The 72,089-nt window shown below is 45.3% G+C and overlaps 1 protein-coding gene across 1 annotated transcript; it reads left to right on the forward strand.

The window, feature by feature from the left end:
* The first annotated feature begins 35,367 nt into the window (after positions 1–35,367).
* On the forward strand, positions 35,368–56,128 carry LOC310796554 (BMP/retinoic acid-inducible neural-specific protein 3-like). The gene is made up of 8 exons (XM_083658759.1): positions 35,368–35,463; positions 35,697–35,970; positions 40,961–41,166; positions 46,063–46,277; positions 48,444–48,549; positions 49,076–49,312; positions 53,384–53,606; positions 54,942–56,128. The coding sequence occupies exons 2-8, from the start codon at positions 35,729–35,731 to the stop codon at positions 56,077–56,079; spliced, it is 2,367 nt and encodes a 788-aa protein (XP_083514885.1). The 5' UTR covers positions 35,368–35,463; positions 35,697–35,728; the 3' UTR covers positions 56,080–56,128.
* The last annotated feature ends 15,961 nt before the right edge of the window (positions 56,129–72,089 follow it).

The raw sequence follows: 72,089 nt of genomic DNA on the forward strand, positions 1-72,089 counted from the left end.
TTTGCTATTTTTATATACGTTCAGATGAAAGAGAGTTTTGATAAGATGCAAAATTGACGTTTTCTCCGCAAAGCACAAAGGCTTATCGTGTTCAAAGTTTCCTGTTGTCAGAAATGTTCTGATACGAGTCTCAGATGTGCAGACAGCTGTGGGGTGTGTGTGTGTGTGGGGGGGGGGGGTTGTGATCATACAGTACGATTGTGCCAACTCTGTTTGTGTAGCAGGTGGACCTTGTGCAAACAATAAAACCAGGCCCAATGCAATTTGCTGTTTTGCTGTGTGGTGCAGCCAGGATACGGGGCTGTAATCAAATGGAACAGCGCAGTGCCGGAACCTGGGAAATCTTTCCTTGGGAAATCATGAACAATCGGCTTATCTAGATAGATGTCATTCTTAACAAGGTTTTCCTCTGGAAGTTAAACAGTGAATGACATGTTCCAGCTCACTAGCGCAAGAAGACACAAAGAATTATTTTGACCCGAAGACGACTCAATTTTGGTGTCTCTCCTAAACAAGATAATGAAGGGAAGCTCTTGGACTAATTAGCACTGTGCACATGACCGTCTGAAATTAACTGCTGCCAGATAATCAAAATGAACAGCTATTGAGAGGCATTCAAATCCCCCTATCTCTACAATTTGTCTCATTCCATAAAAATCACGATAAAAAAGCCCAGTAAAACAGCAAAATCTGGATGTACAAAATTAGCCACGGGCTTATCACAATAATTGCCTGGATGAAGACTCAAAACGTTTCAGCCTCAGGGTCGAACATAATGCAGGCTCAGAGAGAGAACTAGCAGCCTGACAGCCTTATAACCCTTTGTTCTGTCAGTAGCTTGTCAGAAATCAGTGCTAGAATCAAGTCCGCTTTTTGACTTGGCGTTCATTTCCACAATGTTGCTTCCTGGAAGGGCTTATGAAACCTATTTGTTGGTTTCGGCTCAGTTACGCCCCCTCTAGACAAGACCTATACCCTCATTATCTCTAATGCGTAATTTATACTGGAAGGTGAAAGTTCTCGCCGTGGGTAGCGAGCGCCGACACCCACCAGCCTGGCGCTGAGGCTTTCGTGCAGCTCTCCCAAAATGTGACGGAGCGTCGGGTCGACGCGGCTGACGTGAACAGATTGGCCTTTGCCTTGGGCCGCTGGCTGGCCCGGTCAGAGCTGTTCCCAGCTGGGAAGCTTGGATGCCCATAACTGTTAATTATCTTTGCAAATAAGCATGCACAAATTATCCCCAAACGTTTTAATATCTTTGTAGATGCAAAGAACTGTGTAATGGGCTTGTTACAGCATTTCAAGGGGGGGGGGGGGGTTAGTTATTTGCACCGGGGGCAGCCAGGGACTCTCCACTCTCCCCTGCTCCTGGCCGCTCCCCTTAGCTGAGGTGAAGTTCAAGTATAGCTGTCTACTGTAGCTGCCGTGGACAAGGTCCCAACTCGAGGCTCACATTGAGGTATAGCCTACTGTCTGTATATCAAGCTGAAGCGTGCTCTCAGGACGACTCCCCTCCCTGTCAACTGCTGCAGTCCGGAGTCTTGTCCATGTTTACTCCAGCTGCATGTTTACTTTTGAAATGATACCAGGATTGATGGGCTGATATTTGGCAGACAGACCACACACACACACACACACACACACACACACACACACACACACACACACACACACACACACACACACACACACACACACACACACACACACCATAATACACCATAATGGTCTCTTTGTCTTTAAAATTGAATGATGTCATTCAATCTATCGGCACTCCACATGTAGTGACCCACTATATAGTCCAGGCAGATAGGCAGGGAGACAGACAGGCAGGGGGAGACAGTGTTGGAACAAACGTTCCTATCTCAAAAACTATACATCGCATCGCTTATATATTGACATTGTGAGTGAGAGCAGAAGTAGCTGAAGGTTCATATATAATACATGTGTGTAGTGTTCAAAAGTTGTGCGAACTGTCACAGTTTTAAAATGTGTGAATTTAGTCAAAAAAGTACAGCCTGTGCAGGCTGCTAGAGTGAGTTTGGACATCACTCACTCTGTAGGTTGACTCCATATAGGATCCCATTATAAAGGTTGAAAAAAGCATAAATCTTAAACTGCGATTTCTCAAAAAGTACAAAAGGTGTCAAAAAGGTGAATAAGAGTAATGAAGTACTAAAAGTGTGGTGACCTTATGAATGGTTTGAACAGTCCTCCCAAAGACTTACATTGTAAAATGGGGGGGGGGGGGGGGGGGCAGCGACATGGAGAGGGTCGAATTGTGCCTTTATATTTTGGTGAAGTCCCATATCTACATTACTTAGTAAGTCGTGGCCACGCATTAGTAACTCGTGGCCACGACTTAATTATCTCGTTCCCAGTCAGACATTAGTATCTCGTGGCCATGAATACAAATATCTTGATGTCACCAGGCAGCCACTGTACTGTACATATCAAACAACAGAAATTCATTATAATTGGCCTGTCGTTTTTATAACCAGGGAATGTCTTGTCTGAGCACAGATGCTGTTTTTTCAGCAAAACCTTGTTTTCATTAGTTACACGTACACACACGCGCGCACACACACACACACACACACACGCACGCACGCACACACACACGCACACACGCACACACACACACACACCTGAGAGACAGACGGTGTACCTCCTGTTGGCCACTGAGCAAACACACAAAGGTGCAGCACTTTACTACATTTTGCTCTCTCCCGATCAAACTGGTTTTTCTGCGACATTTTTTTGATACGCCGATCGATAATGAGTTGTGCCTCATGTCAGTGTGCCCTCGGTGTTAAGGTCAAAAAGCGCAACAGCGACAAAACAAAGCAATTCAGAAAAACAGGAGGCCACCTGGAATGGATCACCCACTCTCCGCTTGTATTCTTCACCCCGAGCAGACAGCGTGGCAGGAAAGGTGAAAGTGTGGGCGCGCGGGGACCGCAGCGCCGGCAGCTTGGGTTGGGGCTGCTCGTCTACATGAACTCTTAACAGCCGGTCTACCATCACGTCCCCCCTCCCCCTACAGTACAATAGAATAGGCTAAGATCTAACTCTCATCTCTGCATTCGGTCTGTGTTTGACAGTGTCTCCAGATGGCAGAAGAAGACAAGGAGGACGTGACCATATGACCACATCTTCCTCCCCTGGCACTCCGCTTCCTGTCAGCAGTCAGTGACAGATTGCCAGGGAACAAGCCTGTCAATATGAAAGTTAAATTTTTCTGCAATGAACCTGATCCCGTCTCAGGAATAAGGAACACCCTACTACTGTTTCTGCATGTCAAATGAAGCATTCGAGAAGTCTGATGACGATTCTCGCCTACGATGCTGCTTAATGCAGGTGCAGCAGGTCAAGCCGAGCGGAATGCTTCGGAGACTTTTGACTCACGATGATGGCATATGAATGAGGCGTGGACCACCCCTGTTCACTCTGGAGATGCGTCATTTCAGGAACGAGAGAAACAGATTTCAGGCATTTCAAGGAACTAAAATGTTACGATGCTTGCAGGGGGGTCTGAGAGGAAAAGTGTTCTTTTGCCACTCCCGGTCTATAATTTGCACATGCTCCTGAACTGATGAATTTCAAACTCGTGTTGTTTCCTGCTGAGTCTCTCTCCACTGTTCTTCTCAGGCTCTCTCTCTCAGGCACTGTCATCATTATTAAAGTGAACTCAGCCCAGCAGCCGCATGTGAGCCGCCGCATGTGAGACGGGAAAAGCATTGTGGAGAGATGACAGGCTAAAAGCTTGCCTGGAGGCACAGTAACCACTCTGCCAGGGAAGTGTTTCAGAAAAGGACAGTCTCTACCTTCGCAATCATAATGCTTCCAGGAACTATGCACCAAGTCCGGAAAGACTTCAAATGCTAAATATATACTCGAGAATGTTGTTAATTTCTTAAGATGGGTTAGTGAATAGGGCACTCGGTGTGGGCCTTTTTGTCTTCTTTGTCTCTTCGATAGCCACCTGGACAGTTAGTAGGCAATCCACAAGCCACAAAATTCTCTAATGGGAAATAACAGCTCTCAAGGGTAATAGCTTTACTGCAGCGGGTCACAACCTTGAAAATCTCAAAAGATTTTCCCGGTCCACATCTGACCGTAAACAGCACAGAAGCCAAATCATTCTCAGAGCACTTTTTATTGTAACGATAAAAGGAGCTGTCCATCAGCACCACACAGACACCAGAAACTAAAAGTGCAGGGCTGTCTGTAATAGGCTAATTAACAAATAACGTGTTACAAATTAATAGCTGTATCATTCAACAATGGAGAAATGGATTATCATACATAATTAAAATGTTCTCCACAAAGTTGTAATGTAATGTTTTGCAAATGACGGTGAGCCACTTGCAATACCTTCACGGCCCACCAGTTGGGAATGGCTGGCTTACTATACAAAAGCACAATTATCAGGTAGACTACTTGGCTCACACCCAGTTTAATTCGTACTTCTCTCTATCCAATCACAGTTATCCATGCTGCCCTACGCTATCAATAGCCAATAGCAAGCCATCTCCTTCCCTTCCATCTCAGTTGCTGTCATTCCCGTGTACCAGTTGTTTCGGGGATTTGCAGAGGGATTCCCAGTGGGGGGGATTTCTATTCTATGCATTCCTGATGCCCTCCTGCAGCATCGCAGGAGAGGCAGGAGGGTCATCATCGTGGAGCCATACTCCAAACTATAATCTTGTTTGTTGTCTCAATAAATGCTATTTTGAACCTTAAAGGCTGTTACACACCAACAGCGATGCGAATATACAGCACGAAATTGCGATGCAAATTTTGACCCACCTGTCAATCACAGCAACAGATGTGTACACCTCCAAAGCGAATTTCTGAAAAATCGACCTTGGTCCGAAAAAATTAACACCGCAATAACGCTCAGCGAAACTTCGCCATTGGTATGCACGGTTGCATCGAAAAATATTATTGACGTGCCAATTAATCGCACGGAAAAAAAACGCCCCCGGTGTGCAAGGACCTTTACTCTAGTCACTCCTGGTTGAAATAGTGTTTCATTTTAAAAAAGAGACTTGAATGGCAGAATATGAAAGGGTTGTGTGCAACATAAATGCTAATTGCAACTAATCTTTGTTATCCTAATAGACAGAAAAGGGCCTGGCACAGTGATGAGAAGGCTGCTGTGGTAGTGCAGAGGGAGCCAACTGGTACAGCATGATCTGGGAAGAGGGGGGCCAATCGAGACCTTGTTCTCAGCTGCTTTATGGACAGCCAGTCCCCCCCCAGCGGAGCAATCCACCAGACTCAAGGTGAGCGTTACACTGTTGAGTGACAAGTCGGAATGAGCAGTCAGATACCATGAGAAAACACAGACAGACAGACAGACAGACAGACAGACAGACACACACACACACACACACACACACACACACACGCACACACACACACACACACACACACACACACACACACACACGCACACACACACACACAGCAGGAGAAGATAGATTGTGTCTCCTCAGCTTTCATCAGAGTTTGGCAGCATAGAACATGTGTCAGTGTTTTGTCACAGCTCTCAAGGATTTATTTGTAAATGTCACACTTGTCAAATTGTGAGCAGCTGTGTCTCCAGTGGTGCCACAGTGTTCCTACAACAGACACAACTATGTTAATCGCTAAATCACCTGCTGGTATTTATTTTGAACGATCTGTACGGTCATCTACAGTCAAAGTCCATATGATGTGGAGCTTACCTCTCTCTCTCCCTCTCTGTCTCTCTCTCATACAGATGTTTTCCGTACTAGAACCTATGCAACCACATACCGGGAGAAACAGTTTTCAATCGTTTCTCAACAGCGTTTTTTCTCTCATTAAAAAAGTTTGCCTGGATGACGCTGTTCTGTCTCTGACCAACCGCGAACAAAATCAGCTGTCTAAGAATGTGTGAAGGATCTGCGACCGTGTGTGTGTGTGTGTGTGTGTGTGTGTGTGTGTGTGTGTGTGTGTGTGTGTGTGTGTGTGAGTGCGTGTGTGTGAGGGGGGGATTCAGCCGCCCTCCCTGCTTTGACCAATGACAGGCTGTTAGCAGGCCCATAAGTCCTCTGCACTGGCACCAGAGCAGCAGTACCGCAACTTTAAATCAAACAGTTCATTGTGGCTAAGGACATAACTGTTTTTAACAAGGATGACTCAGAGAGAGAGAGAGAGAGAGAGAGAGAGAGAGAGAGAGAGAGAGAGAGAGAAAGAGATAAAGAGAGGGAGGGAGGGAGGGAGGGAGAGAGAGAGAAATACAGATGCAGAGGCAAAAAAGGGCATTTTTTACGACTGCCATTATAACTGGGTTTAAGATTTTATAATGTTCGTGTAATTGCTTGAATACACAGAACTCAGCGATTGTACTGTAAATCACCTGTTTTGTAAATCCCACAGTTACAGAACCTACTGGTGGATCCTTTTATAAATTTACAAGTTATAATTATGAATTTAATAAACAAAGGCGGACAAAGACAGATTCATAGAAATGTATCAAAACAGATCAATAGAGACAAGAGACGCCTTGTCTCGGATCTTTGTCATCTGTCCATCATGCAGCACACATATCGAATAAATGATGGAGATGCACTGTGTTCTGGCATTTTAAAAACTACAATTAAGGGGGGGGGTATTTAGACAACGATGGGAAACGGTGAATCACACATCTACACTGTAGCATTCTCCAAATCACACTTATTGGTTATAACTACAGGTCAAAACAAGGTGATGTATTTGCTAATACGATTGCCCCAGAGGGGAGAACAACATGTTCGCTGTTGCCTTTTTACCTTGTTTTACTGGTAACACCTTAGAATAAGGCTAGATTAATTATGGGTTTGTTAATGTTTAATAAGCAAGCATCAACTAGCTCTTAATTAACAATTAACTAATGTGTCTAATAATTTACTAATTATAGTTCATGTTAACTAAGTATTTATTTATACATGTTTTAATAGTTTAGGTTAGGGTTAGTTAATAGTTAACTAACCCTTCATGCTTATTAACTAACCCTTATTTAAGTGGTTCCCAAATAGTGTAGGCGCCTACATATAGGCACACTGGTGTACCTATAGCAGGGGTGCCCAATACGTCGATCGCGATCGACCGGTCGATCGCGAAGGTCGTGTGGTAGATCGCATGGGATTGAGGGGGGGGGGATTTTTTTTTTTTTTTTTTACATAGTGCCGTAGTGAGGATGGATGATAGGCTAATAGGCCCATTTGCCACTTGATTGACGTACAGGTAGCCAGTCAGATCTCATCTATACTGCGCATGCAAAAGTTAGCAGCCTATCATCCATCCTCACTATGGCATTTGCCACTTGATTGACGTACAGGTGCGCCAGTCAGATCTCGCTGTGGCAGCCAAGTTTGTATATATATATAAATAAATATGTTTGGTAGATCACTTTGACTTGGTCATTTTAAAAGTAGCTCCCAAGCTGAAAAAGTGTGGGCACCCCTGACCTATAGGCACACTGGTGTACCTAGGGCTAGGCACACTGGTGTACCTAGGGCTAGGCACACTGGTGTGCCTTGAGGCAAGTCTAGGTGCGCCTTGAGACGACATTATTGCAAATATGGCCAACTATACAAAAGGTGGGTGTGTTGCTGCTTTGATGTAATCATTTTACAAAGTTTCACAGGTGTTATTGCTCGATTTGCAGGTTTTTATGTGCGCGTGCCAGATGCTTCACAAAAACCAGTCTAGATGCAGCTATTTGTGGGTGAAAAACAAAAAACAAAAGAGAATCCTAATTGCCACATAAAAGTCCCACATATTAATGCAAAGTGGTCTCTAACCTGCAGCATGCTTTTTAATTATTTTGCTCATAAATATTTCACGAGTAATATAGTTGTTTGTCCAATTTTATTTGGCATTAGTAAATACAAAACTTTTAGAGTGATAAGAGTGATAACACGTTATAGAGGCTATTTTGCATGCGGATATATAGGTGTGCCTTGAGATTTCGTCTTGCCTTGTTCATGCTTATTACCTAGTCATTAAGCATGAATTAAGGGTTAGTTACCCTTATGTACCCTTATTGTAACGTATTAGCGTTTTATGTGAAGCTGATTACTATATGACATCATAATCCAACCAAACAATCCAAACTCCACGTGGAACTGATGGATATCAGTGTCACATCATAACATTAACGTAATGGGTTATGACAGTTTTGCCCTTCGACTTCACCGCGTCATTCGTCTTCCATGGCTTTATCTGCTGCCACGTCAACACGGCTACATGGTGTAACGCTCTGGCATGTCATTGAGAATATGAGACCTCCTTCTTCCTCCACATCCATCCATCTTTGATCCTTCAGCATCAATCACATCAGCAAAGCACCTTGTAGGAGAAACAGCTTGCAGAGAGTGAATGACCTTCACCTCGCTTAAACCTGACCAGCAACAACAACAACAACAACTGCTTAGTGATGTTGTCGAGACTCAAAGACAAATCAAAACAGTGATTCCCCCACCCCACCATATCCCATGTCCGTATGTCAGTTGGATTCCAATCTCTGCTCGCCATCAAATGGAAACAGGAGGCAACTGATGAATGAAGGGCTTACGTGGCCAATGGCCTACTTGAATGTTAGTGTGTGACTGATGGCGGCATCCATCACTTCAATGTCGTTATTCAAAAGACATCAAGCAACTATTGGGGAAAGTGGGGCAAAAGGAGGAAGGAGAAGTTTGTGAGTGGACAGATTTGACGTATGGGCTCGTTGCATCACAGCATTTGAAGTTTTTCTCTCCACCCTGTGACAAATCTCATGCCCGGGCAGCAACTAAATGAGCATTAGATGGGCGAAGCCACGAGCAGAGACTGCAGAGGCAGGCTTCACCTCAGGGTCTGGAAAGTTCCCCCCATCGCAGAGGAATAACTGATGAGCGCATGTTTATATGCATGAGGGTTGCAGGCACCTTTTTATATCCCCATGAAATGCTGTCGCAGATGGTAATAAAATTCACACGCCCACACCTACATCGTAATCTCTCATACATGGACGTGAATGTGTGCATTCATTCATACTGTATGTGCACATGTGTGTGTGTGTGTGTGTGTGTGTCCATGCATGTGTGAGATAACCCAACATGGTTAAGTGTAAGACAATGGTGACCGCCCTGTCCAGTCATGCTACTCTCCCTGTCTCTTGGGGTGACGTAATCCAAAACAGTGATAATGTCAAAATGCCATTATACTTTTTATCATCACAGTTATTGGCAAATTTGCAAAGAAAGGAAGAAAAAGGAAAGAAAAATAACTGACATTCAACGATCACATCGTGATGCGTTCAATTGCGCCTCGGAAATTTGGCCATTATGGCGATGTCATGGTGTTGAATGTACCATTCAGGCTAGGGAATTCCTGTGTTTGGCGCAGAGCTATCTACAGCATTGCTAATCGAAGAAAAAAGAAAAGAAAAAAGAAACAAACAAACAAAAGAATATCACAATGCCAAATTATTTAACCTTTCTGACGCCATCACATGGTTAAATCAGTGAATTTAAGTGTGTGTGTGTGTGTGTGTGTGTGTGTGTGTGTGTGTGGGTGGGGGGGGGGGATAGTTGTATGAAGCAGTAGTGGCCCATTTCCACCGCAGGTAGTAGCACGGTCCCGCTCCGCTCGACTCGATAAATGGTCTCATTCCACCGGTAAAAACTGTCCCAGCCCGGGTTGTATTGGGGTAGAGTCGTGCTACTTTTCGTACCTGCCTCGTCGGGGTTCTAGGGCTGCGAACCCGGTACCATATGGTGACGTGAAAACATTGTTGACGACTGATTGGTCAGGCAGAATCGTGTTTACTCGGTCTATCTACTGACTGTCAATGCAATGCTGCCTACCAGTTTAGTGGGCTTACCTTCTCTTCTGTTATGTATATTTCCATCAGTCTTTTGTGTTGCTGCCTTCGCCTCTGGTGAAATAAAATTGTGGCGGTGGTTTCAATTGTCTGAGAGATAAAAAAAGTCAGCTGCTCAGGAAGCTCCTGTAGAGTGCAGCGCTCCGCTAGGCCGGAGGCGGGTCTTTGGTGAAGCCGCGGTCTTGCCTGGTGAGAGGCCGCCGGGGTACAGGCTTCAGTCTGTTGCGCCTCTCCCGTCCGTGCGCAGCGCATGCCTGTGAGTTTGACTAACTACAAAGTGATATCCATTCTCCTGGCCGATTGTCACATTTGCCCATGTACACTGTAGGTCATTTAGAGGCACCAGTATTTCATAAACAGTTTAAAAGTTCTGTGGATGGATTTAATTGTAACGTTATGTTATAGCCTACTTCGGCTATTAGGCGGAGGACAGATATGTGGTCGCTATGACGACCAGCTGTGGGCGGGGGCAGATGATCGGCGGTCGAAGCAGAACATCCATCGGGCCGAAACGAGTAGAGCCGACTGGTGACGAGCTGTGCAGGGCAGTAAAATGTGGTGGAAATGAGCCATAGGTGGTAGGCTAGTTTATTAGCCGGCCCATCTCTATGATGTCTTTGTGTAACAGGAAACAGCTGATGAAATGTGGCCTTGTCCTTGCTGATAAATCCAGGAAATGTCTCCAAAATTGAGCCAAATTATTACTTGAGAGCATCAGGCTTATTCAACATCGGGCCACAACAAACCCCTTCAAAAGCACCTTGAGCCTCCATGAAGGACACTCTGGGCTTAAAAAGGCCTGAAACACAGACGGTAAAAGAGATGTACTGTTGAGTCATTTCATTACCAAATCTTTCCACGATAAGAAGAAAGTGGGTTTGTGGAAATCTCAGACCTGAGCATCTGAGTGATGAGCTGGAGGTGAATGGGGTGGAGGGGGGTCGCGAAATCACTCTGAAATGACAGCAGAGCCCAATGAGGGAGGAGAACCATCTCTAAGACAGCTGAAGCGTGATTGGCTGAAAAGGAAGATGTGGCTGGCTCTGATTGGATTAGCAACCAGTGTTACGCCCCTAATCGGCTGGTACTAATGAGCTGATACTAAACAGCTGATATGAACAGAGGGAGCGAGCGAGAGGGAGAGGAGTGATGAATGATTGAACTTGCACATAAGCTTCCTTTCAATGAAGAGGTCAGACAGTTTGTGCCAAAATGGTCTCCAGTCTTCACAGTCAGAGAAGTTTGAAATAACAGGACTGGTTTTCCTTGCTTCAGAAGAATCATTTTGCTGCCATTTATTCTTGTACAGTACAGAAAACAACTTCCACAGATTTAAAAATGGCCAAATCAACATACCGTAGTCCACAGAAAACAGGAAGCCTTAATTTGTTTTCGTCCGAGTTTCTGTTTTATTGTTATTCCATTGTGCCCAAGTTGAGTGTTTTCATATCAGAGTTATTACTGTCAATCACCTGAGACACACAAAAAGAAATGGAAGTCTCCTCCAGGTATTATTATTGTTGTTTTTGTATTATTGTATGCTTATTGTCACATCCATCACGTCTAATTATTTAGGGTGTCTTCGTTTGTCATGGGACAGCAGTCGATTCCAAGCTAGTTTTGAAAACCATTAAATTTGTATTTTGAAAAACTATTCAAGACAAGTTAATATTTAAAAATCGGATTACATACGGCAGGCATTGCAAGATGATAATGGGAATTGGGAAATGTTAACTCGACATAGATGGCAGTTAATGGGCTAGAACTCTAAATGACACTGGTATATTCCTTTAAATTCATTAATCTGGTAGAAAGTCTTTACTTCACCCAAATCAGGAGTCTGTTCAAACAGCTTTCTATCATGCTGGCAACAACAGATTTCACAGCCTCAAACTGGGAGCGTTCGCTTTAGAAAATGGAAGCTACTGTATGCCAACCTGGCAGTGCAACAAGCTACCAACATGGTCCTCAGAGTAACACTCGAAACTTCACTGTTCACTGGCACCAGTAGTATTGGTTTGCTATTTGCATTAGACCCACTAGTCTCTTGTTTTTACCAACCATGACAGTGTGTGGCTGGTGTTGTTTTCACCTTGTGAGGATGGGTGATATTAACCAAAAATCATATATCTGTATTTTTAGGCTGAACGGTGATATATCTCTGTATTTTCTACCAAGTGGACTAAATGCTCAATTGTAAAAATCAAATATCACAATATTTTGGACCAAATACCTCTATATTGATATTCCGATGACAACAGTCATCGGCCTCATCCGAGACGGCGATGAGTCTGCCTACAGACAGGAGGTTGAACGCCTGGCCCTCTGGTGTGGTCAAAACAACCTTGAACTGAACCAGCTCAAAACTGTAAAGATGATTGTAGTAGACTTCAGGAAAAGCCCCCCTGCACTGCCCCCCCTCACCATTTCAAACAGCACAGTGTCTACGGTGGACTCCTACAAGTTCCTGGGATCCATTATCTCCAAGGACCTAAAGTGGGAGGCCAACATTGGCTCCATCATCACAAAGACACAACAGAGGCTGTACTTCCTACGCCAGCTCAGGAAGTACAAACTGCCCCAGGAGCTGCTGCTACAGTTCTATACACCTTATGTTCAGACCTTACAGTGGGCCAAATTCTTCCGGGTCCTGTTAACACTTCCGGCGGTCACGGCGCAAAATAAGAGAGTTGTTTTTGTGGCGGACAGTGCATGGGGTAAAACAAAGAACGTTGCCTACTACTTTGGTACACAGCAAGCAAGCGAGTATCCACTGTTAGCCAGGTCAGATAACGAGCACTTTCTTGTAAAACATACCTGGACTCCAACAAAGAAAGCTTCAGATAGTTTTCTCTCCTCCGAGCGCTCGCGCCATTTACGTCTTATAAGACCCGCAGACTTAACGAGCCAGTTACATGGTTTTGCATTCTTAGACATTGCCGTTTGCTTTTATTTGGTATGTTACATACAATTGGCCAAATTATTAGTTAATTCAGAGTTAGATGATATTGGAGCAGCCAGCAATTTTATTTAATTTTATTTTTAGCCGGAAGTCGTGACACGACCACACAACCGGGTCAAATGGGCGTGGCTACATGAGGTGAATACTGCCATCATCCAGTCTGTCCTCTGCAACTCCATCTCTGTCTGGTTTGGCTCTGCCACCAAACAGGACAAGCACAGACTTCAACGGACAGTCAGGACCGCAGAGAAGATCATCGGTGCCAACCTGCCCTCCATCCAAGACTTGTACTCCTCCAGAGTCAAAAAAAGGGCAGAAAAGACCATCACAGACCCATCTCACCCTGGCCACGACCTGTTTGAACTCCTCCCCTCGGGCAGACGCTTCAGAGCTCTGCACGCCAAAACCAATAGACGCAAAAACAGTTTGTACCCACAGGCCATTACTCTGTTGAACACCTTAAAACCACTTAAAACCACTTAAACCAGCCACTCACTTAATTTATGTTCACTGTGTTCACTGTCAACTCAAGCCTCGTTCACATTGAACGGCATACAACTGTACCGTGTACCGTGTTTCTGTTTACTAAACTATGTGGCGTTGTTGCACATTTTACTGTACACATTTATTGTACATTCCCTTATATATTCATATTTAAAATGCAATCCCTGTATAAGCCTGGTTTACAAACCTATGTAGCGTTGTTGCACACTTACCGTACACTTTGACTGTACACTCCCTAGTATATTCATATTTAAAAATAGCCACTTTACTATATTGTATATAGCACAGTCACCACATTGTATATAGCAGTCACTGTAATTTTTTTTTCTTATGTCCAACAAAGTATTCTTGCCTTGATCGCCTTGACTATGTGTAACCTCCTTTCTCCTGTACATGTGTGTACTTGTGTACTCTGTGTGTACTTGAGAGCAAAGCTAACCGGAGCCCAATTCCTTGTATGTGTTTGCATACTTGGCCAATAAAGCTGATTCTGATTCTGCGAAAATAAGGATGCCTGTTGGTGCTTTCACCAAATATTGACATGATATTTTTGATTAAAGTGGATATAGTAACTACAGATAAATAACGGAATAGCTAGGACAGTCTGGAGTTCAGAAAATGACGTAACTTTACTGTAATGCAGCTTTTGAAACCAGCAAATTACAACACTTATGCCACATCACAATATTACGATATCCAAGATATCCTAGCCCTACTTGTGAGTCTCTGTGTGTGTCGTTTATACTGTCCATCTGTAGATAGATATTGTCAACGCGATGGCATCCCAACTGTGGCAGATGCAGTCACGATACTTTACAGGTGTGTATTTCAGATCACAAATACAATGAAGGCCGGGTTCGAATGGGTGTGGTCCGAGCAAGGGGGCCGGAAGTAGGTGGGCAGGAGGCAGGGAAGGGTCGCGGCTGCTGTGATCCCATCGCCGAATGCTCTCCACTTTATTTATTGTCAACGCTAAAAGAAACCCTGCATCCTGTCACCTTTGAACGGATGGTCGTCGAACAAAGTTTTTCAATTTTAGTCGAGATGACTTTGCGACCTCTCAGTGATCACTCATAGATTGGCACATCGTTCTGTCGGTCAGGAAAAAGCACAAGGCGTTTGGATGTGCTGCTGCTATACCACAAACCCCAACCTAGTACTGCACGTGAAGACAGAACATCATAACATGGAGGCAGCACATCCAAGGTACTCCCACCAATAACTACATAACGAGTCGGCGTTCCAGGTTATTGCACACGCAGAGCTATAAAGTAATCATGAGACCTCAGTGCTGAACATATGGTGTAATGAACCATTGTGTTGCCAAGGCACCGAAGCTATAAAACCGCAACACATTAATGGCCAAACTTTGACATCAATCACATTGAATGCGCGCGTTTTCCCTCCCAATATAATACTAGTGTCATGGGAGCTGACTTCTGGAGTCATTATAATTGTACGGTAGCTGCTTTTTATGGTTTTTTATGGTTTTTATGGTTTCCGCACAACATATGCAAATGGCCAGACTGAAACGTGATTGTACGCTCAGTCGTTCTTTCTTCTAACAAACGCTGTTTAACGAAAATGCACACCTGATGACACTGCAAAGTGCATGATCATCAAACTGACACGGTAAATGTCACGGTAATCCTTTTGAGTTGTGCAAATGCCACAGAGTACTGTGTGACATTGATGGAGAGAGGGAGTATTGTGTGTACCTGCAATGATTTTTTTGGTCTCGTTATGGCTGAGTTCTTTCTGCTCCTCTTTCACTGCACGCCATCGCGCCTGTCAGTGAGGGGTTATCTCTAGCTTGGTAGCTGGCAGTGAGCCAGAACAGAGACGGCATTGTCTTTTAGTCTTTTATGTCTTTTAGTGATACTCTGGCCTTTGATTTTTCGAGTATAGTTTCATAATGAATTGCAAAGGACACTCTAGGTGTCTATCTGCTTGCTAAATAAACATTTGTAAAATACATATACATACATAAAAAAAAAAAAAAAAAATATATATATATATACCGGTATATATATATATATATATATATAGGAAACCACATGCTTTTTTGTTTGTTTTTTAAGTGGAAAACAGCTATCCTGGGTAAACCCAGCCTCCACGTGACCTGCTCTCAGACCTGCTCTCAGTCACTAGAGCAGGTCTGAGAGCAGGTCACGTGGAGGCTGGGTTTACCCAGGCTAGAAAACAGCTACTCAGGCAGCCGTGCGACAAAACATTAGTACTATATATTTATCACTCATGCCACTTTACTCTGCTTCACAAACATGGGTGACATTTATTCATGTGTAAACGGTCAAAACGTCTACTGTATGATCAAGGCCATATATTTGTTTGAAAGGGAATAAGAGGTATTTTTTCTTTTCTTTTAAATGAACAGTACTTTTCAGGAAGATTTTTTTTTCTTATTTTTTTCCCCCGGCACGTATCCACGCTTTTAATATTCATCATTTCGTTCAATTCGTTTATATTTGACTCATATTGAAATGCAAATCCATTTTCATCCGAGATTATTTTGTTAATCAAAGTCACCGTAATCAGGGTCATTTGTATGCGAGCAATCGGACGGATCTGAACGGAGCTGAATTAGGGATTGAAAAAGACGACGTTATCTGAAACGAAGCTTTGTTTGTGCTCTAATAACTAGAGGTGCTGCAGGCATCAGCAGGCACTGGGTCTTCTGTGGGGGAGCAGCTGCACCTTCTGCGGCCACGCTCCAGCTGAGAGGATCTCTCTTCTCCTGCTCAATCCATTAAGCACTTGAGCCTTGATGGTGTCGTCGACGCTCAAGTGTTTGTGTGTTGATCTGCAAAGCCAACATGACTCAAAAGACGAGGGGGGGGGGGGGTGGGGGGTGGCAATCAGTGCACATGTTTGCATGCAGACCAAGATCATTCCCATTCATTCACAAGAATAATAATGAAAAATACATCCGTGTGTGTGAAACATTACCTCTACGTCAATGGATAGTGTCGAATCTACAGTATTCCTCACAAGTACCATATCTTTTGGTCAATTTGCTAAATAATTGATAAGGTGAAAGCTCTCAAATGCTGTATATGGAGCCCAAATGACTGCAGACAGGGATGCTTTCCACACATGAAGCCACGAATATCAAGACTGATAAAAACAAATCCTCTCTCTGACTTGCATTCTTAATAGCACTTTCTTTATTCACCTGTATTTTTATATGCTCCACCGCTTTTGATATTGATTGTGATTCTTTAGTGTCTGTAAGAAATATTTTTGGTTTTATTTTTAATCTGCAGACAAAATGTGTGTGTGTCTGCGTGTGTGCGTGCGTTCGTGCGTGGGTGTGTATACACACAAACATTTTATTTAATTTAGCTTAGTGAAGCATGGGGACACACACCTTGCACCAGTGTTCATTTCATAGTCTATTTATTCCTATTTGGAATGCAGATGAGCTTCGACTTTGCTGATATTTTAGCACTAGCTGTTTGGCATTGTCCTAATGAGTGAGGTTGCAGTAACATATTTACACAGACCACTAGGAGGACTTTAATGAGTTTGGACTGGGGACTTCCCGATTTAGATTATGCAGATGAGAGCTTGTCACTATAGGTGTGGTAGCTTGCAAAGTCCTACCATGATGAGCGAACATATGTTTCATCTTCCTTGAGGGGCGCGGTGTTGAGTTTTAAACCGCTCCACAGATAACGACTTCCGCATAGAAATGAGTGTCACATCCCTCAGGACCAGTTTTTCCAACACCCCAGCAAGAATTGTCACCCTCTATTTTGAGGCGCCGCATGCGAAGCTACACCCACGTGCTCCCTTTAACCATCCATACTCACTCACACACAACCCTATAGGCATGCAGCATAGGTGTGGCTGTACACAGATGCACTCGCACACACTCGCTCTCAGATGCCCCCATTCCAGGCTCCTCAGCATCCTGCAGATCAATGATCCCCTCCTCGCACATCCTGACCCACGCTCAGAGTCCCTCCCGCCTCTGCCTCAGCCTCCAACGGCCCAGAGGCACAGACAGCACAAACTGGCCATGAGATGAGATACTGGCTGTGAGGGAAACAAGTCTGCGGCTTTGTGCACTGGATGCCATGAAAGGTCCTTGAAATGTACTTATGTTTCCAGAGTGGCGGCTTAGACAAAAGGGGGCGAGCGAGGTGGAGTTCCGCTTTTGTGGCGCTTTGTCGTGCTTCTCGGATGTGGGATGATGTTCTGACGGTGGAAGCGCAAAGCTGAGAAAGTGCTTCTTCAAAGTTAGTTTTTTCCCGATTTGCCCCCCATTTTCTCCCCAATTGTACTTGGCCAATTTCCCCCCTGCTGCCCCGGTCGCTGCTCCACCCTCTGCCGATCTGGGGAGAGCCGTAGACTAGCACCAGGTTTCCTCCGACACATGCGCAGTTGCCAGCCGCTTCTTTTCACCTGACAGCGGGGAGCTTCACCGGCAGGACGTAGCACGTGGGAGGATCACGCTATTCCCACCAGTTCCCTTCCACCCCGAACAGGCGTCCCGATTAAAGTTTTTTTTATCCCCTTCCCATCTGTTTCCGCCCCAATTGTACTTGGCCAATGCCCTGTCCCCGTCATTGCTCCACTCCTCTGCCGATCTGGGGAGAGTTGTAGAGTAGCACATGCTTCTTTTCACCTGACAGCGTGCCGTGGGAGGATCACGCTATTCTCCCCAGTTCCCCTCCCCCCCCCGAACAGGCGCCCCTGACCGACCAGAGGAAGCACTAGTCCAGCGACCAGAAGGACACATTCCCTTAATCCGGCTTCCAACCCGCAGACACGACCAATTGTGCCTGCATGGACGCCCGAACAAGCCGGAGGCAACACGGGGTCTCGTACCTGCAACCCTTGTGTTGGTAGGCAGAGATCCACCGCTGCACTACCCCGATGCCCAGTGCTCTCAAAGTTAACAAGTTTATTTAAGTTTAGTTTATTTGCACAGGAGCGAAGTGCTGAAAAAAGTTGACAAAATACAATGAGAAAAACAGAAGGAGGAAAAAACAAATGTCAAACTTGTGCAGGTGAGAGATAAAAGGAAAGTAACTCAAGGGGCCGTATGAAAGCATCGCACTTCAAAACAAAGGAAATGAGCAAAAAGCAAAAACAAATACTTCAATCCTCATTCTATTTATATCCTCACTTCAATCCCACTTTTTTGGTGTTAACCTTAATGACTGGGGGTTTCAAAATGTGAATCTTTTTGATCAGAGCGCGACTGAAAACACGCCATCCCAGGACATTATAGTAATGAGAACGAAGCTGCTCTTTCATGTGAACTCCCGGGGTTGATCTTTCCAGAACCTGCAGTTCTGAGTTCCAATTCCAATTGAGATTCCACTATTAGGCTTAAGAGGAGACATATCGCGCTAATATTTCAGTCAACGTTTTTTAAATGAGTCTCCTAATCCCCGACAATGGGCGATGATGGATCCCCATTTCATTTTCGCAAGCGCCACGTCGGCAGTCTCGCCCCTGCGGGCATCTCTGCAGCCCAGCCTGTGGGACTCTATGCTGGTCACTATTAAATATACATTAGTGATGATAACTGACAGCCAGTAGTCAAAGATACCTTTGCTGTAAGTGGCTGACTTTAAGCCTGCAGGCTGTCATTTCAAAGCATAAATAAATCAAAATGCTTACATTAAAAATAAATCAATGATCTGAGGTGGGTGATTATTACATAGACCGTCGGCGAGAAAGCCATTAAATAAAAGCTATTGCTCTTTCTTGGTGAATTATAACAAAGTCTAAGTCTAATTATAATCTTCTATATTATAGAAGGTGCGTCTGGGTAGTGTAGAGGTGAAAGCACTCACGCCTACAGTACCACCGCGGAGACCCGGGTTCAATTCCCGGCAGCGGTACGTTTCTATAGTATACAGACACAATTGGCCGTGTCTGCGGGTGGGAAGCCAGTGGGCTATGAGTACTGGCCGATCCTCTGATCAGTCGGGGGGCACCTGTTCAGGGGGAGGGGAACTGGGAGGAATAGCGTGATGCTCCCGAGCGCTACGTCCTGCGGGTGAAACGCCTCGCTGTCAGGTGGAGAAAAAAAAACGGCTGGTGACTGCACATGTATCGGAGGGAGCATGTGCTAGTCTATACGGCTCTCCCCACATTGTCAGAGGGGGTGGAGGAACGATCGGGACAGCAGGGGGAATTGGCCAAGTATACAATTGTGAAGAAAATGGGAGACATTTTTTGACAAAAAAAAAAAAAAAAAAATGCCACTGCTGCTATGTCGCCCGCTGTTACAGACACATTCTTGATTATCTACAGTATGTACCAAACCACATTTCCCAGGGACCACTTCCACTGCAGATACCAAATGACCCCCCCCCCCCCCCCAAAAAAAAAGGGCTAAATAACATAAGGCTACTGGTTCAAAACACGCACGCACGCACGCACGCGCACACACGCACACACACACACACACACACACACACACTCACTCAAAATCCAGACTCTCCACCAGCTTCCTATCGCTATTCACCTTATTCACCACGCCCACTTTTTCTCTCTTCCGTGTTAGACGCAATTGTATTTGTTCTTCCGGTTCAGCGCTAGTTGGCGGCCAATTTCAAAACAAAACGTCACTATGAATGAAGTTTGGCAATATTGAAACTTTAAAATGGTTTGTTTTTTTGCTTGAAACAACAGCTTTTTGGCAAGTCTAAAAATGACTACGGTAGGCGTCATCTACTTCCGTGTCTAAAACGGAAAGACGATTACAAAATGACGTCATGCAGAAGCGTCCTTATATGGGCAAATAATGAAGTGAATTAGCCCAAATGAATTCTCTGGTCAGATGTCGGGATGCTTTTCCTGAAGTGGTGGCTTTCAGGTACTTCATCCACCACTGGCTAAAGAGGGACATGTCTGTGTTTGGCACAAGAGCAGGAAGAAGAGACGGTGCAGGAGAAGACTTTCCATCTCTGCTCTTTGTGGGCTGATGATGCTAAAAGCTGAAGCGGGGGTCCAGCCCAGTGTGTGCTTCATTAGAGGGGAAATTACATTTGATTGTTGTACCACACAAGCACCTGTGTGCATGTGCACAGTTCTGAGTCACAGATGTAGCAAAGCAATAAGCACACACACACACACGCACGCACGCACACACACACACACACACACACACACACACACACACACACACACACACACACACACACACACACACACACACACACACACACACACACCTTGAAACAGGTTTAATCAGGCATCCTTGAAACAGAAAATGCCATTACTGTTATTTGGAAGTGGATAATTCACATCCTTGCTCCATTCATTTCTTAATTTTTTTTCTTTTTTAAACCCGGTCTTTCATGCATGTGCTTTTATGAGAAATTACAACATTTAAACTAGACTCGTTCATCAGGGACGCCCTAATTGCACAAAGAACCATTAGCAGGCTTCCTGAGAGATGACGTGATATAGTTGCGTGCTCTGGCGGACCACCAGGCAGAACCCCACGGACCACTGGTGGTCCACGGACCACAGCTGGAGAACCACTGATCTACAGTATGAGTGCCATTGTATACAATCAATGGGTGCCAGGATGTAGCGGGTACGTAGAAAAGAGCTATTTTCTCCGTGTGAGTTTACAGGTTGCGTGATGAGGTTTGCCAAGAGCCGCCCTGCGGTACATGTCCGTTAACATGCAGCACAGCTGTGTGGATCCAGAATGTTTGTTTTACGATGCTTTTACGATGCTTGTGAATGCTTTTAATTGACTATATTAAATCCCTAACCCCTAACCTTAGCCCTCTCCGCTGCATGCCTAACCTGTCCACCTTATTTTTTAATGCCCCACTGTAAAAAATAATTGTGGTTTAACGTGACTTATTGTTTCAGCTTGCCATTTCCTTTGTTATACTCGGCTGCAGACCCGAATTATAAACCGGAAACTGGAGTACGTTATAAAAGTTATAAATATAGTCACATTATAAACAACTAACCAACGCTGGGGGTCTGTATGGAAACAGTCTTACTCGAAATGGTTAAAAGTTAAATCAATTTGGTCATTCAGTGGCGTTTTACTGCCATGTAAAGTAACTATTACGCTAGCCGCTAGCATTAGCCACAGTAGCCGACTACCCACAATGCATTACGTTATCCCAGCACCCGAACGACACGGCTGTAGAGCAGAATGGCTCTGCTGTAAAATCCTCAGACGTTTAGTTAAAACAGTGTAAAAATTACACCGGAAGCGGAAGAAGCACCCATCAGGCATCATGGCAGCTAGAAATAAGGTGGATAGTGTTGATCCTAATTCTATAATCGTAAAATAAAATAAAATATAATAAAATAAAATAACCTTTACCTTAAAACTAGGTCAGGCTGTTGTGTGTTTACCGTTAGGAAGCTGTTCACAGTGGATGAAGGCGCTCTCACTCTCTGTCTCTGTCTCTCTCTGTCTGTCTGTCTGTGTGTGTGTGTGTGTGTGTGTCTGTCTGTCTGTCTGTCTGTGTGTCTCTGTCTCCCTCTCTCTCTGTCTGTCTGTCTGTCTGTCTGTCTGTCTGTCTCTAGTCTCCCTCATGCAAGGCCAGGGGTTGGACACACTTGACAGCATGAGCTCACACCCGCTGTGTGGAGACACTATAGGAAGTGAGTGCATTAGAAGAGGACTGAGGTTAATGAGGACCAGCGAGTCCCACGCAGGTCACAGTGTCAGAGAGGGAGAGATCTCCATCTAATGAGCAGTGCAGAGCACATGAGAGGAACCAAAGGAAAACATTGCATCTGACTGTGATTCACAAAGTGCACAGATGCTACATTTAACAAACCCCTGGAGATCTTAAAAGTGAAGTAGCAATGTTTCCAACAGTCCTTCTAAAAAAGAAGAAGTTTGGAGGAAGTTCTCAGCCATGTCACCCAGAGAGGGTGCAGCATAATGGATAGAGACACATAGCCTGCCATAGAGCGAGGGAGAGAGTGCACACAAAAAACACCAAATAATTCAAATTCAAGTAGCTTAGCTTTAGTCAGAGGACTTTTTAGTGTCCTTTGGTTCTTTCTGGAAGCTGCGGGGGCAGATTATCTTTCTGACAGCGAGGGGGTCAGAAGAAATGTTTGTCTTTGAGCGCAAAATTCATCAACAATTCCCCAATTCCAACAACAAATCCACACACATCGACTAGAAGGGCACTCGCAGAGCGCAGACCTCCACCAAGGTTGCTTGTTCGTGAGTCGGATCCGGATCGGTTCCAATACTGAACGGGTTCTTCCTTTGGCCCATGCTACACCCTTCCACAAAGTGTCATCGGGCAAGTGGTTTTTCCATAATCCTGCTGCCAAGCAGACAAACAAAACAACACCGAAAACATAACCTCCTTGAAAGAGGTAATAACACTGCCAGATATAAAACATTACAGTACAGTACTGATGAAAGCATCCTACTTTTCGTTAGCAATAATGGTCGCGGATGAGTAGTGTATGCAATAACGGAAAACACACACACAGCCTACACGTACACACGTCCCTATTCAGCTGAATTAATTTCAAAGCTGTTTATGAGCATGAAAGCACACAGAGACGCAGGTTCACTGCGCGGTGCTTCCGGTCTGTTTGGCACAGTTAACAATATGAAGAAGAGACATCACAGCAGACGATGGGATTACGCAAACATGAAGTTATAAAATCATTTGAGGAAAGACAACGCTGTATCTGCCTCTTCTGACCAGAGGCGATCTATGATAAGTCTGGGCTTACAGCTAGAATACATCATCATCTATTGTTTTGACATGAGGAGCCTGTGGGCTTGTCTGCATAAGATTTGTTGGCAGCCGAATTCCTCCTCTCAAGGAAATCAGTGAAACAGCCAAACCTATAATGAGAGCTGAAGGTCACACTGTGTATCCACTATCCAGTCAGTCTGCAGACACTGTGTATCCAGTCAGTCTGCAGACACTCTGTATCCAGTCAATCTGCAGACACTCTGTATCCAGTCAGTCTGCAGACACTCTGTATCCAGCCAGTCTGCAGACACTGTGTATCCAGTCAGTCTGCAGACACTGTGTATCCAGTCAGTCTGCAGACACTCTGTATCCAGTCAGTCTGCAGACACTCTGTATCCAGTCAGTCTGCAGACACTCTGTATCCAGTCAGTCTGCAGACACTGTGTATCCAGTCAGTCTGCAGACACTGTGTATAATAATAATAATAATAATAATAATAATACATTAATCTTATATAGCGCTTTTCTAGATACTCAAAGTCGCTTTACAGGAAACACAGAAATAAATACTTTAATTTAGAAACATTCATGGAAAGTGGAGACAGTAGGTAGAGTGGAGTGAGGTTAGGAGGAGAAGGCGAGGTTGAAGAGGTGGGTCTTGAGGGCCTGTTTGAAGGATGTTATGGACTGAGATTGACGGATGAGGCTGGGGAGAGTGTTCCAGAGGGTGGGTGCGGCAACTGAGAAGGCCCTGTCGCCCCAGGTCCGGAGCTTGGTCCTGGGGATCGTCAAGCAGTTGGTGTCTCCGGACCTGAGGCTACGGGTAGGGACGTGGCGAGGCAGGAGATCAGAGAGGTAGGGGGGGGCCAGGTTGTTGAGGGCTTTGTACGTGATGAGTAGAATTTTGTAGTTGATCCTGTATTTGACTGGGAGCCAGTGGAGGTTATGGAGGACGGGAGTGATGTGGTCTCGGCGGCGGGTGGAGGTGAGGAGGCGGGCAGCGGAGTTCTGGACGTATTGGAGTTTGTTGATGATTTTGTGGGGGGAACCGTAGAGGATGCTATTGCAGTAATCGAGTCTGGATGTGATGAGAGCATGGATGAGAGTTTCAGCAGCGGGGAGGGATAGGGAGGGGCGGAGGCGGGCAATGTTCCGGAGGTGAAAGAAAGCAGTTTTGGTGATATGATTTGCATGGGGGAGGAGGGAGAGGGTGGGATCGAGGATGAGACCGAGGTTGCGGACATGGGCGGAGGGGGTGATGATGGAGCCGTCGATGGTGAGGGAGAAGTTCTGAGCAGAGCGGGTGAGGGACTTGGGGCCAATGATGAGTATTTCGGATTTATTGCAGTTTAGTTTGAGAAAGTTCTTTTGCATCCAGGTTTTTATGTCGCTGAGGCAGGCAGAGAGGGTGGAGTGGGTGGCTGGGGTGATGGTTTTGGAGGACAGGTAGAGTTGAGTATCATCGGCATAGCAGTGGAAACGGAGGCCGTGATGGCGGAGGATCTGACCGAGGGGGAGGATGTAGAGGATGAAGAGTAGGGGACCGAGTACTGAACCTTGGGGGACACCGTGAGTGACTGGGGCAGTGGAGGATTTGCAGTTGTTGGTGGAGATGAATTGGTGACGGTCAGAGAGGTATGAGGTGAGCCAGGAGAGGACGGTGCCGGTGATGCCAATGGAGTGCTGGAGGCGGGAGAGGAGGATGGAGTGATTGATGGTGTCGAAGGCAGCGGTGAGGTCAAGGAGGATGAGGATGGTGAGGGAGCCGGAGTCTGCGGAGAGGAGAATGTCGTTGGTGATTTTGAGGAGGGCGGTTTCGGTGCTGTGCTGTGTGCGGAAGCCGGACTGGAATATTTCATACAGGTTGTTGGTGTCAAGGTGGGATTTGATCTGTGATGCGATGACTCGTTCGAGGATTTTTGATAGAAAGGGGAGGTTGGAGATAGGGCGGAAGTTATTTGGGATGCTGGGGTCGAGGCCAGGTTTTTTCAGAAGGGGGGTGATGGAAGCAAGCTTGAGTGAGGGGGGAACGAAGCCTGTGGAGAGGGAGGTGTTGATGATGGTGGTGATGAGTGGGGAAAGTGAGGGGAGACAGTCCTTGACGAGGGAGGAGGGGATGGGGTCAAGGGCACAGGTTGTGGGTTTCATGTTGGAGACAAGGGAGGATAGATCGGATTCGGAGATGGGGTTGAATGAAGACAGTGGGTGGTTTGGAGGGGGGGGGTCGGTGGGGTGGAATCCGGGGGGGGCAGAGGGGGCGGAGGCGGCTAGAAGTGAGTGGATGTCGTCGATTTTTTTCTTGAAAAATGACAGGAAGGAGTTGCAGGTGCTGGTGGTGAAGGAGTTGCTGGTGGTGTCCATGGGTTTGAGCAGTTTGTTTATGGTGGAGAAAAGTGTTTTGGGGTTATTTGAGCCGGTGCGGATGATAGAGGAATAGTGGGAGGATCGTGCATGGTTGAGAGTTTCTTTATATTGTTGTTGGTGAAGTTTGTAGGCTTCCAGGTGAGTAGTGAGTCCGGTCTTTTTGGATAGGCGTTCAAGTTGGCGGCTTTTGGCTTTGAGGTGACGGAGTTCTTTGGTGTACCAGGGGGCGGAGTGGGTGAAGGAGACGGGCTTGGTTCTGACAGGGGCGATGGCATCAAGACAGGAGGAGAGTGTGTTATTATAGAAGTTGACCAGGTCAGTGGGGGAGACGTTTGGGGTGGGGATGGTGTTGGAGATGACGTTTGTTAGGGTGGTAGAAAAGGAGGAATGGCTGATGGATTTGAGGTTCCGGAAGGATATAATGCGTTGCTGTTCAGTCAGTCTGCAGACACTCTGTATCCAGTCAGTCTGCAGACACTCTGTATCCAGTCAGTCTGCAGACACTGTGTATCCAGTCAGTCTGCAGACACTGTATCTAGTCAGTCTGCACAAGTCTGAGTTGCAACAAGTGCAGCACAGATAAGGCTTATTAGGCGTCCGGGAGGAGTCTCTCTATAAGAGCCGGGTTCTGTGTGTGCGTTTCTGCGCTGTTTTAGCACGAGAGCCCTGCATGATGGAAATACAGTGTGCGCTCGTACACCATGCAGTACGGTAAAGAAAATATCAGCCAAATGAACACTCCCATAGGAAGCAGCTTGCTTGGCCAATGCATGAATTAAATATGTCGATCAGCAGCGATTCTCTTAGTTCCGCCACCACTGTGCTGCCACAGCACTTCGGTAAACAGGTTCGGTTTCACTCACTCCAATCAGGCATACCTCCCCCCCACTCCGCACGCGCGCGCGTACGCGTACACACACACACACACACACACACACACACACACACACACACACACACACACACACACACACACACACACACACACACACACACACACACACAGGCACCTAGAAAGCACTAGCACAGATTTGAAAGTGATGCAACAGGTGTCAGAATGTGTACGCAGCTTTTCCCACAGCGAGACGGATATAGAAACTGTTTGCTTTAGATGTGATGTCATGTATTAGAATGGCACAGCCCTGGCACAACGCTCATGATGCTTTCCTTGCACGTGGTAATGCACCACTGACCGAGGGCCGGCGATTACCCATGACGCACTAAAGCCCTGCAAATGCAATGCCTGCGCCGAGGATCACAAAGACATCGATTATGATGAACGAGGAGCATTGCCTTCCTTGGCAGTTACTTGCAATATTCATCATCTATAATAATCCGATAATGAGGCTTTCTCCCATATGGCCAAGGTGACTTGTATGTATGTGTTCCGTCAGCGCCTCTCTTTGTCTTCCAGAGTGGCTGGCTGGAACGCTCGCTGTGCTCGGTTCTGATCCTGAGCCCCAGAGTGCTGATCGATGGAGCAGCCCAGCATGGGGATTTGCAAGGTTCATTAGTGTTGCACAGTTGCAGCTCAGAAAGTAATGATGTGAAGTGATTCAAAGTATTTAAAAAAAAAATCAACACCATTAATATTCACTGTGACAGCATGCTAGCAGTTGGCTAAACAATTCCAAGAATAGCATTGTTTCACTGTGGATATTAAGGTGTACTAAGCATGTATTCAGTATGCATTAGGTTGTGATAGGGTGAAGGACTGACGATGACCTTTGCAGACTAAACAGTGCAAAAGAAGGATTATCAATCAAATATATTCTGCTTCTATTTAGCACGATTAAGCTCAAGAGTTCAAGAGACTGTGAAAGTGAAAAGAACATAATTTGTGTTAATTGATTAGCATTGTCAATTGTTGATTCCCTTCAGTGCCTTGGTGTTAAAAGGAATGATCTCTGCCTGGGGAGGGAGAGACGCAAGGTGCTTCAGTCGGCAAAGATTTGTCACCCAAGACTGGAGTTCATAATGAATTTCTCTCATGATGTAAGCAGTAAAACAAACTAATAAGCCTCAACGTTCATGGTGCCTGCTCAACTTTTAATAACAAGAGATTTCATGTATTCTTTGGAATGTGGTGCCATTGCAAAGTGTGATTTCCCTGCGGGAAACATTTTCAACACTCATAACAATAATAATAATCTATATAATAAGGTTAACGTATGCATGCGTGTGTATCTTTAATGCAGGTCAGATTTGTGCTGACAAATTGCACGACAGGGGGATTATGACCGGGGAAGGTCTTCTTGAGCAGGTTGTAAAGTCTTGGAACCACCTGGAAAGTCCTGGACACCTCCGAGAAACCCCCTCACACCAACACACCACCGGTCGGATTGGTCTGGAATCTTACATGGGCATGTGTTATGAGGAAGGTCATTGGCAGAATGTAAAGTCCTGGAACCACCTGGAAAGTCCTGGACACCTGCTGGAAACCACCTCACGCCCACACCCCGGGTCGGATTGGGCTGAAACTGTGTTATGATGTGGGGAAGTTCATTGGCATGTTGTTAAGTCCTGGAAACCATCTGGAAAGTCCTGGAAAACTCCTGAACACCAGCATAATTTCCGGCCAAGCAAAAGGTGCAGTTGTTGCTTTGTGCCTATTAGTAGTACCTGATATGGGTGTGTTATATGGGACAAAGCAACATGTAGTTGTAGTACTATTGTAAGTTGCTTTGGATAAAAGTGTCTGCTAAATGACTTATTATTAATGTAATGCAATGTAGAGTTTCTATACAATTGAAGCTCATTTGCAAACTATCTTAACTCATTAAGTGCCATAGACGACCTAACTCGTCTTACATAATCCAGCGCTTAAGTGCCAAGGACGGACTAACTCGTCTTACATAAAGATTTTTTTTTTTTGACGGTGGGACATCAATCAACCCCTTTTACATCTTCGAGATAACTATTTGGAGCAAGAGCATGTGTGTAATCTATTTTACCGACCACTAAGTGGCGACAGAGACCGAGAGAAGTCACAGCCACGGGACCCAAAAGCCACAAAAGCAGCCGCCTCCCGCGGAAATGGCTTGGCGATTTTACAGTCAGAAGCCCGGACACACACACACAGAACGGACAGAGATCCCTTCCCCCCAGAGCCGCGCAGCAACGCGCGAACACACACACACACACACACACACACACACACACACACACACACACACACACACACACACACACACACACACACACACACACACCGCGGAAGCAAGCCATTCAAGGAAATGGCGACGCGATTTTGCAGTAATCCATTTCAGACTCGTCTTGCCCGACAGGCAGACAGGCAGGCAGGCAGCAGCAACGCGCTTCTGACACGCCCGCTGTTAGAGCCAGGAGGAAGGAGGAGAAGACACACGGAGGGAGGAGTTTGAATGAGAGGGGTGTTTCCTGTTGTTATGGAGGAAATTACTGTTCAAAACTATTGTTTAGAATGTCTGACGGTCTTACTGATGCCAAAAATGAATGGTTAAAGTGACTGTTTCACAAAAAGCCATTTATCTCTGAATAAATTTCCAGACGCTGAAACCATGCTGTACTCAACGGCTAATATCTACATAACTACTAACTCTGCAAACTAACTCTTTTAGACAGAGAAAGCACACATTCTATTAGTTATTTTTAGATGATTGATGTTCATGAATTCTTAACAGAAAAGAATCCTTGGCTGTTCTAAAATGAGCCAGAATCGTCAAAAACACCCCTGGCACAACTTACCTACAGGAATGAAAACATGGCTGGCATTCAATGTGTTAAACTGATGGTGTTCAAAGCAAGTTTCCAAAGTTTTATTCCTTTATAACAGAACAGCAATAATAAGTTTACTTTTGCCTTTCAAGTTCTTGTCATTTTCCCATAAGGGTATGTCCTTCATACTTATAAGGAGTAGGCTAATATTAGCACCAACTCAACTTCCTAATGACACAGTTAGGTAGAATATTAAAAGAGAAATAAGGAAGAGAAAAGAATAGTGGCTCAAAATCGCCAATTTCCTGCCTTGAATTGAAGCAATTGAATGGAAGTTCAAATGAAGAAGCTTCATTTACATAATGTCAGCGTCCAAAGTTTCTATTACCTTATCTGCCAAAGCTGCTCCACATACTTCCAACAAGAAATCATTTATTTTTGTGAGCGGTAACTCTAACCGCAAGTTACTTTGTCAGTCATTCAAAGCTGTACAGTGGAGAGTCTTAAATAAATGATCAATTATAATCTCCACATAAAAGGGTAGTATTGATCCAAATAATGGGAAAAACCAACAAATGAGATAAATTATAATAAAATATAATAAGGGCTTTTTTTTTTAGTTTTTCATGAAATACAGGAGAAACATATTGATAAAAAGTGACAAGTGATGATTTTGCAGGAACAGGATATATATTTAAAAAATAAAATAAAATAAAATAAAAGTGGATTCTGCAAAGAAAAGTTACGGTATGAAGCGCTATCTCAAGGGTTTATGAAAAGTGCTACCATTAGGAGCTCTTATGAGCAATAGGATGAGCTCTTGTACTCCGTCAGCAAGGCCATGGAGTGCATTTCAAAGTGCCATGGAGTGCATTTCAATGTGCCATGGAGTGCATTTCAATGTGCCATGGAGTGCATTTCAATGTGACATGGAGTGCATTTCAATGTGACATGGAGTGCATTTCAATGTGCCATGGAGTGCATTTCAAAGTGCCATGGAGTGCATTTCAATGTGCCATGGAGTGCATTTCGTGGCACATTTTCCGTCTACTGTATGTGCTCAGTATCACAAAGAGGACAAGACATCGATCATCTTAAAGTACACTCATAAGCACTGCTATTATGATAGCCTGTAAGACTCTTACAGTATGTGGCAAGCCGTCTCTCGTCCTTTCATTATTTTCAGGCTAGAACTTTGCAGCCGTTGCATGATTCAGTCTGGAGAAAATAATCAATGAAGTAGTTATGTGTAATCCCACAGACGACCAGCGACAAAGTGCATCCAAACAAAGAAGTACTCAAAGAAATCAAGTACAAAAATAGGAAAAAAATACAAAAAGTACAAAAATGAGCAGGCAAAGCGTGCGTATTGTTGCAGTGTTACTTTCCTCGACTATTTAGTTACTGTACCTTTGTTCATGTCCTGTAGCGTGACAGGATTTCAGTATTCTAGGTCAACCCTCGGATGCTTTGCAGTGACTGAAGTATGAAAGGCCATGTACAGGGATGGAGCAGAAATAGCAGCTGGGCCACAGAAGCTAAAGCTTTGACAAAGCCTTGGACATGTGTGTGCCCTGACCTGAATAAACAAGAGACCTCAGGTAGACCCTCGACGCCCGAGGAAAACAACAATATTTCTCCCGCAACTACTGTCTATCTCCACCTTTATTTCTTGTTTCCAATCAAACACAGCAATGTCGCAGACAGTCGACGCACTGCCGTCCTCGCTCGGTCACACACGTGATGAAAACAAAGGGGCGATAATACGGTTAGAACATCCGAGAGCAAAGCTAATTTGTTTCATTAAAATCTCAAGTCCCGTCGAGATTACGCTTAATGTGCCGAAACAATTGGCGATGCTCGACGACCCCCCTCGCACCCGCGTCAAGGCGTCGCCGAGGGCCATTCGCCCTTTCATTTCCAAAACATCTTCTCTGCCATGCCCGGCCAATTACTCACGCTGGAGAGATTTTGGTACAAAACCTCCTCCTCGCTCTGGGGTTAAACGGAATTAGCCGAGCCAAGACCCCATCATCTATTCCATTTTACCCCTCCGCTTCCACACATTCACCAGCTGCCAAGACGGCGCGGCGCCTTTTCATTCTTCGCACACACTCTGGAAGCACAATGGGCATGTGAGCGTAAGTGTTGGCCCCCCTTGATCTGCTTCACACTGTACCCATCAACCGCGATTCTTTCTTCCACAATAAAGATGCTGAATAAGTAATTGCTTAGTAAAACACATTGTTGTTGTAGGATGGGGGGGGAGGTGCAATATGTTATCAGCTGAAACAGAAGAACGGTGCAAAAGTCTTGAGCGATCACAAAGCTAGTCATAACATTTTTTCTGAACACTTGCATTGACTTCTGCTGAGCAGTGCGCGCTCATACAAGCGCACAGTCAGTCACCAGGGTGGCCCTGCTTTATGCCAAAGCCTTCATGTCATATCAGAAGGTTGCCGTTGCGAACCTCAGTTCTTCACGTGGGAGGAAGGGAGGAACGGCGCACAATGTCATTCCTGACTTGTGATTACTTTGGCACATTGCGTGTTCCCGGGCACCGGGAGCGTTTGTTTCCAGGCACATTCACACCAGCTGGCACGCCGGGCCCTTTCATGTCACACGACGGCTCCTGGACAGGAAATTGTGCCTTGGCAATTCTGGATTTCTCCCGCGCGCGCTCTCTCTCTCTGTACTGCTGGCAGGCTGGAATTTCAGGGGATGGTTACCGCGCAAAATGATCAAAATCAGCTAGATACATCCTGGAGCTCAGCGGGCGGTCGAGGAGAGAGAGAGAGAGAGAAAGTGACAATGAAAGAAGATGGGAAATTAGAGCTGATAGAGCCGCGGCTGTGGGGGAGAACAAGAGAGATGGCGCTGGTGGGGGGGGCGAGGGGGGAGGGAGGGGGCGAGGGGGGAGGGAGGGGGCGAGGGGAGTAACGAATGTCAGACTAGGAGGCAAGCGAGCTAGAGAGAGAGCGAGGGGAAAGCAAAGGAGCGTGGAAGAGAACGCAGAGGGGCTGGAAGTTTTCAATTACTGCACACAGACAACACACACACGCATTATTGCACGCGCACACACACACACACACACACACACACACACACACACACACACACACACACACGCATTATTGCACACACAGACAACACACACACACACACACACACACACACACACACACACACACATTATTAGACACACAGACAACACACACACACACACACACACACACACACACACACACACACACACACACACACACACACACACACACACCATTATTGCACACATAGACAACAAAGACCCAGATTTCAAGAGAATATAACAGCCTGCAGTCCTGGGGGAAAAGCTCGTTTAGCCTCCTTCGATTTCTTATATCCTTCTGCACAAATTACGGCCGAGTTGGAATATTTAATGTGCTCATTTAAGTTGCACAAGCAATCGCAGGCTTCCCTATATCATCATTAGAGGTCACACAACTGCCGAGATCAGCTACCAGAGAGAAGGCAGATCCTTCTGACAGAAGATGACAAGGAAAAATTGCATGCTCATTTTTGAGTTCAAAGTGGGTTGATTGAGACGGTTCAGACGTCTGTTTGGCGGCGATGATGGCGACTGTAGCTATCACGGCTTTGAAGCTATATGACCCCTCGTATGGTGGTGACTATAGCTACCACGGCTTTGAAGATATGACCCCTCATATGGTGAGCTGGTGACTATAGCTACCACGGCTTTGAAGATATGACCCCTCGTTATTGAATTGACTGTCTCAATTGGAGTTTGAATAAGAAAAAAAAATCCTCTGACATTCCCAGGGGCGCTTGCCAAATAACATTAAAGCAAAGAGAATCAATTGAAGCAGACTATTGATTCGACCCCATCGCGGGGAACAGACACTCTCTTTGCAGCCCATTTAGCACAGGGGAGCCTTTGTCAACCGGCTCTTCAGCTTGAATGACAAGCATAATGACAAGATGAGTTCAAAGAGCTAAACAAAAGGTTTCTCCTGACAATAACACAATAAAAATATAGTACAGCCAACATCAAACAACTTCTGCTCGGGCAATTTAGATTTCTCATGCTTGTATACCCCCTGGAGACTATACACAAGAGTTTAATTAGAGATTCTTCTGCTGTACCTGTCAACCCCCCCCCCCCACACACACACACCACCATCATCATAATTTGCAGGCTCATAGGAGCCTAACTTTGTTCTAATGCCACTCAGTTTTTCCACATGCCTGCAAGAGACGATGTGTCAAGTAGCTGTGATGTTGCTGCAAGGAAGGCAGGCAGGGCAAAATCTAAATAAATCAGCATCTGTTCCTCCAGTACACCCGTCTCACCCATCACTGTCTGAGAATGTCATGTTATGGATCACATTATTAATGAGGATTCACATTAAGAAGGTTTCCGGCACTCACCCGCCGTAATTTGCATATCTTACAGGCCAAACTTTGTTTATTTTTTTGCCAACATAATTTGTGACTTTTGGCCTCCTTTTGACTGTGCAGACAAAATGATTATGTTGGGAGTCCACTGTGATTTGAGTCGAGAGCGTCATGCACTAATGAACTTCAATCACATCAACCAAGACGTACCTGTTCTATGTGAAAATGACCTGTTATTATTCTAGCTGGTGAATCTAGAAATGTGCATATCATCATATAAGCCACAATGTGCCACGCTAAACCGGTCACACCAGAAGCACTCTCTTCTCCTCAGCACCTGGCTCAGCGCTGCCCTCCCCACGCTTGAAAAGTAGAACAGAAGCTGAAGCTATCGTTGCAGTGTAGCTTCAGCGTGGCTTCAGCATGGCTTCAGCGTGGTGTGGTGTGCGGCTGGTCTGAACGGTCTCGTCTGTTAACAAGGATGCCGAAATGAAACTGCCATATAGCGCTGCGTAGTTTCAGCGTGGCTTCAGCGTGGGATTGGTGTATATATGGTGTGAACGAGGGCTTAGGCTACTGTATAGGAGAGGTTGATGTGAGGCAGGCTTTGAAATCCACTGAAGCTGTGGCACACACTGATCAAAGTTAAAACATGGGTGGTAATTGGCCTGTTATTAAGCTTCTTTTAACACGTTTAATGAATGTGCTACATTCACAGAAAGTGGAGCACATGCTGATGGCAAATGAGGGTGGATATTAATTGGGATGGTGAATGATGGAAGGAGAGATGGAACCTTCATTATCACCATCATCACTCAGACACTCCTCTTTCGTTTCTCTTTCGGAGTCTCAGACAACATCCCACAAATTCCACTGCGGCTCCATTTTAAGAGGCCTTACTTTTTCATGTCACAATAACACAGTAGGCCCTAATTGCCTTAAACTCAAGGTTGTTGTCCGTCCAAATGGGCTATTCGCCTGACTCGGCCTGTCTTTTCCATTGAACATGTTCCATTGGTTCGCTTGTGGTTACGGGTGGAAACCTGACACATCCGGAAGCACAAAAATTGCAGGCTCTGGCATGATGGCTTGGTATTGGAAAAACATGCAATATTTAAGAACGTGGACAACCCGTTTTGATGGACAACAACCTTAGCTTAAGGCAAGTAGCCTCTGTTTTATTGTGATTGATGTGTGTGGAAAAAATATGGCCTTTAAAATGGAGCCCGCAGTGAAATTCGCGGGGGGTTGTCTGAGACTCCGAAAGAGAGAAACGAAAGAGGAGTATCAGTTCTGACTTCTTCTGAGTCTACATCATCATCATTATCCATCACCACCACCACCATCATCATCATTATCATCATCATCATCATCGTAATTATGCTTTCTTCAGAACTTGATTATAGCCTACCTTCCATGATGATGCCCGCGCGGGGAGGGGAGGGCGCGGTGCGCTCCGTCTCGCAGCAGCCGCTCATTCATCCACCATGAGTGCGAGGAGGAGACGGTCCGGGGAGGAGAGGAGGAATCTCAGCCACGGCAGCTTCCACGCAACATGTATCAACAACTAGACACTTTTAAGACCATGCTGCTCTGCAAACGGGAGTCCAGATGGGAGGACGCACCTTTGCGGTCAATCTTTGGAAATATTTAAATGCTAAACAAGCATGAGTTTTTTGACCGACACGGATTCCTAGCTCCGGTGCTTTGGCTGTAACTTTAATATCGCCGTGCATTTAATTGGATAGATAGTCCGCTTTACGATCGGCTGCCACGCGGATGTTGGATTGTCCAAATAAAGTTCAGTGACTGTGAGGAAGGGGGAGGGGAAGGGACGAATTTGTGATTTTTGCCACTATCCCGGACCATTGACGGGCGAGCAAGGTTAATTACAGCACAGGACCAGAGGAATTCAATCCGTTTTGAAACGCATCATAGCGCATAGGCTACTATTGCAAAATCAAGGTATGTGCGTGCGTTTCCCTTCAAACATTTGATTAGGCTGCGTAGCGTAGTATCCAAGTGGAAATATAGTCTATATATTTGACTTGGGTAGTCCATTAAAAAACACGCATAGCCTGGCTGAATTTGCATAATCTACTAAATTAATTAGTTAACGCTCCCTCAAACTTGAAGGTCAATAACGTCATTCTTTAGTCCTAAAGTGTGTAAAAATGTCTTACTGTCACCCTCCATAGTTTGGAGAGAATGAGGTGTCTCTGGGTGAAGCATGAGCCGTCAGGGAATCAGTCATAGGCGGCTGTCTCTGCTATGGGAGGGGGCGGCTGTCAGCCTCTGGCTCTGCTGCTGCTGGACCGGGCCCCGGGCTGGAGCTGGAGCCGCTGCCGGATCCGGACCCAGCTCCCTGGGCTGGCTGCTGTCCGATAAAGGGCCTTTCCACCAGGCTCTGGAGTTCACAGAGGCTGCCGAGAGATACCAGCAGGGCTTCAGCACCAGATACAAGATCTACAGGTGAGCTCGCTCTCTGTTTGTGTGTGTGTGTGTGTGTGTGTGTGTGTGTGTGTGTGTGTGTGTGTGTACGTGTACGTGTACGTGTACGTACGTGTGTGTGTGTGTGTGTGTGTGTGTGTGTGTGTGTGTGTGTGTGTGTGTGTGTGGCACTGTGTGCGCGCGTGCCCGCGCGTATAGATAGGCTAAATTATGCACTCTAATTTACCCCAAAATTTGGTGGGAATGACGCAATTATCTCTAAAAGTCTGCAAACTGTAAGGTTTGCTCATGCTCAGTAACAGGCTATGGACCACAGCTGGTCACATGACATGGTCACATGGTTGATTAGCTTAATCACACCTGCACTCAATTAGTAGCTCAGTTAGTGACAGGATGAAGCTGGGGAAGCAGTGATGCTGAACGCATCTCGCTTCTCGTTTTACTTGTGAATTATGAATAAAAACACATTAGTAATCTGAATCTGTCTGTGCGGCAAACATTTATTCCTTGTCGGGTGTGTTTCTCCCCTGCATTTGACCAGCATCTCACAGATTTGGATCTGTGCAAAGGGCATCAGTCTTACTTTAAGCTAAGCTTTAAAGTAAAGCTGTGTTCACACCAAGATATTTATTTTTCTCTCTGTCGCTCGATTCAACCCTTTGGAATCGCTCTGTCGCTCTGTTTAAATCGCTCGTCAACAGGCACAATAATTGACGAACATCTGGGGGCTATGACGTTACACAATGTCATGATATTTGTCCACTACGAGCCACCGTAGTTGTTTACAAGCTAAGCCTATCAGCGTGCTCCTAACGCGAGCTCTATACCGGTAGTACAGACTTCACTTCATGTCAGCTCTCAGCCTGTCAATCAGCTGTCAATGCGGTTTGTTGCCACACAATAAACCAGTGGTTTGTTCCAAGCCAGTGTGATCCTTGACTCACTCTCACACGGCAGCCAATCAGCGTTGAACAGCGAGCGACTGATGCCAGCGTAATTTCGCTCAAGTTGGGACATTTCATCTCGGTCGCCCAGCGATTTTTCTCCCGGGCGAATATACGCTCAATCGCTCGTTTGCATTGACTTTGTATGTAAACTCGATGCCAGCGAAAAACTTTAATAGGTCGGTGTGAACGCAGCTTAAGACTTCCTAAGCTTTTTGGGGCTTTTATTTTGTGAGTGAAGAGTGACAATTCTGTTTGTGCTGTTTCGAAATAGCCCCTACAAGAGGGCAATATATATTTATTTACACCTGGCTTTCTTATAATCCTGTGCTAGCGTGCACTGTGCGACCAGTGTCACATCTTTTCAGGGGGTTAGATTTCCTAGCACTGTGCTCTAACCATGGGGTTTTCAAAATCTGAGACTGTGGGCCTCCCCCCAGTCAAAGCTTGGAAAAAGGTGCCCCCCTCACTCAATTCCTGGATGCCTATGGGATTATGATTACTTGATCCCACGGCACTCGACAATTGCGCCAAGAATAGCCTATTATTGCTGTTTGACATACTTCAGACTACACCAAATACATAAAAAGGTCTGTCTGAAGGCATTTGTTAGTTTCTGCCTCTGGGAAAAGGGGATAAAACGGTAAAATTCTCTAGTCTAAGTCTAGTCAGTCTAGTCTAAAGACTAGCGTGACAGACCCTCACCGACAGCCGAGACCTTGCCGACGGCCTGTGTGTGTCAGGGGCTTAAAGGGATAGGCCAACTTTTTGGGAGTTTCGCCCATTTGCCATATCGCCCAGACATAACAAAGATACACAATGCCTTTACCGTCACTCTCCGCGCAGTATACAGTGAGCTAGAGTCGTCCAGTTAGTTAGTATCGCCAATGAATTGGAGGAAATGGTACAGCCATTCAAGTCACCAAAAACACACATTCTAACAGCAACACAAACACTCACATGTATCAGAATCAGAATCACTTTTATTGCCACAGTATGCAAGTTACATACGAGGAATTTGTCTTAGTGTCTGTATGCAGCGTAGCGGTCACATCAATATACAGAGATAAGAAGTAGGAAGATAACTAAAGACAATCACAAAGTTGCAAGTGCAATCAAATCGAGTAAATATATACAATATGTACATGAGTGGTGAAGTGTTCTGTGGATGATAAATATTAATTTACGTTGAATTTACATGAGATTTACAGACTGAGTTAAATAGATGTTAAATAGGCAGTGGATTTACATGAATTTACAGTCAGAGTTAAATAAGAGTTTACATTGAATGTACATGAAATTTACAGGCTAAGTTAAATAGGCATTAAATGCGCAGGGAATTTACATGAATTTACAGTCCCAGTTAAACAGGCATTAAATTAGATATGAGTTCCAGTTTTATGGGGGGGGGGGGGGGGGTTCAGTTGAGTTTAGGAGGAGGTAGTGAGTTTGTGTGTGTGTGTGTGGGGGGGGGGGGTTGTTGGTGAGGTCCTTGGTGGAAGGGGTTTCCGGGCCTTGTTGGTGAGGCTGATGGCGGTTGGGAAGAAGCTGGTCTTGTGGCGGGTGGTTCTGGTCTTGGCAGACCTCAGTCTCTTGCCGTGGGGGAGTGTCTTAAAGAGTTTGTGGCCAGGGTGGGAGGGGTCAGCCATGATCTTGCGAGACCGCTTCAGTGTCCTGGCTGCATGCAGGTCCTGGAGGGATGGCAGGTTGCATCCGATTATCTTCTCAGCACAGCGGATGATGCGCTGAAGTCGGTTAATGTCTTTGACATGTACATGGAGTGACTCGTGCACTCACCACACGATGAAATAATAATCCATAGTCAAGCCTGTAACTTGTTAACAAGATGTATTGTATACTGTTTCTTGTTCTGTGTTTGGTCGGAACAAATAAAAATTAAATGAAATGAAATAATAATCCATAGTTATGTGAAACGTCATTTTCATCGTAAATCCACACGCCGAGAACTAAACAAAGATTAACTCAAGTTAGGCTTAGTGTTTTATCTCAGTTAGTGAAACCACCAGTCACTCCCCCTCTACCCACCACTCGAATCCCGACTCTTTACCACCTTCCTATTATCCCTAGCTACGGCCCCTAATCACTAAACTCACCAAATGGCCATGACTGACTGACTGACTCACTGAGTGTTCTGACTTTTCCATCTTCTGACCCCGGCAGGGCCTGCTGGCCCAGCGCCGTGGGAAAAACTCTCAAAATCATCGGTGACAGGAAAGTAAAACAAGTTGGAATACTGTTAAAATTAGTAGCTGTTTCCAGTGCAGCTGCCTAACCCGGCCTATTATTTGCTCGCTGTCTTGTAGCTGTAATCTCAGGAGGAAATATGTTGTTTATGTTTTTTTTTTCAAGAAATATGTCACTTTACACAGTCCCCCGCAGTGCTGCGTACCAGAGGACTGTTTTGATTATGTATTCTAAAATAGCTCTGGGGTGACATTATGGCACGGCACTTCTGACATGTAAATGAAAAAGCAGCGGCGCCACCATGCATGTCATCGTCTCACCCTTTGATAGTTTCTTTCCCCCTCAAGGAGGCAATTCCATCACTGTTGATTGCATACTGTACATATGCCTACAGGTTAGACATGCATGCATGCCACAATGTTTCTCTACAAGTCCACAGCGACCAGCCAGTTTGCCAAATGTGCATGCTAGTGACTTAGCTGGAGGCTGCACCCCGGGCCGGATCTATAATGCCCATCTGGCCACCAGCGAGAGACACTCTGCCTGTCCCTCGTTATGATGATTGGCCGTAATGACACCCTCAACACTGTCCTGATTCGCCAATTATTTCTCTGCCAATCGTTTTCTCATGGCAGTCATTTGATTGCCTCCCATGAGGAGCGAGAGGCACACAGCGCAGCAGGCAGCGCTGTGGGAGAGGTAGACATTGACTGATGGTATGGAAGGAGGGAGAGACAAGAAGGGAGAGAGGAGAGGGAGAGAGAGAATTGTCTTTCTATCAGTGTGGCTCCCGGTTGGTTCCCGAATGTGTACAATTGGTCGCGACGTGTGTCAAAAGGGCATGAGAGTGTCGACAGTTGATGGGCAGGCTGATGGAGACTGATGACTTGGGAAATAAAGTTAGACCCGTGGAAACTTTGTAACTTTGTTTTGTTTTCTTCCTCTCTTTTTTCTTTTTTCCCTCTCAGATCCCCTCCCTGCCCCGTTTTCTCCCCAATTATACTTTCGAATTCCCTCGGCTGTCCGGTCGTTACTCCACCCCTTCCACCGATCTGGGGAGCACTGTAGAGTAGCACATGCTTCCTCCGATACATGTGCAGTTTCCAGCCTCTTCTTTTCATCTGACAGCGATGAGTTTTCAGGATATAGCGCGTGGGAGGGTCACGTTACCCCCCCCCCCGTTCCCCTCCCCTCCCCCCGAACAGGCGCCCACTGACCGACCAGACGAGGTGACCAGGATATACACACCCTTAATCCGGCTTCCCACCTGCAGACATGGCCAATTGCGCCTGTATGGACCCCCGACCACGCCGGAGGCAACACGGGGGCTCAAACCTGTGTTGATGCACGGGTATCTTTCTTTCAATGAGCTGAGTTGTGTTTAACACATTTATGCTTGTTGCGGATGACAATTAGCAGCCCCGTAAAATGTACTTTATGTAGGTGATAACCTCCCTGTGTAAAGTGCAGCTTTTACAGTGGATAACATGAGCCACAACGATTTAACCTTCGTTTGTTACACTTGGATGTTGAAGTCCTCAAGGGATACAACATCATAGCCTCTTAAAGTGTGTGTGTGTGTGTGTGTGTGTGTGTGTGTGTGTGTGTGTGTGTGTGTGTGTGTGTGTGTGTGTGTGTGTGTGTGTGTGTGTGCCTGCCTGAATCTATTTGTCTGAAATACTGCATGCTTGTAACTACCCACATTCAATCTGCTGCTATCAACACAGCTTGTTAAATAGCAGCCCAGGGCGTTATTCACCACTAAAGGTCTCAACCAACCAAGTGAACGTGTGTGTGTGTGTGTGTGTGTGTGTGTGTGTGTGTGTGTGTGTGTGTGTGTGTGTGTGTGTGTGTGTTTCCAGGGAGTTTGGTCGATGGAAGGTCAACAGTTTGGCGGTGGAGAAGCGGGACAGCTTCGGCGGTGGCGGCGGCAGCCTGGCTCTGCCCCTCGACCCCGACTTCATGCACACCCTCCGGCAGCTGGGGAGGCGGCCGAGCCTCCACACGATCACGGAGAGCATCATCAAGAAATACGGAACCCACTTCCTCCTCTCTGCCACTCTGGGAGGTATTTATTTATTATTAACCTTTATTTATACACAGGAGCCTCACTGAGAGCAATGCTCTCGTTCACATTTCATACAGCCTACATTTACATTACGATACTACACAACACTGCATATCTTTAGACTGTGGGAGGAAACTGGAGCACCCAGAGGAAACCCACGCAAACACGGGGAGACCATGCAAACTCCACACAGAAAGGACCGGGGTGGAGATTCGAACCCCTGACCTTGGTGTGAGGCGACAGTGCTAACCGTACAGTAGATCCTCCTCTCTCCCACTCTGGGGGGTACAGTAGAGACAATGGCTGACCAATTTGGGGCCCGCAGGCCAACTTTGGCCCACCCCCCGTTTGTTTTGGCCCACCATAGATTTTAACCCCCCCCCCCCCCAAAAAAAAGAAAGAAATCTGCGACTTTCAGAGGCTCTAGCCATATGAAACTAGAAGACCTAAGGCAGTGGTTCTCAAATGGGGGTCCGGGGACCCCCAGGGGTCCATGAGGGAGTTCCAGGGGGTTCCCAGCCAAAAGGGGGGTAATTTATTTTCGCTATAATTCCATTCATAAGTAACACAGTGATTATTTTGGTCATCGGTTTTATACACTTTCTGTAATAAAACATCTAAAAGCATCAATCCTATTATCATATGGAGGACCGTGAGACAAAATCCTACCAAATGGGGGTCCATGGTCTACTCTTTGTCAGTTTAGGGGTCCATCATGTGAAAAAAATTGAGAACCACTGACCTAAGGAATCAACATAAAAAAAAAATGTTGGCCTATGGCCCTCCATCCAGATTAATTTTTGGCCCATGGCCCTCAAGCTCCATCCAGATTAATTTTTGGCTCTTCATAGGAAAGAATTTGGGCACCTCTGGTATAGACTCTATACTGTACCTCCCCGAGTGGCAGAGAGGAGGATGCTCACTGTACTCTATTGTACACTGTAGTACACTGTAGTATACTGTAGTACACTGTAGTATACTGTAGTACACTGTAGTATACTGTAGTACACTGTAGTATACTGTAGTACACTGTATACGAGGTACAGTACAGTACAGAGTACAGTGAGCTTCACTCTGGGAGGTACAGTACAGTACAGAGTACAGTGAGCTTCAAAGCGAGTCTTATTCAAACAGGCATCTCTAATGTGAATTTTTCTTCAGCATATGGGCCACCAGTTTTACCGTCTGTTGCTTTCTAAACAACAAAGCCTATATAAATGAAATGAGTGTTTTTCTTCTTTGTTTCTGGCAGCAGAGAAAAGATGGCTCTGGCTTAGACAGGCCTACGGAAAGGAAATTGGAGGTGGCAATGGAAACAAGGACAATGTTTTTTATTCAGCCTACATCAAAACAGCACAGTCCCCTAATGGGAGCTTCCCCGCCATTACCATGCTATCATCATAATAATAAGCCTTTGGCTTATATTATGTTGCTTCAATTAGTCATTATGATAAAATACTGTATATTAATGAGCAGATAGTAAAAGTGTTAGTTTGTTAGGTGTGTGTAACAGTTTAAAAGATAAAAATCCACCCAAACACTCTTAAAAACAGCTATTGGCAATGTCGCTTGGATTTATGGGCCCATTTGGTGTTTGGTGGTGTATTTTTCTTATTGCCACAGATAATTGGCTCAAACCTCAACAGTAAACAGAAGGTTTAAGCATCTTCAGTTCTTTCAGAATTGGAGAGCAAGGGTTTTTCTATAGACTCAACATTTTTGCAACAATCACCCAGGGAGAAATCCAGACAAATGTCTCCACCGACAGCAGCCTCAATAGACCAGAATGCATTGCAGCCGCAGGACATGTTGCATTTTGAGTGACGGGTTCGCTCGGTTCTGAGTGATGGCGATGCCAAAGGCGCCGTTCCGTGGTCTCATGCAGCTGCAACGTGTTGACCGGGCATATCATGTATTTTCACTGCTTTGGTATTACCTTTCATAACGTTACATCATGTGAAGATAGCAGCCCGCCAAGTGCTAATTAGCATTAATGGAAAATAAACTGAAATAAAATTACTTGAAAGCTTGAGAAATTACTTGACGGTGGCATTGCTCGCAGTGTGAAGTTACTACGCTGTCGCTAACACTATTTCTCCATCTAGAACAGACCTGGACATTACACGTCCCAGGGGCCAGTGAATCAGAATAAGTGCACAGTATGTTTTCTATAATTTAATTAATTATAATTAGGAAAAATAATTGCCCACCCCTGATCTAGATGTATACAGTAGAGTGCCTAAGAAGACACGCCCCTTCCGGGGTCCTAAGGAAGTGAATTTCCCATTCATTTTTCCATTGACGTTTTGTAAAATCCTTATAGAAAGAGTTGTGTTTGGACAAATAAAGCGATTCAGCTACGAGATGAATTGCGAGTGACCATAAAAACAACAACAACAAAACATAAAATCTTTGACAGATCGTTCAGCAACAGGGCGGACACAGTCACTGGGACATTCACTGATAACAAGGCAGACAATGTAGCTGCCACCCCAGTCCAAAAGTGCAATACGGGTGGACAGTCCCATAGGCCTACAGTACATTACCATATGAAGACAGGTGCAGAGGGCCCAACATCACACAGATTTCACAAGGGATCATTAATCAATTTCATCCTGTGTAATTAGCATGGGGTGAGATGGGTTTCTGTGTGCAAAATTAAAATTATTTTTTTGGTCCGGATTGTGGGAAGCCTCCATGATAACTGGGCTCCAGACCTGGACAATCTATCCTCCATAATCTGTCCAGTGGCAGGCTTCTGTAGGCAGATTTCAGGCCAAAATTATATAATTTAGATACCAGACTCCTGTTATTTCCCTGTGTAGTAAATAAACGATCTAGTGGATGAGTGGGGAGATGTTCTCATGGGACACCACATGTGCCTTAAGCGTGATCTAAGCTGCAAATAAAAGAAAAATGTGGAAGCCTGCAAATTAAAAGCTTCTTTGATGTCTTGAAAGGAGCACAAACCTGTGTTGCTATTATGTCCTTTAAATAATGCATTTTACTGTTATTCCAGTAAGAGGCTGAGATAGGTTTCCCTTCAATCAATACCCAGCAAGCACGGGCGGACCGGGACCAATCAAGAGAGCCTGATAGGGTCCAGATCAAGTCATATCATCTGGCCCAGAATATCACCCTAAATACTTTGCCACTGAAATCTCCATGAGGATAACTAAATGGTTGTAATTTAGGTCAAATCACATATTTTTTATCCATTCTAACATTATTATTTGTCCATTTCCTATCCAAATTCTGATCAGCACTTAACAGCAAATGCATGTGTCTTTGTTTTTTGTTCTTGAATATTTGATCGACACTTTATTTGGTTGTGAAATTATTGGGATCCACTGTCACACTGTGATGTCTAAGTGTGATGTCTGTGGGGCGGCTGTAGCTCAGGAGGTAGAGTGGGTCGTCACTATGGATGAAAGAGGTCGGTGGTTAGATTCCCGGCTCCTCCAGTCTGCATGTCGAGGTGTCCTTGGGCAAGATACTGAACCCCAAATTGCTCCTGATGGTGTGCCAGCACCCTGCGTGGCAGCTTGCCACCATCGGTGTATGAATGGGTGAATGTACCTACTGATTGTAAAGCGCTTTGGATAAAAGCGCTATATAAATGCAGGCCATTTACCATTTATAGGCCATGTCTACTCCACAAAGACTTTACTTGACACAGACTTTTTAAATATAAAGACACATTTATGCCATAACGTTACATGTAGAGTATATTTGTGTCTTGTAATTAGCCTGTGCTGTGGTGTGCAGGAGTGCATGGTGGGTAAAAGTTAGGTAAAAATTAAGGCTGCCCTATTTAACATTACTGCTGGCTGTGCACCCTACACTTGTAAAAATTGAGAGAAACCTCAATGAGTCTTCAAGATTAAAGTTTGAATGAATAGCATGCACAAATTACGTTTCGTTTTTTAAACTGTCCCGACTCCCGACTCCGCGGTTGGATGTGACACACGCTGTTGGAAAGAACAAGTGAACAACGCTTTGACCGCTTTGAATACAGTCTATTAGTTCAAGGTGCCACTGTTTGTCTTAGTGTAACCGAAGTGAATCAGCGGCGATTCGTCGTGAGTCCAGTGTGGTAGCGAGTGGATTAGTTAAACTCATAACTCTATAAAGGCACGTTAATCAGCTCCGCCAAGCGAGCTAGCTCTCTTGGTGCAGTGGTTAACGTGTCCGTCCCGTAGGTCGGCGGTTTGTATCCACCCCTGGGTAAGCCCTTAACATGCGTTGCTGCAAGTACCACCTACACACAACGCCATTACATTAGCAATCAGATAGCTCACTGGTAAAGTAGTGCACTGCTGCATGGGACATATATTATGTATAAAGCCCCATATCAGCTGTGAGTTGGCCTAGCCCTGGACGTCACTGAAAGACGTCATCAGACACATTGTACTTGCTGGGTAGGTCCCTGTTGTTAAATATCGATGAGAACATCTTACATTGAGATTCAGCTGTTGTTTGGGTGCTTCAGCTCTTCATGTACAAAGAAGAGTATTTTTCCAAGACTACTCATTTATTAATGTCTCCCACATAAGCAGTGTTCTAATATCAGTTTTGCTGTTTGTGTAATTATTAACTAATACATGCTTATGAAGATAGTCAAGGGGACCTCATCAGTGATCTTAAAATAACTCTCTATACCTGAGGATTTTCACAGACAAAGAGTCCTGGTCCATGCATTTGCTCAAGAAAAACCATCAGTCACCCTCAAGCACTTAATCACGACTGTGCTTTTCCAACCGACATGAAAAGATGCTAATGAACAGTGATTAGTGTTAGCACTAATGAAGTTCTTGTTCCCTCTGCCTGACTGTCACCAGGGGAGGAGGCTCTGACCTAATGAAGTTCTTGTTCCCTCTGCCTGACTGTCACCAGGGGAGGAGGCTCTGACCATCTTTGTCGACAAAAGGAAGCTGAGCCAGGAGTCTTCTTCCTCGGGGGCGGAGAGCAGCAGCAGCTACAGTAGCTTAAATAGCAGCGGCCCAGTGAACTTGGAGGCCCTCCACCAGCTGGCTGCCTCCTACTTCACCGACAGAGAGACGACCCTGCGCAGGCTCCACCACCTCCAGATCGCATCCACCGCCATACGGGTACGTGGAGGTCAGGGGAGGCGTGAATGCACCTCGGCCTGTTGGGAGATGAAACACCGCGTACTTTGCCGCCTCCAGGCAACGGTGTCGTTCGTAGCTTCTGCTTTGTTAGCCTCCAGCTCTCACAGTGTGCTGGAGCGCTGCCAGAGATGTCGAAGTTGGACCGGCTCGCTTTGGGGCCCGCGGGCCAACTGGGCCAAGTGGAGGTAGTGAACCCGTGAAGATGGGTTATTATCACAGTCAGTCTAGGCAAGCACAATGTTTCCAGCTGTACGGGTAGGGAAGAGAGCTTTGGATCAATGCTGTTAGTTTTACAGCCATGCAGATTTTTATTTTGTTTAGATTGTCTCTGTGTCACTCATACCATGTTCACTACAGTGCACGAGCAACACATACAGCAAATACATCATGTCACTATTTGATTTGTGACCTGCTGGTAGCTCGGCCAGCTGGCTCAGATACAGGTACAAGCAAATGTTTGCGTTTTCAATACCAACTCAGGCACTGCTTTTATTTAACTTATTACATCAGGTAGGAGTAAGAACCAATGCTTATTTAGAAAAAATTGCATTGTGAGCGTCACATCTGTTTCTCATCTTATCTCTTCACTGTGCTATGTATTCCAATGAAAAAGCTAATATATTTAAACAGAGGAGTGAAAATGAAAATTTCACTTGATTTTCATTTCAGGCTCTACAATTAATTCTTATAATGTTAGTAGCGAAGGGCGCCCGGGTAGTGCAACAGTAGAATCCCTGCCTACCAACACCAGGCACGCAGGTTCGAGCCCCGTGTTACCTCCGGCTTGGTCGGGCGTCCGTACAGGCACAATTGGCACAATTGTCCGTGTCTGCGGGTGGGAAGCCGGATTAAGGGTATGTGTCCTGGTGGTCGCTGCACTAGCGCCTCCTCTGGTCGGTCAGGGGGGCCTGTTCGGGGGGGAGGGTAACCGGGGGGAATAGCGTGATCCTCCCACGCGCTACGGTGAAACTCCTCGCTGTCAGGTGAAAAGAAGGGGGATGATCAGTAGCGAGAGTGTAAAACAAATTCTATAAATTAGAGTTGATGATATGTCTGTGAGTGAATACAAATGTAGTTGCTCTGAAAATGGAATCGACCTTCCCTGTTTTATCGGCAGCAAACGTTAACAGCGCTTTGTAATGAGGCGAGTGGAGAAGCGGAACAGAGCAGCCGTTGCATGTCCTGTACTACACTGTATAAAACAGCACTCGTCCATTTTATCATCTGAAGTGGCTATTAGAGTGTACACATTAATCAGCGTGAGGGCCAAATGTAGATGCTATAGTGAGCAGCCATTGATGAAGACAAGTGCCCCCCCCCCTGAAACGAGGATTATTCAAAACAAGGTTATGTATCAGCGTGATGGATTGGAGATATCATTCCATTCATTTCCAGGCAGACAGTGTGTGGAGACAAGACAGACTGAAGATCAGAGCAAGAGAAAGAGGGAGAGAGACCAATGCCATAGATAGTTCATGAGAGATGTGAAGCAGCACCTGGTATATCTGCTCATTCATTAAAACACATATGGCAACGGGGTTTCAATGAGAAATGGTAAGGTAAACATATATGCTAATAGACGTTACGAGAATTTGCCAAATGTTTTAGCCTTTTTAACTTCAACATCAAGGTTAATAAATTATTTTCTAAATCAATGAATCAGTTGGGGTTTTGAATTGTAGGGAAGTTGATTTCTCCTCTCAGATCAAGCCAAATTATTCTGAGGAGTGAAGGCTTTCTAATTGCGGACCTGTTGAGTGTTGCTTAAGAGTGACTCATCAATTTAAAAAAGTTAACGCTAAGGCATAACACATTTGATGAGTCATGACTGTGCATTTATCCTCTTTCGATTTTCTTCGTACATACACAGAGCAAAATCAGTCAATATGTACAAGAAATGTGAACCTGGTATGAAACTTTTATCACGATTGATTTGTGGTTGATGAGAGTGTCCCTTGGTTGTTTTCTATATTTGAAATGGGAAAAGAAAACCTCTGGTATGATTGTGTCCACCTGCTGACATGTATTCATACATATTGATGATGACTTAATCTTCCACAAAGAATTGACAACACAGACTCAACCACCAGACCAAGTCATGACAGACATCAGACATGTTCTTTACTGTCATGTCCTCGCTGGCAGGTGACTGAAACCAGAACCGGGCCCCTCGGATGCAGCAACTATGACAATCTGGACACAGTCAGCTCCGTCCTGGTTCACAGTCCAGAAAACAAGGTTCAGCTACAAGGTAGAAATCTACCTTAAATACACCCCTGACAGAAATGCATCTAACATCTACTCTACTGTACAGTAGCTGTGTCCCCGTCTCTCTCAGGCATATTCTGCTCTTGTGATAGCGAGCACTTCCTTTATCGACCTCGTTTATTGACTGAATGCTGCTGAAGATGTAAAAATATATAAAAATGGATTGATAGAAAAAAAGATTCCTGGTAAACCTAGTGTTGCATTACATGCATGAAGTATTACACGAGGTGGAAAAATCATATTACCAGGCTCCACATAAGAATAGTTTTCAACAAAACAAAAGCTTGTAAGTGATTATCGATACCAGAATTTATCTGTGATATGTGTGCATGAGGGATATTATTATTATTATGATTATTATTATTGTGACTCCTATTATTATTATTATTATTATTATTATTATTATTATTATTATTATTATTATTATTATTATTATTGTGACTCCTATTATTATTATTCTCATTCTCATTGTGACTCAGCCTATACGTTCTGTATACCACCCCCTACAGGACTGCAGGTCATCCTGCCGGCCTACCTGCAGAGCCACTTCATTCAGGCCGCCCTCGACTACATCGGCTGTAAATCCGAGGGGCGCTTTGTGTGCCAGCACAGCGACTGCTGGTGTGAGTGCAGCCCGCGCTTCCCTCAGTGCAACTGTCCTCACGCCGACCTGGACGCTCTGCAGCGCCACCTGCTGCGCGTCCGAGACGCCTGGACCCTCACCAACCAGGAGTTTGAGGAATCTGGTGAGTCAGCTTTTTTTTTTATTCACTGTGATCCTGTGATTGTTGTTTTTTTACTCAAGAAATATACGACAAAAACACATTTATTGCTTCTGTCCTGAATACATTCAGTACCGACGCTTGGGTATTAAACCCGGGCAGACGCTGAATCGAGAGGTCTGTCAATCAATTCAAAAGACTTTATTCATCCCTCAATACCGCGATTCAAAGCAGTGATTTCATAAACAAGAAACCACAATATACAATCATTGACAAACATATAAACAAGAAGAAGGCAAGATATAATATAGACATAAAAAAGGCCAGGTCACAACATAATAAATACTATCCAATTCTGTCCAGTCCAGAGGAAAGTGCAAGTGCATTTATCGGTCTGCTGTGTGAGAAGACCATTTACTATTCGAAAGTCCTATGGCTTCTGGAATAAAACCACCCTTCTGGCTTCTGTTTGTTTCAGTCAATATGATCATGAAAAACAAGACTAGGCAGGCCTAGTTAAGCCGGGCCCGGACTGCTGACGCTCTTTTTTTGTGCAAGTTGCCAAGATTACCAAGTTGCCAAGTTGCTAAGAGCTAGCTCAAAGTTCAGTTCACAGTCCCCCAAAAATTAGCAGTTCATGTTCATTTCTTCATTTTTTTTCATTAGCTGCAGCTCCGAGCCATTCTTTCTCCATAGAATCACCAATGTTGCAGACCATCTCCGCAATCATTATTTCGTCCCCAAAAACGTTCACTTCTGTGTGATTATCTCCAACTGCTTTTTTCCCCCCCAGTTCGGAAAACTGGAAGGGATGGTTGTGTTTTAGATGAGCTTTAGTTGTATTGCCACTGTTTTTAAACAACAATGGCAGGTTAATTGGATCTCCTCTCTCTCATTTGCCTCAAAGCCAAAATATTCCCACTCCGGAGCTATGGAGTTTGGTTTTGAAACCAAGTCCATTTGGACTTTTATGTTATCTTCACCGCTATGTGTCACTGTCATTGGGCTGTTAGAGTGTGTGTGTGTGTGTGTGTGTGTGTGTGTGTGTGTGTGTGTGTGTGTGTGTGTGTGTGTGTGTGTGTGTGCGCGACGTGCATGCGCAGGCGTGTGTGGGTGTGTGTGTGTGTGTGTGTGTGTGTGGAGGAACTGCCCGAGCCCCGCCCATGGTGAAACTGGAGACAGAGAGCAGAGGAGACAGAAGGAACGTGGCCAGAAATGACAGCTAAACGTGTCTCATTAAGGCTGAAACATACTTCAAACCCAACGTGAGCCTCGACTTAGGACGTTGGCGGCAGCTAGACAGTCATACTCGACCGTCAGCTCACACACACACACACACACACACACACACACACACACACACACACACGTGCAGAGTTTCCCCTCCCATCAGAGAATTTCTTAAATGCACGGTGGTAGGGGGAAATGCGGCAAATGTTTTTCTTAAATGCTGTAATCAGAGCCAATTAGCAATTACACCGTCCTTTCATCTACATTCAATAAAGATGGTTTTTGCATACTTATATAATATTTATGAAGAAAATCACCATTTATGGGCGTCCGCTTCCCAACAGGGAACGCGGCAGACATGGAAGCTCAAGCCGGCCAGCCAGTCCATGCACAACACTGCTGCTGCTCAATGCTCACGGGTGCGTATTTCAACAAGAGGGAGTCAGTGAGTCAGTCAGCCAGTCAGTCAGCCAGTCAGTCAGTGTTTCAACAATAGGGAGTCAGTCAGTCAGCCAGCCAGTCAGCCAGCCAGTCAGTCAGCCAGTCAGTCAGCCAGCCAGTCAGTCAGCCAGTCAGCCAGCCAGTCAGTCAGTCAGCCAGCCAGTCAGTCAGTCAGCCAGTCATTCAGCCAGTCAGTCAGCCAGTCAGTCAGTCAGCCAGCCAGTCAGCCAGCCAGTCAGCCAGTCAGTCAGCCAGTCAGTCAGGCAGCCAGTCAGTCAGCCAGTCAGTCAGTCAGTCAGTCAGTCAGTCAGTCAGCCAGCCAGTCAGCCAGTCAGCCATTCAGCCAGCCAGTCAGTCAGCCAGTCAGTCAGTCAGCCAGCCAGTCAGTCAGTCAGCCAGTCAGCCAGTCAGCCAGCCAGTCAGCCAGCCAGACAGACAGTCAGTCAGTCAGTCAGTCAGTCAGTCAGTCAGCCAGCCAGTCAGTCAGTCAGCCAGTCAGCCATTCAGCCAGCCAGTCAGTCAGTCAGCCAGTCAGTCAGTCAGCCAGTCAGCCAGCCAGTCAGTCAGTCAGTCAGTCAGCCCCAGAGACTCTTGTAGGCCGGCGCCCGCTCTGGCAAAAAGCTACAATGCACCTTTTAGTTTTTTGCTCATGGAGTTGTTGTTTGCATGGAGATTTCATTGTGTTATATTGCTTTTGTTTGCATTGGGACTGGACGTATTGGCTATTTAAAGCCGCCACATGGAGCAATTTAACCAGAAGTGCGCTGCTCCGGTGCAGGACTGGAAGGCTCTGCATGATGACAAGTGAAGCTAACGCTACGTTGACTTAAAAACTCAACCTCTTTAACACCAAAGTGCTGTGGCGGCTGGCGGCACGGCGTTGTAACGAAGAGAATCGCCGAACCAAATGTTTCATTAATGTGTTGACTTCACTGCCGTTCACATCAGTTACAAATCACAGAGCTAGTATGTGGATGTATCAACGTGAAGCTGACTCACTCTGGTCCCATTCCTCACTCCTGACCTCTGCTGTACCGCCTTGCCTACAGCACTTCCCCTTTAAGCACTGCTCCTAATAACTCTTAAGTGCATTCATTTTGAGACAGCCGTATAATTACCATAAACAAAAGCAGACAGAAAAAATAAACGAGGAAAGAGCCTGTGTGTTCTTCTTAGTCTGTTTATTGTGTATTTTGCTTCTGTTCATTTTATCATCAATATTTCGTCTTTGTTCGCCTCTCTGCGGGCCCCTCCCAAGGTTTCTTCCATTTTCCTTCCTAATGAGCTTTTAGTGGAAGTTTTTCATTGTTCTCCGTCGCTGAAGGTCTAAGGTTTTCGTGGGAGTTTTTCATTGTTCTCCCTCGCTGAAGGTCTAAGGTTGGGGCTGTTGTTTTCATTTATTGTGAAGCCCTTGGAGACTGTGATAAAAGACCCACACAAACACATTTAAATTGACTTGAGATGTTTCTCACAATGGCAGAATGGCGGAATGAGTGGTTGATGGAAAAATTACTACCGACATGTTTATCCTCTTCAGAAAAGACGAAGAGAAAGCGGTCAAAGAAGCTCACATCCTCTTTGCGACAGGAAGGCAACGTTATAAATGTCTTACTTTTGAGAAACACAGAAACAGTAACAATACCACTGGTGTGAGATGGAAGCTAACAATCATCTCCACCATGGGTTTATTTGGTTGCAGTAATCATACCAAGGTAGCACAATTAATGTGACAGTGATGATGTTAAAATGCTACTGGTAGCAGACTCCAGTGGTCTTGACGCTGAGTGCTTCTGGTTCTTGTTCTCCTTTCTCGTTTCTGAGTAGTAAAAAAAAAAGACAGAGTGAAAGAGAACGTAGGCAGTCTGAGGCAACGCTGTCAGTGCACCAATATGCAAATCATCTTTAACAATGAGCAGAGAGACGCACGGTGTGCTTGAGAAACTTTTCTTCTGCAAGATCTCAAGGAACTTTTTCACTTCAAAAACACAAGATTTTCCGTTATATTTTAATTAAAAATATAAATACAGCTACTACTGCACCTGCCTTGCTTTCACATCATTTAATGCAGGAACAGCATTTTTTTTTTTTTTTTTTTTCGCGCCGTCACTCATTTCTAATTAGAGAAATAGCTCCTTTGAACAGGTGGTGATTAGCATAATGGGATCTCTTGACAGAAAGAGAAAATATGAACGTTTGTTCTCTTGACAAGCTGATGACATCAGCAGCTGGGGGGTGGGTGGGTGGGTAACAAAACATGCTTTCTTGGCACGTTGCAACTGTTTATTGCCCTCTTCAGCTGTTTGATTTTCTGGCACAAACAATTCAGGAGTGCTGGACAGATTTTTGGATATCGTTACCGTGCGTGGCTGCCGGCCAACGCAGGCAAAGGAGTTTACTTATTCATGTCTCTTCTTCCTACCACAGAGGAGTTCCAAAGCTTTGTTGGCAAACTGCCAACGCACTACGCTGTGAACACATCTGTCGTCGAGCACCTGTGGAGGACGGACGGCAACCTGCTCCAGCGCTACCGGCAGCTGGAGACCGGCAGCGACCAGCTCCTCGGCAAGGCGCGCCGCACCGCTAACAAGCTCTTCAGCCTCAGCAAGAGGTGCCGAAAGCAGCCCAAAATAGTCCTGCAGAGGCAGAGGTAAGCAGCCGCGGCGAAGAACGAACAGGAAGGAGGGATGTTTATACCGGGGCCCGTTAACCCAAGGTGCCTCGGCAAAAAACGTATAATTATGAAAATGATTTATGCGCGCCGCGTGGGAGAATGCTGCGGAGCGAGGAGGCACTTATTAGGAGGCACTTGAGGAGAAGTGGTGGCGGAGTGAGGTTGAGAAGTGCTGACGGCAGCCGGGCGCTTTCTCCGTTTCGCCGGCGGGGGAAAAAAAAAGACAAATGGTATTATTATGAGGAGAGTCTGGCCCAACAGACACGTTTCACCGCGATCGCCCCCGCAGGTGTAAACGGCATTGCAATCAATGCTGCAGCTAACAATCCACTTTCTGCCACGGTGCCACATCCAGCGATTTTTTTTATTGCTGTGTGCCAGCAATACACGACTGTTAGGATACATCGATCTTTATCCTTTTCTTTTATTATTATGGCTGCTGTTTCAGCACAATTCCCACCTGGACTCTTAATTATTTGGCCAGTCTATCAGAGGCCACTATGATCATAACTTAAGTCAGATTTATGCCTCTCTCATGAACACTCTATTTTCATAGCTATTTCTAGCAGAGGAAATTAACCAAATGACACAATCCATCAGCTCAGCACTCACATGCAGGCTCCGCCTCCTCAGTCCACAATCCAATTACCTTTCTTTATCACACCACTCCTGATCGTAAAGACAGAATTTGATAGTTTACGACTACTAGATAAGGCCGTTTTTTCTATTCATGTTCCAATGAAACAAGAACTGTCACTCATATATTGTGTTTTTTGGCTTATTTACCCTGTGATTGTATTTGAAATGTATTGTTAGTTATATTCTATATGCTATATCATAAAGAAAGGAGGATAGGATGGAGATGTAAGAGAGGGAGAGACAGAGAGTTAATGCATTTACTTGTGCGACTGTGTCTGGGTGTGTGTGCGACTGTGTGTGTGTATGTGTGTGTGTGTGTGTGTGTGTGTGTGTGTGTGTGTGTGTGTGTGTGTGTGTTTGACCCATCACCACCCATCTGCACCACTCAAGGGGAATTCACTAGATTAAAATGTTCATTTTGATCTGATTTGGCTTGTGCAACAACAGCTGAGCCTATGAGCATAAAATAAAAATTGGTTTCCGCTACACTCATAATAAAAGGTATTTTTTGGAGAAAATCCATTAGGGATCTTATTGGACAAAAAAATTGTTTCATTCATTGTATAATCGGAAAACATAACCCCGAAAGAAAAGTGACAAACAACAAATTGGATTTGTCCTCTCCACCCGTATGGCGGTGCGGTATCTGAAAACCTGTTGTTTCTGTCCCAGGCCTCTGCACCACTGGATAAGCTACATCCTTTCCATCCTGTACTGCAGTGAGAACAACCAGATCGGCGTGTACAGCGACGCGAGCCGCAGCTGCTCTTGCCCCTACCACCACCCCCCCTGCCAGGGCCTGATCCCCTGCTCCGTGGGCGAGGGTCCGCTCTGCGCCTCCTGCTCCGCAGAGAACCGGACCCGCTGCTCCGGCTGTAATCCCGGCTTCACCCTGACCCAGGGGAGCTGCCGGCCGGCCGCGCCCGACCCCACCGACCCCTATCTGGGCCTGGAGAGCGACCGAGACCTGCAGGACCTGGAGCTGCGCTACCTGCTCCAGCGGCGAGACCCGCGCATCACCCTGCACGCCGTGTTCGTCAGCAACGACGTGCGTCTGAACGCCTGGTTCGACCCGTCCTGGAGGAAAAGGATGCTGCTCACGCTCAAGAGCAACCGGGTCAAGTCCAACCGCGTTCACATGCTGCTCGGGGTGGCCCTCCAGGTGTGCCTCACCAAAAACGGCACCCTGGAGCCGGCTTTCTCTCTGTTTGTGAATCCCTTCGGGGGCAGCCACTCAGAGAGCTGGACCATGCCCATAGGCCAGCACGGCTACCCCGACTGGGAGAGGACCAAGCTGGATATCCCCTTGGACTGTTACAACTGGACGTTGACTCTCGGGAACAGGTGGAAGAGCTTTTTTGAGACCGTTCATTTCTACCTGAGGAGCCGCATCAGGGACTCCGGGGGAGCGGCGGGGGGAGGAGGGCGAAACAGCACGTCGTACTACGAGCCTGTGGAGGCGACGGAGCCGTCCAGCAACATCGGCTACATGAAGGTCAACAGCATGCAGCTGCTGGGATACAGCGTGCACTTTGACCCGGAGGCCATCCAGGACCTGATCCTGCAGATAGACTACCCGTACACTCAGGGCTCGCAGGACTCGGCCCTGCTGCAGCTGGTGGAGCTGCGGCACCGCGTCAACCGCCTCTCGCCTCCGGGGGCGCAGCACGTGGATCTGTTCGCCTGCCTGCTCCGTCACAGACTCAAACTGTCCAGTGCCGACGTGACCAGGATACTCACTGCCCTGCAGGCGTTCAGCGCCAGACAACCAAACTACGTGGAATACGAGGCAAACAAACTTTGTAGTTAATGGGCAGCGCGGCTCCCATTCGATGTTTTGTACTGTTACCTTGCTATTATTGACCGGGCTGACTCGCATAGCCTGTGTCGTTTGTCAGCTGGATCCATTTGTGTCAAGTGTGTGTGTTGTTCTAGGCCTTGTTGTACAATATGTGCAATTAAATTTGATGCTTTTATCACTCCAGATATGACGTTTTATGATTTAATATTGTGTTATTGCAATCTTCTTTTTATATTAGAACATAACAATTTAAACGTTAATACACAAAACACTGTTTTGAAACGACCCTCTTTACTCTGTCTTACACGTATACCATCTATCTTACTGTGGAGAGTTGTAGTGGTGTGTGTGTGTGTGCTATGTTGTTTTCTCCCAGCATCTGCAGCCACAGAACACAAGGTCTCCATTCTCCATTGAGGGAAAAGCCTTGGCACAGATTACTCAGTATATAGTGCAAGGAGGGAGGGTTGGGAGCAGCCTTCCTCTGTTCCCGCCCCGTCCCCGTCCGCCATTCACAGTTACTGTGATCGATGAGCTGGGGAGGCACAGAGACATGCCTGGCATCACACAACACTAGGCTAGGTATCAATGACAAGAATAGTACTCTCGCCCCACAACACCGGAGAGAGTTGGAGCTTCACGAGAGTGACTCTGTCCAAAGGGGAAATCAGATTGAATCCCCCGGCGCTGCGGTCAGCCGAGCCGCAGGCGAGCAGTATGACAGGGCTTTGATTAGACAAGCAGCTACGGAGCTTGTCGCAAAGACGTAGCTTCATCAAGATTCAACAGACACGTTTCTCCTGAGATTAAGACGAGAAACAATTTACTCTCTTGCTATATGGCTCAAAATGAATGTGGAGAGGTTGTTGAGGCAGTGTTGATTGTGCGAGCAGCAGGTGGTGAGTACAGTGGTACTGTGGAGAGGTTGTTGAGGCAGTGTTGATTGTACGAGGAGGTGGTGAGTACAGTCGTACTGTGGAGAGGTTGTTGAGGCAGTGTTGATTGTACGAGGAGGTGGTGAGTACAGTCGTACTGTGGAGAGGTTGTTGAGGCAGTGTTGATTGTGCGAGGAGGTGGTGAGTACAGTCATACTGTGGAGAGGTTGTTGAGGCAGTGTTGATTGTGCGAGGAGCAGGTGGTGAGTACAGTTGTACTATGGAGAGGTTGTTGAGGCAGTGTTGATTGTGCGAGGAGCAGGTGGTGAGCACAGTCGTACTGTGGAGAGGTTGTTGAGGCAGTGTTGATTGTACGAGGAGGTGGTGAGTACAGTCGTACTGTGGAGAGGTTGTTGAGGCAGTGTTGATTGTACGAGGAGGTGGTGAGTACAGTCGTACTGTGGAGAGGTTGTTGAGGCAGTGTTGATTGTACGAGGAGGTGGTGAGTACAGTCGTACTGTGGAGAGGTTGTTGAGGCAGTGTTGATTGTGCGAGGAGGTGGTGAGTACAGTCGTACTGTGGAGAGGTTGTTGAGGCAGTGTTGATTGTACGAGGAGGTGGTGAGTACAGTCGTACTGTGGAGAGGTTGTTGAGGCAGTGTTGATTGTGCGAGGAGGTGGTGAGTACAGTCGTACTGTGGAGAGGTTGTTGAGGCAGTGTTGATTGTGCGAGGAGGTGGTGAGTACAGTCGTACTGTGGAGAGGTTGTTGAGGCAGTGTTGATTGTGCGAGGAGGTGGTGAGTACAGTCGTACTGTAGAGAGGTTGTTTAGGCAGTGTTGATTGTGCGAGGAGGTGGTGAGTATAGTCGTACTGTGGAGAGGTTGTTGAGGCAGTGTTGATTGTACGAGGAGGTGGTGAGTACAGCTGTACTGTGGAGAGGTTGTTGAGGCAGTGTTGATTGTGCGAGGAGGTGGTGAGTACAGTCGTACTGTGAAGAGGTTGTTGAGGCAGTGTGGATTGTGCGAGGAGCAGGTGGTGAGTACAGTCGTACTGTGGAGAGGTTGTTCAGGCAGTGTTGATTGTGCGAGGAGGTGGTGAGTACAGTCGTACTGTGGAGAGGTTGTTGAGGCAGTGTTGATTGTGCGAGGAGGTGGTGAGTACAGTCGTACTGTGGAGAGGTTGTTGAGGCAGTGTTGATTGTGCGAGGAGGTGGTGAGTACAGTCGTACTGTGGAGAGGTTGTTGAGGCAGTGTTGATTGTGCGAGGAGGTGGTGAGTACAGTCGTACTGTGAAGAGGTTGTTGAGGCAGTGTTGATTGTGCGAGGAGCAGGTGGTGAGTACAGTCGTACTGTGGAGAGGTTGTTCAGGCAGTGTTGATTGTGCGAGGAGGTGGTGAGTACAGTCGTACTGTGGAGAGGTTGTTGAGGCAGTGTTGATTGTGCGAGGAGGTGGTGAGTACAGTCGTACTGTGGAGAGGTTGTTGAGGCAGTGTTGATTGTGCGAGGAGGTGTTGAGTACAGTCGTACTGTGGAGAGGTTGTTCAGGCAGTGTTGATTGTGCGAGGAGGTGGTGAGTACAGTCGTACTGTGGAGAGGTTGTTCAGGCAGTGTTGATTGTGCGAGGAGGTGGTGAGTACAGTTGTACTGTGGAGAGGTTGTTGAGGCAGTGTTGATTGTGCGAGGAGCAGGTGGTGAGTACAGTCGTACTGTGGAGAGGTTGTTGAGGCAGTGTTGATTGTGCGAGGAGGTGGTGAGTACAGTCGTACTATGGAGAGGTTGTTGAGGCAGTGTTGATTGTGCGAGGAGGTGGTGAGTACAGTTGTACTATGGAGAGGTTGTTGAGGCAGTGTTGATTGTGCGAGGAGGTGGTGAGTACAGTCGTACTATGGAGAGGTTGTTGAGGCAGTGTTGATTGTACGAGGAGGTGGTGAGTACAGTCGTACTATGGAGAGGTTGTTGAGGCAGTGTTGATTGTACGAGGAGGTGGTGAGTACAGTCGTACTATGGAGAGGTTGTTGAGGCAGTGTTGATTGTACGAGGAGGTGGTGAGTACAGTCGTACTATGGAGAGGTTGTTGAGGCAGTGTTGATTGTGCGAGGAGGTGGTGAGTACAGTTGTACTATGGAGAGGTTGTTGAGGCAGTGTTGATTGTGCGAGGAGGTGGTGAGTACAGTCGTACTATGGAGAGGTTGTTGAGGCAGTGTTGATTGTACGAGGAGGTGGTGAGTACAGTCGTACTATGGAGAGGTTGTTGAGGCAGTGTTGATTGTGCGAGGAGGTGGTGAGTACAGTCGTACTCAGTTATTTAGATGGCTCTCTGTACTTTATGATGCAACCGGCCTTGGCGTTCCTCTAAGGCAGTGGTTCTCTGCGTGGGGTCTGGGAAGCACCAGGGGTCCTTGAGCGCATCCCAGGGGGTCCAATGCAAATAGATGAATCATTAAACTTCATTATTTCATATATAAGAACAATTGTAGAATGTAGGAGACTGACTATTTTGTTCATAGTTTCTCTGTTTTCATCTCTCTCCCTACTATAGGATGAATCAGCATGTTTGGAAAGAACCGGATTGTCTATACTTCCAGGGCGCAACTGCTGTTCATTTTAAACAGCAGTTCATCGTGAAACAATGCCTTCTTTGAACTCTAACTACTGCTTCGTTCTTTAATTAGCTAGACACTCCATTCAAACTTTAAATGAGTCACCACTTTTAGGACGCTATCACCTTAATTCACCTTTCATTTATCTTTTGTACTGTTTGAGAAATCGCAGTTTACATTTGATACTTTTTTCACAATTTATAATGGGACCCGATGGAGCCAGCCTTGAGTGTATTTCTTTTTACTAAATCCATATATTAAAACTACATACATATACTGTAGCCTACATATATTATAGCCTACATCATACCCTTTAGCTACTTCTGCTCTCACTCACATTGTCAAAATATAAACGATGTGATGTATAGTTTTTGAGATATTAACGTTTGGCACAGCTTTTCAGCTTTATTTGAATCAAAATAATGATTACTTTCAATCAAATCATATAATAATTATAACAATATTCTCAGATTTGGGTCAGAGGGACAACATTGCATCAATTGATATGAAAAAGATTGAGAACCACTGCTCTAAGGAATCTGTGAGAGGCAGCTGCTGGTCGAAAAACAAAGCTTGTAACTGCTGGCAGTGATCGCCAGATTTTAGCATCTTCCTAGGTTCCCTGTGAGCTTAAGCATTGACTTTACAATGTTGCTGATGATAGTGGCCAATATAGAGAGACAGCTGTTTCTGCTCCCCAGGCTACATCAAAAGTCTTTTAGTCTGCTGTGAACCAGATCGCAGCCGAAAGCCTGCTCGGACTCTTATAGCCATTCCAAAGTGTCAATTGAAAACTTCAGGTTATCGTTCCTTGGCCATCAGGTAGCCTTATGAGCAATCTGCCGACAAGTGTAGCCTTGCAAAGTCGAATCATCTTAAAAAGCCCAAACGTGCTTTTACAGATTGGCCTTTATGTCATTTCAGATGTTTTTTATAACCCTCATTTGACTCTTTCTTTTATCCTGTTTTATGATGTTGTAATTGGTGCTTCATTTACCAGTAGCGGCAGTAGTGTGTTCAGGATCTATCAAACCATGCTGTTTATTTGAATTGACGGCGGGGGAAAGCTTATGCAGGAGGCCCGCTGGTTAAACGGTGAGCATCTGGCGTCTTTTCAAAACTTTTTAACAAGCAAATATACTGCATCTGGGTCCGATTGCAATATGGCAATGCTATTGGAAGCAGTCCATCATAACTCAGGGGTGATTCTAATGTGGGAAAAAGAGAGAAAGAGTTGGTTTGTACGAGCAATTCAGGCTTCAAAGTTGGCTTTCAGTTTGAGCACGTAGGCCTACTGTATAGCCATCCATCTCAAAATGAGTTTGAAAGGCTTTTCTTATTCTTGTTTCATTTGGTTGGTCCTAAATTGGATTGCTTTCAGAGGTTAATGGACTGCGCTTTCAGAGAGGTTGTGTTTTGATTTTTGATTGATTTGAAGAAGAAGAAAATCACTGCATTAGCATATTCTGATAGAAAGCAATTAAAACAAAAAACCCAGAAAAATCCTATGTAAACGAACTTTTCTTTGTCTCCCATGTGTAACATTTACTGGCAACGCACTCAAACGCAACGAGGACCAAAAGCATCGGAACACATCTTTAAGTGCTTTTCACTAAAAGCTCATGCAGAGGATCATCTGAATATGGAGAGGAAAAGTCATGCCTTGACAAACCCACTTAAACTCAGTTTGCCTACATTTTTATCTCCTATATAAAATATTGAGAGCAGAGACCTTTGAGATGTACTGTATAATCCTAAATGCCATAAATTCATCATTAACCCCACTAAACTTTTTATTTTTGGGGGCGGGGGGGGGGAGCGCACAGGCATACGTTTGTCATATGGACAAGACAGCTGAAATGTGAAAACCAATGTTCTTTATTGTGTCTGCAAAACTCCATTAATTTGGATTGGACAAGGCAATCTTTTGGAGGAACAGCATATTCCGCTTGCTTAGAAAAGAATCGACAATCTAGAGTGTGACCAATGCAGCCTACTTTTCCCTGCATGCTATTTCAAAACATCAGTTTTGTTGAGTCATGGCAACACAGAGGACATATTAATGAGAAGATGTATATGCAGGCAAATAGCTGTACTTCCAAAAGGAGCAGCGGCTGGCCAGCAAGCAACAGGCAAGCGCTAGACTGTGGAAAGAAAGGATATACTGAGGAAATAATTGGTTAGTGTAAATTACCAGACATTTTGGGGGTTTGTTCAGAGTCTGTTTATTGGCTTACCAATTGTTGTGTAATAATAGCCTCTGCTGCAGTACTTGTGTTTACAGGCCGTGGTAATGCACCCTGTTAGTTAGGGTTGCAGGTTTGGTACAATGCAGCTTGGTGTTTTGATTTGGCTGCTTACTGTTAATTAGTACACACAGCAGCTTGGTGGCTCTCTCTCTCTAGCTATATCTATGTATCTATCTATCTATCTATCTATCTATCTATCAAAATACATCAAAAAGTATTTTGATAAAAATTACAAATACTTTTAGTATTTAGTATTTATTTAGTAATAGTGTTTTACAAATACAATTGATAAAAACTGATAAAGAGCTGCAGCAATTATTCACTTTATCGATCCATTCCCAAAAATTTGCTGATTCCAGCTTCTCAAAAGTGAGATTTTCTGGTTTCTTTAGCCATCAGACAGTAAATACTCTCTTTCATCATCTGTCACAGTATTTTCCTTTGTGTACCCCCCACACACTGCAGCAGTCCTTCCATTTCAGATTTAGTTGTTTTTCAGCACAACTGATCTCTCCCTCAGTTCAGCTGTTAATCGCCTTCTGTGAGGGGTTTTGACTTAAAGGTATAATTTCTACATGTTAACCTCAAGGTTTGGACCTTGGTTTAGCATAGATATCATAGCAGTTATAAATAACTGAAATCCAAAAAAAAGAATAGTAGCTCCCCTTTAAACAATTTCATATCCTCACATCATCGTCTTTAATTAACACACTGTGTGCATAGAATACAAAGAAGTTCGAACTAAAGTGATAACACCTCCTCCAACTTTGATTTTAGGAGGCAACATTATTCCATGACAAATTACTTTTCAGCAACATGTAACCATGACAGTTAACTAAAGAAATAACTAAATTAAATAAATTAAACCAAGACTAGGCAAGCCTAGTTAAGCCAGACCCAGACTGCTGCCACTCAGTGTTGTGCAAGTTCACAACTAGAGTGCACTCAGTAGAGTACATACCTCTGCCAACCTTTCGACTAAGTTCTGTGGTGTGTTACCTAAATCCATTTGGAAGTAGGCACCTTTTTGTGATTGGCCGTGAGTGGGCGTTAATCAGTTCTAAGTTGGCAGATGACCAAACTTTCTACAAGGTTTTGTGCAAATCTATTCTTAACTTTTTGAGATATCCTGCTGACAAACAGGGCGAAAACATGACCTCCAGGCCAACTCCGTTGGCGGAGGTAACAAAGTTCAGTGACTTCTCCTCCGTATGACCATTCTCAACTTTTTATTTTTGAAATATATTTTATGCCCTCAAAAATCAATGACCTTCACTTAAAATGGTCAAACTGAACACAGAGACCCAACACCTGTTTCAGCAGAAGATCCACAACAGATCTGTGAGAGCAGAAGTCCTCCAGGAAACAACGGCCAAAACTTTCATCCCTGAAGGAGCATTCCTGTGCTGCCTGAACTGCAGCTATCAGACTTTACACTGCATCCCTGGGCTACCTGGCTATAGCCTACCTACCTGTCCGCCCACATGAGCGGTGGCAGCCTTTGCCCACCTCAGATCAAATGTCAAGCGTCTTGGTTCGGCTGGATGTACAGTATGGAGATATTGCCACGGGCTACACATATCATGTTTGTCAATGTAAAAGATAACTTTGCAAGTCAAGAAAGTCGCAGTTTGTGGTAAAACTGTGGCACAAGTTATAACTCAAAAAGATACGCACATTGGCTCTCTATAGAATCACCATATTGCAGACAATCTTTGAAATTATTCTAAATCATTGATCACCCCAAACTTTGACTTCTGTGTGAATATCTCTCCAACTGCCTTTTTTTCTCCAGTTGAGAAAACTGGACGGGATGGTTATTTTAGATGAACTTTAGTTGTGTTCCTGCTGTTTTTAAACAAAGTCCACATACTGTATCAGCTTGTTCAGGTTAATTGTCAGTCAGTGAGTCAGTCAGTCAGTCAGTCAGTGAGTGAGTGAGTGAATGAGTCAGTCAGTCAGTCAGTCAGTCAGTCAATCAGTGAGTGAGCCGGCAAAAAAGAAGTGACATCTCACATTACATTTTTTATTCCACAGTTTAAACCTGGGGATATAAATGTGTAAATCTGAGAATAAAATGACAAAAAAATATGTATTTTATGTATTTAAAATACACAAATACAAGCCCTGAAAGTATTTTGATACAAATTACATCTTAATAAGCCAAATACAAATGAGAAAATACACAAAAGTGTTTGAAATACGTATTTTAAATATGTTTATTTAAAACACTGCCCATCTCTGGCTGCGGGCGAGGCCGCGCAGCAGCTGAGCTGCGTATGTGAGCTGCAGGGCCAGCTCGGCGAGCTGCTGTACAGCTATAAAATGGTATAGGTGGTCACTCAGGCGGATGTGATACTCAAGGATAGTTTTGAGGTACCTGACTTGAATGCTTCAATTTTAGGTGAACTTACATGTTGGCAGATACTTTGATGCCATTTCATTTGAAATTCCACTTGATCCAGAAGTTAATGCATCAAACATTGCCTCATAGAACTGAAACTTGACATAGCCTTTGAAAAGTATATCCTACTGCAGAGGTTCCCAAACTTTTCAGACCAAGTACCACATGCACCAAACCAAATTTCCCAAGTACCACTTCCCACTGTGGCTACCAACTTTTTTCCTCCATAAAACAAAATCACTGATTTAACCATACAATAAGCGTCAGAAAGGCTAAATACTAGTAGGCTACTGTTGCGAGTCAGACCCCAAATAACCAACACATAAACAGAACATCTGATTTGTTGATGCTGATGGCAGTCAGCAAGGCTCTTGAGTACCACAAGGTGGAGCCTCGCGGACCACCAGTGGTCGCTGGACCACAGTTTTGGAACCACTGCCCTACTGTATTTTTTAATATAACAATATTTGAATGAAGTATACAGATTAGAGCATTGTTTTTCCAGATTCCTGTTCTATTTTTATTTGAGTAAAGAGCTGTGTTGGATTCTGGGTCAAATCATCTATACCAGGGGTTCCCAAACTTTTCAGGTCAAATACTACTAGGCTACAGTATATGTACCAAACCAAATTTCCCAGGGACCACTTCCACTGCGGATACCAACAATTCTTTCGCCCTATTAAATTTAATTTGCTGATTTAACCATGCAATAGCATCAGAAAGGCTAAATAACAACATAAGGCTACTGGTTCAAAACACAGACACACAGACACAGACACACGCACACGCACACGCACACGCACACACACAGACACAGACACAGACACAGACACAGACACAGACACAGACACAGACACACACACACACACACACACACACACACACACACACACACACACCTGTCAACATTTGTTTTTTTCCCTTGCCAAAATTTTGCCTAACTGGAGTGTCATTTAGACACCTTCCTGACAAGCTAGCATGACATGGTAACTTGGTTGCAATCAGTGCCTTAGGTCTTCTAGTTTCATATGATACCAGACCAACTTCACTATGGCCCACTATAGCCTCTGTAAGTAATCATGATGTTCAACTAAATATTTCCGAAAGTCAGCCCAAGCCTACTCAAGTTTCATGTGTATTACGGTAGGCTATGTAAAAAAACAAAAAACAAAAAACAAAGCTCTAGCAGGATGGAGGCATAATTTATTTTTAATAAAAATATACAGAACGTTATTCTCGAGGGTTTAGCAGAGGGCAGAGCAACAGGACACGTGCGCAAGCAGCTAGGCACAAACACACACGCACGCCCACAGGGCAGAGCAGGCTGAGTGATAAGCATGGGCTTTGGGTTGGCAGGCTTGTGGGCCTGGGAGGAAACATGAGTTAGACTAATGTGTGTCTGTTTAACAAGCATACTGCTGATGGGAGGCAGGGACTCGGTGAAGGGGAAGAGTTTATGGAGAGGAGGGGACCCCACGGGAGGCATCAGGAATAATAGCGGGCGATACGTCAGAACAGCCCAGACAGCTTGCTCTAAAAGCCACGAGGGAGCTCTCCCCATAGATACTAACTCTAGCATCAGTTCTTTTTAGCCCTTTTAACCATAACAGAGGACTCACAGGAATAGCAAAAATAACTGAGCCTGCTGTTATTGATCGCTATACGTTTCAATTGAGGCTCTTGCATTACACATTGTGAAAGGGGGTCTACTTTTCCTTGACTTGAGATTCATCGAATGGCGGGGTTGTAAAATGAACGCGTCGGTTTGCTTTGTTGAATAATTGGATGTCCACAGATGCTATCAATATTTAACAAGCAAACCTTTTGTCTGTGAGCGATGAGGGTGGGGGAATGGGGATATCCAGAGAGCTTTTCTCTCGTCTTTCCCTCTCAATGCAATCTACAGAGAGAGCTATTAAAACCCCATTCAATTAGCATAAAGACATGTTAATTTAGAACATTAAGAGTAGGGTTATGTTCTGCCGGGAGTAATGAGGGCTACAATGTAGATTGGAGTAATGATACGGTATCTGACGCCACACCAGCAGCAGCACCGCCCTTGCATGACAGATCACACCCACGGTAGTAGGCTACAGTGTTGTGCTGCTGTGCCATCTCAAGACATTCAACGCCACCATCAGAGACAAGCAGACATAATGGGAGAAGATGTTGATATGATCAGTCAACATTAATAAGACTGTTTCCAATCAGCATCTTATGATTGATCGCATAGATCACTTTCCATCTTGGGGTCGACTGATATGGGTTTTGAAAGGCCCATAGAGATATTTTTAGACTGAAGACAATTCAGTATCTATAAGAGTTGAACATTTTGATGCCAAAAATAGCAAGCATTCAGTGTTTTCCACAGAATTGCGATAGGAGCCTCTGAATCAGCGTTTTAGACCATCATGATGTGACATTAAAACTCGCCACTGGAAACCAGGCTAATGGAATTCTTTGAGGGTTGGCAGCTCTTTACAGCAGGGTGACTCACTGCATATTCAATTGTAGGAGAAACTCTGGGATACATGAGGCATTTAATTGAAAAACATATAGTTGAATAATTAAATAGATTAAAAAAAAACTTAAAAAATGTGCAAAGAAGGTAAAACTTCTTCTAGTTTTTATGTGATCAGGGAATGAAGTGAACCTCCATCCATCATATCAGCAGTGGATGACAGGGCATCTAGTGCAGTAGTAGATTCCCTGCCTACCAACACGAGGGTCACAGGTTCGAGCCCCCAGCTTGGTCGGGCGTCCACACAGGCACAATTGGTGTTTCACTAACTATGGCCAAGCCACAAATGATTAATAGTTTATTAGGAAGAGGAAAGGGGGTGAAGGGAAGGGATGGGGGGATGGGATGGGATGAGGGATGAAGGGATGAGGGGGTGGGGGTGAGAGATGAGGGGATGAGGGATGAAGGGATGACTTGAAGGAAGTATGAGTAGATGTCTCAAGGAACCAGGGAGTGAGACTCTGGATGGGGGAACTGCCTCGGCGATGGAATCTCTTCATGGTCTTGATGGCTCCATCTTATCCCTGGTGGTTCCTAAGCTCAGATAGAAGATTAAGGGCTTGGGTGGGAGGGATGAGTTTGGACTTGAGACGAGAGCGAGAAAGGATCTTGGTTTGGGGCGTATATGTAGGTGGAGCGAATGATTGAATCCGGGCGGAGCAAGGGATTGACTGATTGAATGATTGAATGAGTGGTTAGTTGTGGCATGGCCTTGTTCCCGAACTTTAGTTATAATGGTATTATAACTTCATGTGGGAACCCGGATTAAGGGTATGTGTCCTGGTCGCTGCACTAGCACCTCCTCTGGTCGGGAACATGCAATCAAATAAAAATGAAGGTACTGATTATGCTTCAGGACAAACCAGACCATGGGCATTTGCTCTCCTGTATCAGCCCTAATCAATGTGATGAGCTGATCATTTTGAGTAGAGTGTTGTGTGCTGCATGATGATGTTGAGTATCACTTCCTCACAAAACTCAACAGTAACAGAGGCTTGGGGATTTGCATAACGGCTTTATAGCCTAGAGCAGGGGTTCCCAAACTTTTCCGTCCAAGTACCACTATACCAAACCAAATTTCCCAGGGAACACTTCCACTGCATATACCCCCCCCCCCCCACCTTAATGCCAACATTTAAATTTAAACATACATTTAGAGTGCTATTTAGCTACCTTCCTGACAAACTAGCATGACATGGTATAAATAGATTCCATACAGTAGGTCTTCTAGTTTCATATGATACCAGAAACTTCACTCTGGCTTTAAAACTGAGCCTGCTACAGCCTCTGAAAGTAAATGTTCAAAATTGTGATATTTCCCAAATATCGCAATATTTCCAATAATCGGCCCAATCCGGTTACTCCTCAGGGTTAATTAATGTGTATGTAAAAACTGTTTGTAAAAAAATAAATGCAATTCTCTGGCGGACAACCAGGCAGAGCGGACCACAGTTTGGGAACCAATGGCCTAGAGAGCGTCGATAAGATACCTCTCCCCCCCCCAATGCCAAGAATGCAAGAAGAAGAATGCTATCCCAGTCTCTCATATTGCCACGTAGAGCTAATGAGGCAGGCAGAATCAAGGTGCGGCGTGGAGATGAAAGAGGAGATGCAAAGGATTTACAAAGCTTCCCAGATTACTGATAAATCACAGTGTAAACAAAACCTTTGCACCAGCAGGGAGTTGGGATTTAGTCTCCTGCTTCAGCCTCATCCTCTTTAAACTCCCAGCATTAGAGAGGCAGAGATCCCAAATCCTGATGAGGCGTCACTCCACACTGCAACATTCTGCACCAAAGCTACTCGCTTTATATTGTAGATAGGCTAACTGAGGCCCACACACAGGAGGATCTCTCCACTCTCATGATCCCCAATACAATGCCTGTGAAAATGATAATTTCTGTAAGTGCTTCTCCAGCCGAACATATAGTATGTATAATAGTTCATTGATCAGAGGCTCATACTTGGCTTGAAACTTGAGGATGCTTGAAGTGCAATCATACTTAGTTGTAATCATCAAAAGCTTACCCCGCTAGCCGGGCGCTTCTCGCTCATACTGAGCACATTAGCGCCCGGCGAACGTCACGCATTTCCCATCAAACAATCTGCCATTTTCACATCTAGGTATAAAAGCCAGCCCCTACCTGAGTCTTCACGTGAAGTGAAGACGCTATCCGATGCGCAACATCCTCTTCTTTTACCAACATCTAGTTGAATCTTCCAAATTGTTGCATAAAATCCACTTTTCTGTCTTTCAAAACCCGAAAATCATTAATCTGAAGCACCTCGAGCAACCCGGAACAACGACTCACTGTTTACTCACCAATGCCCCCCACCCTTCCGAAATGGTATTGCACCTACATTTCTGCATTTGTGCCAAGCATTAACAACGAAAAAGGTGCAATACCATTGTGGAAGTGTGGGGGGCATTAGTGAGTAAACAGTGAGTCGTTGTTCCGGGTTGCTTCAGATCAGAGAAGAAGAAGAAGCGGCGCTCCAGATGAATGATTTTCGGTTTTTGAAAGACAGAAAAGTGGATTTTATGCAACAATTTGGAAGATTCAACTAGATGTTGGTAAAAGAAGAGGATGTTGCCCATCGGATAGCGTCTTCACTTCATGTGAAGACTCAGGTAGGGGCTGGCTTTTATACCTAGACGTGAAAATGGCAGATTGTTTGATGGGAAATGCGTGACGTTCGCCGGGCGCTAATGTGCTCAGTATGAGCGAGAAGCGTCCGGCTAGCGGGGTAACCCGAAAGCCTACGAAGGCAAGTGCAGCTGTAATAGTGCTCCCGATGTTATTCAATTTGAATGGCGTACAGTAAAGTACAGCAGATGTGCAATGTGCAGCAATAAGCCGTTTTGTGAGTATTTCATCATCTCATTAACAGAAGCTTCTACACTTCACAATATACTGTCTCAACCCAGCCAATCTTAGCGGCTTCCACCTTCCAAAAACGTAATATTATATAGCTAAGCTACTTTAATTATGAACACACTTTTGCCTTCTTAAGGGAATAATATACACAACAACACATCAAACCGAAGTCTAACCAATCAACATTTACGATAATGAGCTGTTTGTGTGTCCTCGTGGCAAGGCAATAAAATGCCGTCGCTGTGAAAGCAACACCAGTTGCCGCACACAGCCCTCCCCAGTGGTGATATCAACTGACAGCTTCATATATTGCAGGTTATTAATATTTCAAATCATAAACAAACAATTAGTTCTGTTAATGTATTCGGCAGTGTGGGGTGACACCTCGGAGGCTGGCAGCAGCCACTGGGAGCCTCTTTACATGACTTCCAGCACTCCCCTATCGCATTAATCAAAACTGCTGCTGACTCGCGCGAAAAAGGCATCTGGAGACCGTTTTGCGATTAACAGAGAATAAGTTCTCCTAAAAAAAAAGAACTTGGAATCAGCACTTTCGGTCTGTTGGGACTGTTGGATAGCGGAAGCTGCCATAACTGGAGAAACAGTAATCTCACAGCCTAGAATCCCGGCGCCGCCAGAGAGGAAACGGGTCCCAGGACAGCTCAGAAACCCCGGCGCCGCCAGAGAGGAAACGGGTCCCAGGACAGCTCAGAAACCTCACTTGGATATAGTAATTATCACTGGAAAACACACAGCCAAGCGCTGCTGCTCGCCACCAGAATACATAAGTGGCTCTCAAGCTGTAGCTTGTCAATTGTTTACATTATAAATTTGATTATCAGCTGCTGTAGCAGTGCAGGCCTGTTCTTGTTCTTCTAGTCCAAGAAGGTCTTATACATTCAGGCGGTGTCTTCTCATAGACACGTGGTCAATGGGTCAGCGTGGGGGAAATCCTCCCGTTTTGCCCCACGGCCACACACACGTACTATCTATGCTACATTCCATTGCAAGTCGGAAGTCAATAGTTTCCGACTCGGACTGAGTATTTCCGAGTTCCGATGTAAATGCGCTCCGGAACTCCCGTGCATCTGCTCCGGAAAACATGGGCTTCACAAGCATCTACTGCAGAGTTGCTAGCTGGATAACCGTTAATGCTAACGTTAAAGTAGCTCAGCCGCATAGCAGATTTCACCTGATGTTCACATAATGCATTATTGTGAAAAGGTCCATAATGTCAGGGATATTACACTATTAATTTGTATTGGATTGTGAATCAACTGAATCTTGCCTATAGTTTGCCTAATAGGCAAGATTCAGCTAGGCAATGCCTATGGCCTATCCGCACAGTTGGCCGAGGCAGCCCGTTCAGGCTGTGTTTGCAGCGCTAAAAGAGAGAAGCTAATGTTTCAACTAGCCAGTTAGCATAGAGGAAATGGCTTGTTGCTTGAACAAAAGGCATTTTCTGATGGAAATGGGGTCAGCTCAAAGACAAACTACATGAGGTAACAATTGATGAAAGGGTAATTCTGCTGATCATGTGCGGCCATATTGCTGTCACATCAGGTGTGTTTATCTTGGCAAACTCGGGCTTGGTGGATGTTGCCCGAGTTCCGACTTGGAATTCCGACTTGAATGACCGTTCCGTTGCACTTTTACATGTCGGAGGTCGTTTTTTTCCAGAGTTCCTAGCGCAATGGAATGCAGCATTAGTTCATGTTGTTGTAGTAGAGGGCGCAGAGGGTGAATCATGTCATGATGACTAAGCTGGTGACTAAGCTCATCTCAAGTGAAAAATAAACGACCTAAATGCCCTTTGAAAGTTGTTGTGTCTTCAGCTCACTAAGCTGTCTCCTCAAATAAAGGAGGAGCTGAGCAGAGGCCAGTCAGGTTGTCTGTGCGAGTGCAGCCAGGCTTGCTGCTGCTATAGCTGGGTCACAGCAAATCCAGTCAGATGGTCGGAACACAGGACATTTTTCTGCTTGCTTGCAATGCTTGGACTCAGCCAGGCACACACACACACACACACACACACACACACACACACACACACACACACACACACAGGACCCCAGGAAGACTAGACGGGGATCCTTTTTAATAAACAATAAACACACACACACACACACACACACACACACACACACACACACAGAGAGACACAGACGAATGGCAGTGCAAGTCAATGACACAGACACACAGACACACACACACACACACACACACACACACACACACACACATACAGACACACACACACACACACAGACACACACACACACACACACACACACACACACACACACACACACACACAGTCAACACCCAGGTCTTTCAGATCACACACACACAAAATGTTACACGTGCATGCCTATAACTTTATTTAATTGCCAAGGTTGTAACCGGAGGTTTTATATTGACTGACTTGACACTGCTTGCGGTTCCAGTCTGCAGGCTGCACGCAAATCGTTATCTCCGTTTGCCGTTTTACGCA

Source organism: Poromitra crassiceps (assembly GCF_964638095.1).
Source record: "Poromitra crassiceps genome assembly, chromosome: 23".
In the NCBI taxonomy this organism is placed as follows: domain Eukaryota; kingdom Metazoa; phylum Chordata; class Actinopteri; order Beryciformes; family Melamphaidae; genus Poromitra; species Poromitra crassiceps.

Excerpts from the sequence above, each read along its gene's own strand:
- LOC310796554 (XM_083658759.1), top strand. The coding sequence starts at position 35,729 with ATGAGCCGTCAGGGAATCAGTCATAGGCGGCTGTCTCTGCTATGGGAG. Across the intron at positions 46,278-48,443 it reads TCGCATCCACCGCCATACGG|GTGACTGAAACCAGAACCGG; the intron begins GTACGTGGAGGT and ends CCTCGCTGGCAG. Across the intron at positions 48,550-49,075 it reads AAACAAGGTTCAGCTACAAG|GACTGCAGGTCATCCTGCCG; the intron begins GTAGAAATCTAC and ends CACCCCCTACAG.